Raw genomic sequence first — 62,603 nt, 5'->3', positions numbered from 1 at the left:
GGAACAACAAGCTTGGGACAACGTTGATGAACATGTCCTTGCACATGACAATGACGGCAAATAAACTGGGGACAATCGCGATATAAATGATCCGCCCCCAAACGCAAATTACACACTTTGGACTGGCGATCATGTTTCACCTTTAACATAACTGCTTTGCCCAAAGGGTCGAAAACTTTCACGACATAAGACAAAGAAACACAGGTCTCGCTAAAAGAGACGCGAACATGGCGTATACCTAAATATATGCCCTGGTCCCGCTTCCACACAATAGGGCTTTTAACTTCACAAGCAAAATCCTTAAGTTTATTTAGAAGAACATCATCGGCTATATATTCTGGTACATCCATAAAAGAAACGGTAATAGTGCGTTTACTTACACCATTAGCAGAACAATGTACACCATTTACAACAAGACCAGCATCGATAGCCAGGTCCACATCAGCAGGGAGAACAAAAGTTACTTCGTAACCTCCCGGGCGAGGAACAACAGCAGTAACCGAAGCAGCACCAAACGTATTCATAACAGCTTGGATCACGTCCCCATGGCTTGAATTGGAAGTTTCCACAAACACAGTGCGACGCATGACTTCCATAACTTTTTGAGTAGATGAAGACATATTCCAACAAATAGCAAAAAGCACGAAAACTAAAAAAAAATAACTGTACGCTCACTAGGCTTAGCTACTAAACTCACACTAAGGCAATCAGGAGCTAGAAAAAACACGTCTGCACTCGATGACGAGAACCGGCGCTTTCAACGTGGTATGAACGATGACAGTTTAATTCTTTCTTATTTGGTGTTTTAAGTATTACCCTATAAGAAAATCGTTGTCGCAGCCTAAAATGTCCTAGTTGTGAAATATAAGAGATCCTAAAGAAAATCACTGTTACTGGAGGAAGCTGGGAAGTGTAACCAGTCCTAATAACTGGTTTGCGTTACACATCCCCGGAAGTACACGATTGTTATTTCGAGGGGTGGAAACTGTTGCACACAGGCGTGTGTGCATTGATTGACATGCAACAATTAATTGATCAATTAGGCCTCTGAGAAATTTCTCAAACGGTTTATAGTCACATCTTATATTTCTTTCCTACTTTCACAAAATCTGGTATTTTCCTCTCGTTACACAGGCCTACATCCCATCACTTACAGATGTGTGCGTAGACTTTAGTATTTTACACGAGCTTGTGTGAGGAGTAGAATTATTTATTACATTTAATATTCACCCTTCTTTTATTGGGCATTCGTCTATGCACGTTAATTTACCTGTCTTTATTAATGTGTATTTTGATTTCGATCGGAAGAAGTCGTGTGTACTCGCCTCTTTTTTTTTTCCATTCAACAAAATAGTATTAAACGCTTGTTACCCTCTAGTGATAGCGCCTCAGAAGTCGCTGTTTTCTCTCTAGCTAAAGAAGTGTATGGATGTTGATCAGAGTACATTGCAAAAAATGGGAATAATTCTCTGACGTTACAGAAACAGAACGAGAGTAAAGGAACAGGGTGTGTGTTTTCAACAGTTATTATCGATGCACCTGTCACACTCGGTTCCTACCGTTCGCGAGTCGGAAGCGTGCCACGTACAAAGTTCCTTCCTATCTAAAGACGTTTGCTTCACGTTTTGCTTTCACTGCTATATTTTCAAAATTTGCTTTTACTCTTTTGTAACTTTGTTGTTCCTACTGGCCTTTGTTTCTTTTATGCCCCAATAGCAAAGACTCTTGTCGTTATTGGAAAGTTAATTTTCAAAAGGTACGTGCATATAAAATAAATGTATACGTACAAGCATTTGTTTTTAAATAAGGTGTGCAATCGTCGTGTCTCCGAGTGAAGTCTCTCTCTGCTGGTTATATTTCTAGACAAAGTAATTTTACCAAAACTTAGCGAACGTTATGTAAGGAAACTCGAAAGTTTAGTCGCGTCGCCCTTTCTGTGCAGCAGACTGACTCCTCGACAGTTGCTTTTGCTCGGGCAAAACGAGCACGAGCGAGACAATTTTGTGAAATAGAAACGCGTTTCAAATTCCATCTGTATAAGACTGCCTTAGATTCATGTGGGCTCGATCTACTCGTTAAGGGAGTTTCTGTTTTATAGATCTTGTGCATTACGAAGATCGACACGCGAAGGCGGTTTATTTCTTCTCTCCAATATACGTCTGAACGGAGGAGTTTGGTTAAAAGTGAAATAGAACGCGGCTCACGCCACCTGCTTAGAGAGCTACTACTTTTCTTGAGGATAGCAGGAAATGATGGTTTGAATTCCGTTTTGTCCGCTAAAGCCTCTGCACAAGAATACGTTTTGGAAGCGTGTTTAATTGACTTGTTGATTTTCGTTAGTGACTTGCATGGATTTTTCCTCTATAGCTGATGGGGGGGGGGGAGTATATTACCATTACACACACACACACACACACACACACACACACACACACACACACACACACACACATTAAGGCACTTCACTTGAGCCCAACACTTTCTTTTGGGAAGAATTTTTTTTATCTCTTCTATCGGAACCTGTGAAAAAGCGAGAGGTATCGATCAGTTCTTTGCGACACCTACCAATTTCAACGTAAAAAAGAAAAAACTATCATCACCCGGTATTCCCAGGTGGTCACCCTCCTAAGTACTAACCAGGCCCGACATTGCGTAGTTTCGGGGATCGCACGAGTATCGTTTTTTTTTGTACAAAAGTACAACAAATAAAACATGTTAATGAATTAACATATAAAAAATATCACAAGATACCACCATGCTAAAAATTACAACAAAGTGAATAAAATTTGGAAAAAAGAGTAAGAGGTAATTGTTAGCAGATAAACCACCCAGAAGTACTGTAAATATTAATAAAACTAATGGACCTTACATTGGCGACAGAAATAAAAACACAATGCAGATTAAGAAATAGCACATTACCTCAACAAAGCACATAACAAATAATCTTGTTCACTTTAGATTATCAACATACCAGTATAGGTATACAGAGTAAAAAAACATTTAATGAGTTTTATGTAGGAAACATCTATGATAATGGAGTTAAATAAGTCTACGTACACGTACTTTATACATAGAAATCAAGTGAATTGCGCGATGACGTGCTAAATGAACCGAACGTGCAGAATGAATAACTTGTCTCGCAAAACTAGTAAGCAACCAAAACATGTTCAAGCATTTCCAAGGTAATGAAGGATGAGAGCCCACTAATTGGCATCTTCTCGAAACCCAGTTGGATATTGGACAACCAAAATAAAATGCCAATAACGGGTACACATAGGACAACAAAGGCTGTTCAAATGAACATGGGAAAAACAGATGATCAGTGGTTTCTCGCGTTTGAGAATAAAAAGTGCACAACCCTGAGGAATGTTAGTTCATATGAACCAGCTTGACATTAGTGGTTACTGCCCACAACCACAATAAGTAATCCACATCACAAATATCAAAACTCGCAAAGGATGAATAGGTGGTTTTGCGTATAAGCTTCCAGTCTTCGGGAGGAACAACACCCCCCCCCCAAAAAAAAAAGGATGGAGCAGGGACATGATTAGAGAATGCTGTAAATAACCCACAAACTGCTTCAGTGTTAACCCCTGAAAATGAACTCGTTGATCCGAAGCGTCCACAAAATACAAGTCAACCACTCGTGTTATCAAGGAGAGAGGCTGAGTGGACATAAGTGGCAACCAATCGGCAGGCAATGCCTCCTTAAGCAGAGTGAAATGTGAAACAATGACATGGACATTGGCCAAGATATCAACATCTGTACACAATTCAGTGACTGCCTTCACAGGAAGAAAGCCTGGGAGCACCTCGTACAACGAGTGTCTGACCTGGACCAAACTTGCGCGTATAAACTCGGGAAAATAAAAAGTACAGTTCCGAGCATCTACAACAGCAGGATTGAAAAACAAAGGTTGCCAAAAACGTGGGGGAAGAGGAGCTGGGACAAGCGCTTTATCCCCAAGAAGAACTCTCCATGCATGAAACATTTCCTGTAACAACTTCACAAACCGTGGCAAAATCCTGCACTGAACATAAACAACCAGAAATCCTAATGCGAGATTGCCACAACAAGAAAAATCACAAAAAGTTGTCGCAGAGTGGATGGACAAGAATTATCCAAACATCTCTGCAACAATTTCAAACGAAAAGCAAGTTTACGGACCTTTAACATCCACCAAATTGATACCCCCACAATCAAAACTCTGGATCAAAATTCCGTGTGCACTTTGTGAATACCACCCTGCCAAAAACAAAACAAAACCGTATACATTTACGAAACTGAGCCTCAAACTTCTTTGGCAACTGGATAATTTGCAATGGGTACTACAGAACTGATGCCACTAAGGAATTCACCACAAGAGATTTGCCTTTAAGTGACAAGGAATGAAATTGCCACGACACCAGGGATACAATATATCCTGTGCAAAACACTCTACCACGTATTTTGCAGCATGACGTTGAAATGAGAGTGAAAAAAATGATGCCTAAAATCCTAAGAGGATTCTGGGCGATTCTAAACTTTTCCAGGACATACTCATAAGAAGAGGCCAAACTCCCAACCCACAAACCCCGACTCTTGGTTCAGTTGATTCTCCCCCTTGATGCTCTACTAAAAGTTTAGCATACATCCAACACATGCGGCAAAGAATCGGCGTCACGTAAGGTCAACGTGGTATCATCTGCATTTTGATAAAAAAAATGGATGGTGTGTTGAGGAACACGTCACCCCCAATACCAATAAATTGATCATTATGAGCTAACATATTTCTCAATGGTTCAACGCTGAGAACGAAAAGCAAAGCAGACATGGGATAGCCTTGTCGAATACTCTTAGTCACAGCGAATCCATTTGTGAGGAATCCATTAAACTTAACACAGCTAGAAATACAAGTGTAGCATAGCCGAACACAATGAACAAAAGTAGAGCCAAAACCCACAGGCACAAGAAGTTGAAATAAATAATCGTGGTCAATCTGATCGAAGACTTTCATTTGATCGAGCTTCAAAAAAAAATCCATTTTGCCAGTACGTGCTGAAGACTGAAGGAATAAAACTGGAGTTAATGGGGTATCAGCAACGTTCCTTACAGGTAGACACCCAGATTGGTCAGATGAAACTAAATTAGAAATCACAGTCGAAGGCGTCTAGCCAGCACTTTGGCCAAGAGTTTATAGTCAGTACAAAGCAACGTCAAAGGCTGGCTGTTAGCCGCCAACCGTCGATTTCCTCCTTTGGAATAGGAACAACTACCCTATTACACACAGAATGGAGCAGCTGCTTAGAGTGGAATAGGTCGAATAAGACAGCCACAAAATCAACAAAAAGAGGTAGAAAACACTTATAAAATTCTTATGCATATCCATCCAGACCCTGAGATTTGCAAGTTAGTGAACTTGCAAGAGCAGTGAGCAATTCCGAAGCCGTGAAGGGAGCATCACACATACAAGCTTGCTCATGGGTGAGAGTTTTTCAAGAAAAGTTAGTACGAAATCGATATCGTCCTGCAAAACAATATATTTAGTGTACAGTGTGGAATAATATTGATGTAGAACAGCAGCGATATCATCCACATCGGACACCTGCACACCCCCATCAGTGAGCATGGAACGAAACTCGGTTCTGCTCTGACGGACCTTTTCCATACGAGGAAAGTGAAGAGGTAGACTTCTTACCCTCCTCAAACCAACGAATATGAGAACGAATCCTCGCCACTTCAATCTTTTCGTGATCAAATTTCTCTAATTCAACTTCATATTCGTATAATTTTTCGTTATCCCTTCTAGGGTATCGAGACAATTTACGAAGCTCACGAGTAATGGATGACTCTATCTGACGTTCGCGATATCGGGATTCCCGTGACCTTTCAAGAGAATATCGCTCGGTAATTTTACGGATTACACATTTCAATGTTTCATACCAAGAAAGTTTATTACACTCATAGGCTAACCAACAACGACTTCTGGCTATTGAAAGTGTTATGGCTTTTACATGTTCGGAATCCCTCTTAAAGTGCCAGAAATTAGGACCTTTGACGACTGATAACATAGTAAGTTGAAAGCTTAACAAAGCATGATGAGTACCAGGAAACTACAACGTATGCAAACGTTTGATAGTCCCCTGCAAGGTAGCTGAAATAAAAAAACCTTATCAAGACGGGATGACATCAACTCGCCATTAACAAAACGCTTCCACGTGAAACCAGGGATAGTCGACGACAAGAGAGAATACGCATTAACTAAACCAAACTCTGTAAGGAAGTGAACAAAAGCTAAACGACTGACATCACGTCAGAAACGAACAAGAAATTCATCTTGCGCTTCATCCACCACACAATTAAAATTCCCTACAACCAACAATTTCGAGCAACCATCCAAAGTGTAGGGTAAGGTTCGAAAAAAACTCCCGTCGTTCGTAAATATCTCGAGGTGCATATACAGATGATATCTGGAAAGACAGTTTCGAATGTTAATTTTAATGTCAACACCCGACCCCTCCCCATAACGAAAGTGTCCCTCAAATACTACTGCAACAAGATCACCACCCCTTGTGTTCTAGTATTAACAAAAATAATACCTGGCCAAAAGTTCAATACAACATGGAGAAAATCATTAGTAAAAAATGTTTCCTGCAAGCAAACCACATCAGAATGAGGTAAAACGTAATCCATATAATAAGCCAGTTTGCTGACGTTATGCAGCCCATTACAATCCAATACTCCCACCCTGAGTAAGTATACCATGTTAGTGACGAAAAATAGGTACGAGAAAGCGAATTAAACAGGCATAGAAACAGTAGTGACACGAACAATAATAAATGACTAAGTAAAAATGCACAAGGTACAAAATACAAGGAAAGACCAATATACCATTTATACACTAAACATAATGAACAACCTGGCAATAAGAACTCAACTGTTGCTGAGACACAGTCTTCACCTTTGCCCGAGATAAACGTAGTACCGACATGTCCAACACCCGTTTTCGTCTACAGTCTTTCTTTTGAGTTTTCACCAGTGTCCATCGCCACCACACTGGCATATTTTCATCGTCGAGTAAGAGGTACCTCCACATCGCTGGCGGTACACTCGCCACTAATCTGAAGAAGTGGGAAGTGGCGATCGAAATTTTTTTTCCACCAGCAGGGGGATGACTACAAGCCCGTTCCCTGGGCTCTCCAGAAACGGTCGGTCGTCGAGAAGAATCTTCCTCTACCACAGTATAGTGAGGTGCAGCCTCCGCTGGGAGGGGTGCCTCCAAGATAATGCGTGTATGGATAGATAATCTGTCAGCACTATCTGACAATGCACTGGCATGAGCAGCCGTAGCCACTACAGCGTGGCCGAGATACCACGAACTTGGGACAATGGTGCCGGACGTGTCCTTGCACGTTACAATGACGGTAAATGAACTGGAGACAATTGTGATATAAATGATCTGCCCCCAAACATAAATTACACACTTTAGATTGGCGATCAGGCTTCACCTTTAATAAAACAGCCTTCCCCAAAGGATCGAAAATCTTCACAACAAAAGGCAGAGAGGTACATTGCTCTCTAAATGACACACGAACGTGGCAAATACCTAAATATATGCCCTGGTCTCGCTTCCATACAATAGGGCTTTTGACCTTACAAGCAAAATCCTTAAGTTTATTCAGTATAACTTCATCATCAATATATTCAGGGACATCCATAAACGATAAAACCATAAAAGAAAACGAACCCCAAAGCAGGTGATCGGGGAGGGTGTCCAATCCAGACCAAACAGGGAGTCAGCAGACGAGGCCCATTTGCTAAAGCCCCAGGCACGAGACTTGGACATTCCGCTGGGTGGCACTGGCCCGAGAGTAATGAAGGACAATGGCCAGTGCTTAACCTATGGATGTGGAGTTCGCAAGGAGCAGGTTTATATAGTCTGCGTGTGCGACATATGTTAAGCATGAACCCCCTGGCATTTGCAGGCCGCGCACCGAGACCAAGGGGTACAAATGAGAGAGCAGGCGCTTGATAACCAACACGTAAAGTGTACGGGACAACGGGCAGCCCTGACGTACCCCTTGTAAGATGGGAAAGGAAGACGTCGGGTACTGTTAACCAAGAGTTTGATCGAAGCAGTCGTATATAGGACTCGCACGTACTGGACAAAAATGGAGGGAGACCACACCTCTCTAGAACGAACCACAGAAATCTATGGTGAACTCGATCGAAAGCTTTGCTCTGGTCGAGGGACACAAACCCAACAGGGTCTTGGTGGGCAGGTCTCAAGGATGCCTGTGAGAGACTCGACAGAACAGAGCTTCCGAACAAGGGCAAGCAAAGCATCTCCAAGTCTGAAAAAGCAAAAGACACTGCATGGGTTCTTTAAACGCCTTTTATGGGGATGAACCTGTTCAGTCTGCTGCAGCCAATCATGTTGAATCAAAATTGACAACTGAATTGTCAGTCATCACCGTGGCCTGTTTTCAGTGCTGCCACTACCACCTCAGATCTGGTCTGGGACATTGGAAATTACATTTCTGATGATGTCAGTATTGGTAAACAGGTAAGTCGACTCCTTATTATATTAATTTTGTATTAAAATCATGCCAAAACATTGAGTTTTAGACTGAATATTCATTGTTGATAGTGAGTGTAGGCCTACAGCCACAGGATTTTAGGCCTGCTCTGTGAAGTACAGCTCTGAGCCTTTCTCTTCGAGGTTATTGTACTCTCATAACAATCTTTCCTATGTGCAAAATAACTTAATTAGAACTGTCTTTCTGTTTCTTTTAGATAAACGCTGACACCAAAAAACGCCTCCTTGAGAATGCCTGGAAGCCAGGGAGTGATTATGTTTTCCCACCATGTGGTCCAAGAAAGTTGCATTTTCAGCAACGTTGGCTCTCACAGTGGAGATGGCTACTCTATACTTAACATGCAAAGGGTGCTTTCTGCCATTACTGCTGTCTTTTTGCTCCTTATGGTGCTGGTGTTGGAAGCCAGAAATTGGGACAACTAGTGAAATTTCTATACATAAACTGGAAGAAGGCTATTGAAGACTTCAAGGCACATAAATTGAAACAGTACCACCAAGACAGCAAAGAAAAAGCTAACAATTTTCTATAGGTCATAAACACTAGTTCATCTGTGCACTATCAAAGTTTATCAATTTTTTTTCAGAGATAAACAAACTATTTATAGTTTTTGTTATTTAAACCTGTTACCTTGCATCCTTCTGATAAGCTAGGTTAGGTATTGTTCTTTTACTCTGGATATCTGTGGTAAGTTATTCAGTATACTTCTTACTACTCGGTTAGTATACACATTTATAGAGTTTAGGTTGCTTTAAGGAATGGACCTAATTTCTGCACTTGTATTTTAGGTTTTTTGTGTTTCACCTGGTCAGTTTTGGAAAGTTAGATTTTAATAATTTTTTTTACTATCTAGGTTATTTGTGTTTAACTTTGCATTTAGAGTTTATTTCATTGTTTTTATTAATGTTTCGTATATGTATTGATTTTGCGTGATTGTTACTATATAGACACTTGTACTTTTAATTAATTTTGTGGATGTGTTGATTCATTATCCTTTTGTTTCTTTTTGCTGTTATTTAAATTTCTTTCTCTTTACTGGGCCCGACATGGCCAAGTGTGTTAAGGCGTGCGATTTGTAATCTGAGGGTTGCGGGTTCGCATCCCGGTCGCGCCAAACATGCTCGCCCTCCCAGTCGTGGGGGCATTATAATGTGACGGTCAATCCCACTATTCATTGGTAAAAGAGTAGCCCAAGAGTTGGCGGTGGGTGGTGATGACTAGCTGCCTTCCCTCTAGTCTTACACTGCTAAATTAGGGACGGTAAGCACAGATAGCCCTCAAGTAGCTTTGTATTAGAGGTTGTTTTATCCTTTACTGGTTTTGTATTTTAGTTTTAGGTTTAATTTGATTTGTAGGTTTACTCTTTTTTTTTCTACACTTTGTAGGTTCAAAAAATCTTGTCTGTTGATTTGTAAACATTGAGTACCTTCTCTAAGCATGTTTACTTGTGTGTCTTTTTGACAATATGTCATGAAAGTGCTCTGAATTCTACAGGTACTTACCTGAATATTTCTGCCTTCAGTTCCACACTTCCTTCTCTCCACCTGCCAGATCTTATCTCCTCCTCCTCCTTGGGATTGTATTACATTGTCATTTTGCTGAGTCTGTTTGGGACCTCCTACACAAAGGAGCTATTGAATGGATTGTACCCACTCAACTGGGATTTTACTTTTATCTGTTCTCTAAAAAAAAATATATAACATTAGAAACCAATCATAGATATATCTTGGTTGTATACCCCTATGGGGACATTTTGCTTCACCATGGAGTTCTACCTCTCATTTCAGTGGGTTTCTTTCTTGAAATTGTGGATAATCAAGTTCTTGGCCGCTTACCTTCATATTCCAGTTGTCCTAGTGTTATATAACTTCTTTCTGGTTTAGCCACAAGGGTTCTGTTTTCCAGGCCTTAGAAAGACCAGATGGCAGTTTTTCAGCTCCATTTGTGTTTTGCCAAGAATTATGCTCTTGCATGTTTTCACTCACTGGGTTTTTGGACTCATCATTACATGGGCAACTGGTTGCTGCTCGTCTCTTTCTGTGCCAGGTACTGCTTCAAGAAGGTGCTTGTGTGGGTTTTTAATGAAGTTATAAAAGTTCATTACTATTCCTGTGCAGCACATTTTCCACTTTTGGATTCTCGTCAATTCTCATCTTTGTCAGGCCCAGCCTTTTCCAAGTGGACTCTATAATATGAAGTGGGGAGTCATTAAAGCCCTACATCCTTTTATTTTTTAGATCAGGTGCACATGCATTCCCTTTATTGGACAGCCCTTGATCAGTGGAACTTTACCCTCAAACTCTTGAGTCATGCCATTATCCTTGCACCTAGAATGGTGGTTGAAGAAGGATTTTACATTTGTGAAGGTTCCCATTTCTCCACCTCCATTTTGAGTCTCTGTTCACAGATGCTTCCTTGGTAGATTGAGGGCTTTCTTCAATTTTGGAGTCATTGGTCAGTTCAGGAGGCTACTCTCTGTATCAACATCCTGGAACTTAAGGCTGTTCATCAGGCTCTTTATCATTTTTTTTCTGTTCCTGTGGGGGTGGTGGGTATGGTTCATTCTGATAATTTCACTGTTGTCAGCTATATTACCAAGGAAGAAAGAACAAAGTTTAGGTTTTTATATTTTCAAACTCTCTATATCCTGTACTTGGCCAACAACCACAACATGACATTTCTAGCTTATGTCTCTGGAATTATGAATCTTGTGGCCAGTCACTTATTGTTCCAACCAGATTCTCCCTATGGAGCAGTCTCTTCATCATCAGGTATTTCTGTGGGTTTGTTTCCAACTCAAAACATCACATAAATATGCATTTGCTACTCATTGAAATGCCAAATTTCTTTCCCTTTAATCTTCAGTTCCTCGCTCCTTAGTTTATGGGGTGGATGTTTTCATTTGAGATTGGAGGGGTCTTGTATGCCTACCATCCAGTCAGACTCCCTTCCAGAGTCATTTTCTTTATCCAGATTACCCTTGCTATATTCTACTGGTTCCTCCATATTGTCTGGCTCAGAGATGGTTTCCTCTGCTCTGGATCTTACTGGAACAACAGCCACTGCTATTTTCCTCTTCCTAATTGTTTCTCTATCAACCCTGATCGACTCTTGCCTTTGGTCAGGGACTCATTCCTCATGTGGCATCTTTCTTTGCCTTCCCATTTATTTATGTACCAGAGGTGTAGGTTTTACTTCAGACTTTGGTATGACTATCGCTTTTGACCATCCTATCACAGTTTTACAGCTGGTTGTTTGTGAAGATTTTGTCTGTTTCAACTGTTGCTCATTATAAGGCTGCTCTGTTGAATACCCTCTCATTTCCAGAAAGCTTACTCTTCCCCAGATATTTCTCGCCTTTTTCATTCCTTTTATCTGTTCTATTCACTATGTTCCTTTGGTCTGTTGTATTGGGATCTGAATGTTGTTTTTTTATTCCCTGCCAACCCTTTTAAACTCATTGTAATGTGTTCATTGTACTGTCTTTCCTTTCAAGATATTTCTTTCTCCTTCTAGCATGTGGTCACTATTATTCCAGTACTTATACCCTTAATGTTTCCTACATCCTTTACCATTCCTCATGTGTTATCCTCTATCTGGATCAAGTCTACCATACTTAGACGTTGGCTACATCGGAAGGTTGTCTAACCTTTTCTCCTAATTCCATATCTTCCATTTTCTCTTGTACTCCAGTACAGGTTTATGTTTATACTTTGTTCAGTCAGTTTCCTGCGATGTTATAGGGTTCACATTGCCTCTTTTCATTGTTATCATTCTTGTCTATTTATTCCATAAAATAAAGTGAATTTTGCACTTTTAGCGTGAAAGTTGTTTGGAATTTTAATTGAAAGACAACAGTCTGAAAGTGGTGAAGAGAAAGAAGCGTAAAAGTAAAACAATAATTTTTGACTTGAGAGAAACAGTATGTATGTGAAACGGTAAAAAAAACATGGCCACTGGTAGGCAATATTCAATGATGCTTAATATAAGAACTGATAAGCAAACAATGAATTATAAGCATACGGAAGTTTTACTGATGGCGGAAGATAATAAATGATTCTACAAAACATTGGTCTTCTACTTCTGAACAAGGCAGACCAATATTTTGTCCAAACATGCAATATGTTCCATCATCAATAAAACTCTTACTTGTTCTTATAAATCATCGTTTGCCTACCTGCTATTACTTTAAACAGATGTTATAGAAGTAGAAAATTTTATTTTGAGATGCATGAATATTGGAAGTGCATATTTTAAACTCTGGAAAAGTGCTATCTACAGAGTTGTGTGTGCATAATAGACACTTGTTCTTTTTTGTTGGTGTATAAGTGAAATTAGTAATAAACTGTCAGTGGGATATATGTTATTTTTCTTATACAAACTGACAAAGAATCCTTTAGTGGTACAAGATTAAGTTACAAACCAGTAAGCAAGGAATTTGTGTTCTCAGAAAGTTTAAGTTACAGAATTAAACCAGTGAAGTATCAGAACTTCTTGTGGGTAGCTATGCATACTACTTGGAAATGCATAAAAATACTGAGGAAATCTTACTTAGAAACTCACGTTTGGAACTAAAAAAATTAGTTCTTTCTAGGCTGAAAGTAGAGGGTGTCCCAGTCCTCAAAGTTCTTTCAACAGATTTTTTTCCAAGTTCAAGATGCTGAAGTTGTCTGATGTTAGTTAAATTGCTGTTTCTCTCAATCGACTAATGTAGTTAAAGAATTAAAGTGAATTGTATAAAAGAAACTAACTATAGTACATCTGAAGTATTACTTACATGGTATGTCATATGGTCTGAAAGGTTACCAAGGTGACATAATCATACATGGTGAAACATTTGATGAACTTTGTGAAGGGTTAAGGAAATTTCTGGTTCAGTTGAGGAAAAAGAACTTTAAACTGAATCCCAAGAGGTATAAATTGTAAGTAGTGTAAAGATGGATTTCCTGGGATTCACATTGCCAGCAGAGAGAATTTACAGACCCATCTAAGATTGACCCTGTTCAGTATTGGTGAACCAAAAAAGAACAAAAATAACCACATAGTTGTCTTTATATTATATGAAGTTTACAAATAAAAGATGGCCTCTCGAATAAATGTAAAACTGCAAAATAATATGTAAACATGATTCTTTTCTTTTCTCGTTTACTATTACTATTACTGATCCTTTCTTTACATGGGCAGTCAAATCTATGTTATCATAATTATATGAAAATTAATGAAAACTTTCGATAATCGATTCACAAACCAACTTTTTCTTGTAGTAGTAAGATATACACAGTTACTGGAATATTTCGTTTCCTTGAGTTTGGACATTTGGATATTTTTGTAAAGTGTAGCCATCTATAAAAATTAATTTTTTACCAATATAAAGTTTTTTTTATAGTATAAGTAATATATTTGATTCTTAGTTTTAAAAGGAATTTTTTATTGATGGCTACATCTTACAAAAATATTTTGAGTGTCTAAATTCAAAACTTATTTAAATATTTAAAATACCCAAACAATAAATTTGTGTTTGTTTATAATTAAACACCAAGTTACACCGTGGTTATTGAAACCAAGTTTATTGTGTCATAAGTCTACAGACATACCACTGAGGGGTTGTTAAATGTTATTTAATACACAATCAAAACCTTTATTCAAACACTAAGAAACTGTTATAAAAAGCACTGTACATGTTTGTTTCAATTCACTTTGCAATCAGGAGTGTGAAATCTACTGTGCAACCATATAAATATAAAAAGTCATTGGTCATGTGACTATTTAATTTACATAATTAAAAATGATCATGTACACATTACATTATTTTTCAACCCTTTATCTTCTATTGAGATATAACTATTTAAATTGATAAACTTTTACACTTGAAAACCATGGAACATTTATTTTAGTAAAAAGTAAATGTTACTGCTTTTAAGTAGCTACCCATATGTGTGTATTAGAAAACTTGTCCGCGGTAAATACAAATTTTACCAGAAACAAGGATCTTGTGTAACATCAGACTTTGCTGTTTGTAATACTTCTTTCTTGCAATGTCTTGTAAGTACTGAAGATACGTAACATTCAATACATGAACGCTAATTTCTTTTCGTAACCACATGTGGTCAGCAGTGTTAGTATGCCAAAAAGATAGAGGACCAAATCGTCCTGTCTCGTAAGTTCAGTTACTTTTCATATTGGGATTGAAGCATCTTTTGTTAGTTGTGGATATGATTTAGGTTAAGAGTGTCGGCCTTAGGCAAATATTTAGAATGGTGAGTTTAACACGTACGCCGAAGTTATACTATCGTTATTGAGAATCAAGTTTTCATGTGTTTAATAGTGAAATCTGAAACAATATTTTTAAACGTAATTTATCGATCTCGTGCTCAATCATTATGTGTGTGTGTGTGTGTGTGTGTGTTTTGTTTGTTTGTTCTACCAATCATCAATAGTATCAGCTGATTCTATTACCGTAAATATTTATCTGGTAATCAGAAATTGTCAGAAAATGTATTACTTCGTTGTAGGATTTTGGATCAAGAAGAGACACAAAAGATACCCTTGAATAGGACGTAGTTCTATTTTTTTTTTATAGGCTTACAGTGTTAAACTTAGACATAAGTACTTAATCAGTTAAATAAATCTGTTATTGCCTTTAACGAAACAAGTTATAAAATAGTATTTAATTGAGGCTATAGTGAATATAACAACAAAAGAAAGACGTTGGTTAACGTTGTCCTTTGTACATTTTTGGCTTCTTTAACAGTAACCTTCATCTAGTACGTATCCTATGATTGGCAGTGCGCAGATTGTGTAGCTTTATGCTTAATTACAAACAAACAAATTGCTATCGTGAACTAAGCGCTTTTGTTCAAAAATGAATCTTCAATAAGTTTTTAATAGTAGTTTCAGTTTTTATAGCCTATGTTTTCGGCTACCATTTGTGAGTGCAAATGTTACAAGACTTCTTAGTGCAATGTGTATATTTGGGAATGAAGCAGATATTGTATTATCCAGTAAATACTCCAATGCATAAACCAGGGTCGTTCCTGGTTAGATAATATGGATTGCATTTAGAGTTCATCACAGCAGTTTATTCACTGAGATACAAATTGCAAATATTAGGGTTTAGCTCAGTTTGTTGAAATTAAATTCAAATAAATTATTGCCCGATGCAGCGATTTTCAGCTTATGTACTTCACTCAATTTTAGTTCTCATGTGAAAGCATGGTTTTTTGGTATGTTCATCCATATTTGGTTTTGCCCAACGTTATTTCTAAACCGTAGGTTGTAGATGTGCAATGATAACCAAACAACAGAACAAAATAAAGTTAATAAAGAATATGGTATGATGTAGGACTATGAAAGCTTTGAGATTCATTCGATTGTGAATTGGCATTTAGGATTCGATCTATTACCTGGATTCTCATTTGATATTTACGTATCTTCTCATAAACTTTGTAATTTAACTTCTTGCATATCAGCTTATTTTGATTACGACTCGAATACGTTAGTGATTTTTACAGTTCAAGCATGTACTTAAAGACAATGCACGAAAGAAATACTGAGCATAGTTACTGTATGTTATCACAGGCTTAAAGTGAAATTGTTGTATGTTAAATTAGTTCTGTAACCAGACAAATTGAAGATTGTGTACTACATTAACACTCCTACGAAAAGACGTTTCTAGTCCTGATTTCTCAAAGCCCGTTCTCCTGGCTGTGGTTTCGCTAGATAGTAGATAGGGACAGTGGGAATCTCGTTAATCCATTCATTAATGGATTTAAATGGCAATTTCATTTAAATACAAAATTATTAGCCTAATATTAATAACCTTTCAAGTTGCTCTGGGGCCTATTAGGCCCCACTTTTCGTAGGAGTGTTAAATAGGAAGTTAGCTGTGATAGTAGTGTGTGTTTTAGTGAAGAGTTGTTCTTGTATATTTACATGTTACAACGCAGTTGAACCACATTGAAACGTAAAGTAAGGGGGAGTTTCAAGGCTAATAGGGAGCATAAACATTTTCACATATTGAAGGCTGCAATGAACGATAAGAACTCTTATCGAAAATAGTATGAAAACTGTTTTTAGGGTATATACAATGATCTGATATAACTTCCTATGTGTATGTATAGTATTAAATATTTTCAAAACGGTGCCTAACAAAAAATTTGGGGAACCTTATTACATTGTCTTTCCAAACTAAAATTTGGGTCACACAATAAAACTTCAAACACGTATTTATTTAAAAACATTTCCAGTATTCTTAATTCATCCAATCAAAGTAGTAGACGAACATAAATCTATTTTCTCCCTCATCTTTTGTTATGAAGTCTCTTAACACCTTAGCCAATCAAATTAAAGTTATCTCAGCTCACTATGCTGCAGCATATGTGGCAGAATGCTGAAAACGAAAATAAACCATTAGTTATAAACATAACTAGACAAATAAAACTGAACATAACACATGGAAAATGATAATGTATGTAATATTTAAAATTAATTTATAAATAAAATCAGAAATAATAACTTTTATATCAAACACAAAATATCTGAAAAACGTCGTCGAATAGTTTATTGAAAAAATATGTCGAAGGATAATTATTTTCGCAAGTGTAACATTATATCACATTGAATTATTTTGTGTGTGTTATTTTGTAATAAAGCCATATCGAGATATTTGGCGTGTTCATTGATAACAATGGAAACCCTGATTTTATCGTTGTAATTCTGTAGAATAAGTGAGTGTACCACCTAGGTTTCAAAGGATTTCAAAGTATGTCAGTGTTTTTAAATAGATGTTACAAACTTGGGACTTCCTAATACAGCCACAAGTCTTTTCATGTGTTGTTACTGATATAGTCACCTCTGTGATTGCCTTCAAACTTTACTAATCTTGGATCATTTACTGCAGGTGATATTTAAATCACCGTGTGAGAAGGGTATCTGGTTAAGTACAGATGGATTCCTTTTAGATGGATCAAAATTATCAAGAGGTTTTGAGATTCACAGAAAACTAAAGTATACCTAAGGGTAAAAATGTAGTACAAGTCAATTATACAGTTTATCATATCACTCTAAATAACAAAACATCAGGGAAGAACACAAATTACAGCAAAATATACTTTGAACTTTAAATACGAACAATTAATGTGGGCTTAAATCAAGAGGTGAAAATGTAAAAACATGTACAAATTATACAGTTAGCAATTAAGTAATAAAGATATTTCACGAGGAAAACGTCAGTACTTATTAAAAGCTAGATTTATTTTAATATGTTCAATATCATGAGGTTAGTTAAAATAAGTTATGAAGTTTAAAAACGTATTACATTCAATTTATACAAACTTACCCCTTAATAAATTATTTATCACAAGTGACAATCATGTTTTAATTGTGTACAGTTTCAAAAATTAACGTTTTAATTTTCTACTGTACAAAAAATTACTTGGTTAAATATCTCTGTGAATGATTACTTAATAGTAAATATTTGTTGGTGCCAGTAAAAAGTTTATCATATAATATTTTATTTCGTCTTTCATTTTAACTTGTAATAAGACATAACCAATACTTACACAATAAAAACATTTTACAGTTTTACTGACATTTCAATCGGAATAGTTTGATTTGAAACAACTTCGTTTTTGTTTTGCTTTTTCTAAAACTTCTCCAACTCGTAAGTGAGACACCAAAATTCACATTCTAATGAGCCTTTGGCTTAACTTAAAAGTCACTGATAATTTTAACACAGTTTATTTTTAACAAAAATCTTTGACGCGTTGATTAATTTTGAATTAAAAGGTTCTGAACTAAGTAAACTACTACAACCACTCTAAATATTTCATAATTATTTAATCAGCTCAATAATAAATAAAACTGAAATTTCACGAAAATTATACGTTTTATATTTAATTTTTGAAATTTACAAGAAAGAAGTAAGTTTTAAATATAAAACAATTAGAAACAAACTTAAAATAAATATTTATTTTTCTTTAGTGAAAATCAACAAATATCAACATTTACCCTGCAAAAACTCACAAATGCTATCATCAAGGTAATCGAAAATATTATCTTTGTCGCACAGAAAAACCTTAATATCACTCGCTAGCAGTTAGTCACAGAAATCTATAACCTCATAAAAATTTGGTGCTTGCGCAGATAAATCATTTTAACAAGAAACGCTACCCTCCAAACTTTAATCAATTACACAAACAACCGTATTAAAAATTAATCGCAACCCAGCATAATTAAAACTGGTAAAGCTACTGCCAGTCAATAGATAACCGTAGACAGTATCCTACAAACTTCTGGAAAAAATTCAAAATAATTTCCAATGACAATACTCGCAATAAGATATAATGACACTACAAACGAAGACCTAGCCAATCATTTCACAGATTATTATTCTACAGTCTTAACTTCAACTGACACAAACAATTTCAATAAGGATAACTACACCAAGGTCAATAATTATGTACAGAAAAACAAAGACATATTTACCCCCCAATTTTCCAGCGAGCATCAACCCTCATAATACACGCATAGACAACAACATTACAAAACATTTTATCAAAGCTGAAATTAACATTAACATTATGAAACTGAAATACACTACCCTTAGCAAGAACGGCATTAGAAATATAATACAGTTCCGATGTACTTATCACCCATATCACAAAGATGTTTAACCTGTCCCTAAAATCAGAATATTACCCAGCAACATGGAAATCGACAGTCATTAGCATTATCTCCCAATACAGTGAAGATCCCGGTAATCCAACTGGTTACAGAACCTATAAGCTAGGTGTCTGGGTCTGTTCTAAAATGTACATAGCTATTTCCTTTGGTTCCTTTTTTTACTGTGTGCAGCATCTTATTACCCTGCAATTTTTTTGGATAGATCTTATTTACAGCATGGCCAAGACCCTCTAAAGGTTAATGTTTCCTTTCCTAGCTAATGAAGGATGCTCTTCTTTCATTTATATAATATGAAAATCTTAGCTATTTGTTAATCTAGAGGTAACATACTAAACTCAAATTAATATTTCTAATATAAAAAATGGAACTGAAATCAGTACTCATCTCCGGATGAACACGTTTATATTCTTCCTCTCATTGTATTGATAACTCAGTCTCTATAAACACTGTTATTTATTTATAAAGAGGTTGACAGTGGTGTTAACTGATGCAGGAAGCCTTTTGCGATGTGTAACATAAATAATAAACTAGTAACATTACTAGTTTCTTCAGATCTGCTATATTGTCATTACTGTATGGTTTATTTCCTGAGTTTCTATTTCGTGTTACATTTTGTTCTTATGTACTTCAGAATATCCTACAGTAGTTTATCATTAACCAACAAGTTTGTTTCTGACTTGAAGGAAGAGCAGTTTCTCAAAACATCACCAACCCTTTAAGTTCCTTTAACTTATCTTTTCTCCAACAGTCTAATGTTATAATTTTTCTGTACAGAGAATGTACTACTTGTAGATACTTACCTGCTCTAACATAAAAACTTCTCAATTATTATTACCCTCTATACACTTATATGCTTTACTCACTACTTGTCTCAATACATGTTTAATATGATTCAACTGCATTGTAACATGTAAACAATCATGCAACAATCCTCTACCAACAGGAGTGCGACATACTCTCCTCATGCAACCATCTCTCCATGATGTATAGTCTAACCTCACTTGAAGATTAGATGCCAGAAACAAAAACACTAAGTGAGAAAGAAGGGTGGAATGTGTGAAAAAAGTAAGTATCTGTCAGAAATACATTTTCTTGGTAAGAAAATTATAAGCTCCAATATACCTCACCTCTACTGATATAAAAGTTAAAATCGTGGACATTAACCTGGTGAAGGGAGTGGTGTAACATTACCAAGGTTATCCCTTTTCAAAATACATCTAAAGAGAGCCCATGGAGTTTATCAACATCTATATAAAGAGTAAACACACTAAAGGTGGACTGAACAACATTGGAATCAATTATAATCTTCACTCTAAATGAAAAACAGCATCACTAAATGGACAACAAAGGGGAACATATGATAAACAGCAAAAAGTGTCTGAGATTTTTAAAAGATAGGGCAAGTCCACACAGTGCTGTGTTAACAATTCCATCATCAGACCACTGGAACTGTGAATGATATATCCAGATCACAGAAGAAAAAGGTCACTGACCAACTGTGGCTAGACCTGCCATTGATACAGTGTGGTTAAAAGCATGTCAAACTATAATTGAAAGATCAACTATAGCTTCAAACTGTCTGAACCAATGTTGATACTTTTAGTCCTAGAAGAATGATGTCCTCAACCAATCAAATCGAAATGCACCCCAAATATAACATGATGATGGAGCTCCAAACTGCAATCAGAATATCAACTCAATCCTCAGAACCACTGGGATTGGGATTCAATTGTTTCACTCCTGGAAAGCCAGAGCTCCTCAACCAACATGTGAAACTAACTGATGCCAGTTGTACCATGGTTCATTTGTCTTTCATCAGGAAGTTCTTCTACCATACATTGTAAGGTCTATAATACACAACATCAAGGTGGGATATTCTACAGAACGGCTTGTAGATTCAACTTTGTGAAGTATTGCATCATAATTACATTCATTCTTAGCATACACTCATGGACTATTATGAATAAAGCAGAAAAGGATCACTGTCCATTTTAACCAATACTACCTATAATCAGTTATGTTGAGAAAACCCACTTGTAGAGAAAAATATACACGTATAAACGGCTCGTTTGGTTTGAGAAAATATTTTACATAGAGGAGCGAACAATGTTTCGACCTTCTTCGGTCATCGTCAGGTTCACAAAGAAAGAAAGAGATAACTGACCACATGTTTGAAAGGGGTTGTGTAACTGAGTGTCTGAATGCAGAGGGAAGTGTTAGATGTTTTAATATATAATTTTATATTATTTATTTTATTATTTTTAATATGGGTGTAAAGGTGTTCCTTTGTATTGGTTTATTTTGGGTTTAAGTTGTTGTATAAGTAAGTCTTTCTTTAATTTTGCATTTGTTTATGTATTTGAGTGTTTTCTATGGTTATGTTGTGTTTATTTGACTTGCAGTGTTTGAAAACGTGTGAAGGTGACTTTTTGTGTTCTATGAATCTGGTTTCCATTTTTCTATGTGTTTCTCCAATATGGAAGTCGTGGAAGTTATCACATTGTATTTTATAAATAATGTTGGTGTGGTGTTTGTCAGTGTAGTTTTTTACATAGCATAGATCTCAGTTTTGTGCTTGGTTTTGAATAAATTTGGTATTAACTGGAATGTCATATTTTGTTGCTAATTTTTTGCCAAATGTTGGTTATTTTTCTGCTGATGTCAGGAATATATGGTATGCAGCAGTATATGGTTTCGTAATTTTTTTATTCGTGAGATATATTTACTTTTGTTGGTTGATTTTGCTTTCTGTCCAGGTGTGTGCGTATAATGTTTTCTACGGTTTGTGGAGGGAATTTATTGATGTTGATGAAGTATTGTTTTATTTTGTCTAATTCATTATTAATTTTATCTGGTGAGCATAGTTTTATGGCTGTGTTTATTTGGTTTCTTGGTATGTTGAGTTTTTGTTTTGTTTCATGTGCTGAGTCCCAAGGAATGTATAGTCCAGTATGGGAGATTTTTTTGGTGAATTTCTGTTTTAAATTGTGTGTCGGTTCTTGTAATTTTGAGGTTAAGAAATGATATTTGATTACTTTCTTCTTGTTTACATGTGAAGTTAATGTTGGGATGTATAGAGTTAATGTGATTGAAAAAATTAAGTATGTGTTCTGTAGATGTGAATCCCGCAACAGTGTCATCTACATGTCTGTACCAGTATAGTGGTGGCTGTAATGCTGTGTTAATTGCTTGTGTTTCAACTTGTGTCATAAAAATACTAGCTAGAACCAGTGATATTGGGTTGCCCATGCTTAGGTCATTTGTTTGTATATAGTTGTGGTTGTTGAACATGAAGTTTGTCTTCATCGTGGTGAATTCTATGAGGGTTGCTTGGAATGTCTATAGGTGGGTTAGGATCTCGGATATATAGTTCTAAGGCTATCTTGCAGGCTTCAGTGGTTGGAACTTCTGTAAAGAGGGATATAACATCGAAACTGGCCATTAAGGCTTTATGATTAAGTTGATTTAGATTAGACTTGAAATTAAAAGAGTCTTTGATGAATGAGGTGGCTTATGTTACATATTTGGAGAATGCCCATGCTATGTATTTACCAAGATTGTAATTAAATGATTCATATGTGGACATTATTGGTCGTAATGGACAATCTGGTTTATGAGGTTTGGGAATGCCGTATATTTGTGGTGTGCGTGAGTCGGTTTTACGTAGGTAGGAATAAAGTGTTTGTGAAATTGTGTTGGCTTTTCTCATTTTTTAGTAGTATTTTGTTTCGCTGAATTTCGTGTGTCTTTGTTGAATTTGTGTGTATTGGTTTTCATTTGTTAAATAGGATGTTCTTCATTTTTTGGATGTATTCATTCATGTTTATTATGACTATTGTGTTATCTTTATCTGCTTTTATAATTTTTATATTTTTGTCTTGTTTTAGGTTTTTAATGGAATTAATGTCTCTTTTTGTAAGATTGTTTTTTTATTTTTCTGTTTTGTGAAATTATGTTGAAGGTTTTGTGAGAAAATTCTTTAAAAAATCATTTAATATGTTGTTTTTAGGTGTTTCTGGAAAATATAAATTTTTAACTTTTCCTGGGAAGTTTGGCTGTTGGATGTCAATAAAATTGTCTAAGTTGTCTTCTTTCTGTTGGTTGTTTTCTGTAGAAAGTACCACGAATCTCCTGGCTAGATCTTCTAAACATGTTTTGATTTCTAAGATTGGAATGTACCTAGGAGCCCCCCATTAGTACAGAGGTAAGTCTACAGATTTACAATGCTAAAATCAGAGGTTTGATTCCCCTCGGTGGGCTCAGCAGATGGCCCGATATGGCTTTGCTATAAGAAAAACACACACATGTACCTAGGTGCTATTGCAAAGTTGAGTCCTTTCTTAAGTATATGTATCTCGTCTGTGTTTAATACTATATAATACTACCTATATATTTTGCAATTTTTGTGCATTTATAAAAATGCCACAACTGAAAAATCTGTAGTATATAAGTTTCTCCCCCCTTGAATCTAATTATTTCTAAGCAAATACATCATTTCAGGTAATTAGACACTATCATAATAACTTTTCACACGTTGACGTTTTTTAATATACTAATATTTTTTCTTCGTTAATACTGTTTAGGATGCCTGCAGCTTTTGTAATATTGTTACAGAATACATTGTTCTTAGTTCTGAAGTTAATCTACTCGTGTCACAGATGGTTTCCATTTTATATGTAGAAACGGATCGTTTGGGTTGAGAAAATTTTTTACGTAAAGGAGCGAACAACGCTTCGACCTTCTTCGGTCATCGTCAGGTTCACAAAGAAAGAAAGAGGTAACTGACTAGAAGCTGCCCACATGTTTGAAAGGGGTTGTGTAACTGACTGTTGGGATGTAGAGGGCATGCTTAGATGTTTGAATATATAATTTTATATTATTTATTTTATTATTATTATTTATTATATTATTTTTAATATAGGTATAAAGGTGTTCCTTTGTATTGGTTTATTTTGGGCTTGAGTTGTTGTATAAGTAAGGCTTCATTAATTTTGCGTTTGTTTATGTTTGTTTCTTTATTTAGTATTTGAGTGTTTTCTATGGTTATGTTGTGTTTATTTGAAAACAGTCATCATGTTTTCAAATATTAAACCATGAATTTAGGTTTACAGTTTATCATTTCTTTTGCAAATATAATATTGTAAATATTTATCTGTAACTGTGACATTCATGTGAATCAAAATTGAGAACAGTCTTTGAAACCACTTGATCATAACTTATATGAGATACTCAAAGCAATTTATAGGCTTTCTAATTAATTTTGTTGCTGTATTTACTAGTAATGTAGTTGTAACAGACTTAAACCATGAAAATAATATACTTACCACTAGTGCTATTATATGTCTAGGTGTAACCCTACAACATCTTGAATCTATCTCTGTTCTAAGTAACACTTTCTGAAGGTATGGATCTATAATTTTTTAACATAATTCAAAATATACATGTGTGAAAATGTTTAATGTAAGTACTGCAGTGATGTGTTTTCTGAGTGACTAATGAACACAAGACATTCTAATGTAGCACTATATTTCCACAACAGATACATACATCTACAGTATGCACTTAACTATTATGATACATCAAAAATGTGTGTGTGTGTGTTTAACTAGCAATTCCATATGCTACATACATGTTAATAATAGGTCAGTTGTAATAATTGAAAAAATAAATAAAAGTTGTTGGTAGGGCTTCTAACACACTTCATACTTTGCAGTTTTAAGTGCAGTGTTAGTATAAGTTTATAAAACGTATAAACTACATCATCAAAGTGATAAAGTTCTGTAATGTTTAATTCAATCTTATAAAAGACTGAATTATATCTTGCAAATATAACCTGAAACCATATTTATCCTACTACTAACAACTGAGATGGTACCTGTAAAACTCCCTACACAGACAAGCCTTCCCATTACTTATCAATACATACCTTGGAACACATGAAAATTTCTAACAAAACTGTAGTTAAAATTCAAACTACATCTAACTTTCCTGTATGTTCTCACAATGAAGTGCTATCTTCACCACCCACTTCCTTGAAAGATGTTTAATTATAACTTATGGATGTAATTATCACAAACTGATGATAAAATAAAGTTTACATATTATGAATGAAAGTTCAAGCCTAAATAGATATTCAAACTCATTCCCCCTTGCATTTTTTCTTTCTATATTGAAAGATTAATAACACTGTTTATTATATGTTTATATTAATATTTATAACACTGTTTATTGTATGTTTATATTAATATTTATAGTAAAGATTGTTTAATTTATTAATTTTATTTATTTGTTGAAGTTGAAATATGTGTAATTCAAAACATTCATTACAGATGTTTACATATGTTGCCATGGCTTTAGTGTTCATTGTCAGTTCTGTTTCTGTGTTCTGATTACTGGAGAAAGTATTTTTATGCGAGATGAAAATGAGCAAAAATAAAACATATCACAGTGTTAAATCACAATGAAAGCTTCCTAATTACTTAAACTAACAAGTTCTCATCTCATACTAATACCTCAACTTGAGTATGTCTTGTACTACAGGTACTGAAGCTTTAATATAATATTGTGTAGTAAGTAAAGTTTTCTAATCTATTTTTTATGGCAGAGTCACAGAAACTGAAATGAGTATCATGATATTTCACTCAGTTAGTAGAGTGGTATCTTCATGTGGTATCTGAAGATGTAATTTCAAACACTTTTTTAAAACACGATATTTTAATCAACATAAGTCATTGAAGTTTAAAAACAAAATAAGTCATTGTGATAAACCTCATAATGTAGTTTAACTAATTTTTATTGTAAGTTTACAATTAAGTTAAACATCCAAAGTATAATAATACAAAGTATTGAGTAAAATGTATATGTAAATACAGCTTGTATGGATATAAAAAAGTCTATACAGAGGAGCGAATAAGGTTTTGACCTTCTTCGGTCATCGTCAGATTCTTAAAGAAAGAAGAAACTGACCAATAGCAAAATTAAAGAAGCCTTACTTATACAACAACTCAAACCCAAAATAAATCAATACGATGGAACACCTTTATTTATACCTATATCAATAAATATAATCCAACGTCTAAGCACGCCCTCTACATTCCTACACAACCGCCTTCAAACATGTGGTCAACTATCGGTCAGTTACCTCTTTCATTCTGTGTTAGTTTGACTTAAGAGGATGAGAGAACTGAGATGGACCAACAGGTGTCTATTGTTTCTTAGAGATTTTAGCTATTTTTTATTTTACATTACTCTTGAGCAAAAACAATCCAAGTAACAGTTTTTAGGAATTTTTGTTTAACACACAGCTCACAACTCTCAGAGTTCATTATTATTTCAAAATTTCGCCCATCTTTAGATTGATTTTGAATTACAGAAATACTTACTAAATCTTTGTGAAAGAAGAATTTGTTTTTTATTAAATTGTTTGTTATAAGGCCACAAAAACGATTATATTTGCTCTTCTCAACACAAGTATCGAAATCCTGGTTTTAGCAGTATAAGTTCGCAGAAATGTCGTTGTACCGCTGGGGGGATGTTTTTCCTTAAACTACTTAAGACCAAGCTTGTTATCGTAGGGAAAATGATATCCAATCGGAGTTTGTAACTTTTACTTGATAATTTAAAGCAATTTGCCCGTTCTTCTTTATTAGTTTTATTTTGGAAGAAAGATGTATACATCTTTCGTTTTAAAAAAAGCATATATTTTAAAAATTCGGCAAGCCTTTAGTGTATTTTCAAGGAAATTTTGCTTTAATTCAACTTTTTTTTTTTTACAAATAAGAATATTTATTCAAAATTCATAAACCTTGAAGTTTAGTATTCCTTCTTCAACTGTATTTTTATTCTGAATCACGGTTTTGTGTAAGAATTTAACTAAACCGTAGGTTTAATTTTTTTCGTTCAATTCTGAATCACGGTGTTGTGTAAGAATTTAACTAAACCGTAGGTTTAATTTTTTTTGTTTAATTCTGCCTTGTTTGCGATTTAATTTATTTTTTATACTTCTTACGGAATAACACTTATTCGAGAGTTGTCTATTCATTTTGGAGTTACTTATCACATATTCGACAGTTGAGTTAATTATTGATTAATCGTTTACAGAAGTTAATTTAATTAACAACATTTTCAGATATGTTTTCCCGTTTTTCAAATTGTAAAATAAATCCCGAAAGGCCCGGCACAGCTAGGTGGTTAAGGCACTTGACTCCTAATCTCAGGGTCGCAGGTTCGAATTCCCATCACATCAAACATGCTCGCCCTTTCAGCTTGGAGGCGTTATAATATGGTGGTCAATTCCAGTATTCGTTTGTAAAAGATTAGCCCAAGAATTGGTGGTGGGTGTGATGACTAGCTGTCTTCTCTCTCTAGTCTTATACTGCTAAATTAAGGACGGGTAGAGCAAGTAGCTCTCGAGTAGCTTTGCACGAAATAAAAAACAAACAAACAAAAAAATCCCGAAAAATTTAAACGAAAATAAAAACTTAAAACGAAGAACTTTAGCAATAATACGTGACAGAGTTAAGGAAGTTTTGAATATCATGATTTTCTGTAGCAAGATTCTGCTCTTATAAAACCACACAAAAGTTATGTTTGAGTGTTTATATTCTGAGACTAGTTAAAAAATAAAATCCATTCTTGGCACTTTTGTGTTATGTCGGCTACATTTTTATAAATTATGAAAATATAAAACAAGATATCATAATAATTTGATATTGTGTACGCGGACGCAAGTTTGAGAAAGCATTGGAATCTGAATGCAATTTTAAGGTGACTGGATTCGATTAAATAACCCTTATGGTCACACTCGTGATGGTTGGGCTATATATTTTATACACTATGGGAATATGAAATACAATTTAATGAAGGCCAGGCATGACCAAATGCTTAGGGCGTTCGACTCTTAATCTGATAATTGTGGCTTCGAATCCCCCATCACATCAAACATGCTCGCTCTTTCAGCCGTGAGGACGTTATAATACAATTAATCCCACTATTCGTTGGTAAAAAAAGTAGCCCAAGGTTTGGTGGTTAGCCCTCCCTCTAGTCTTACACTGCTAAATTAGGGATGGCTTACGCAGTTAGCCCTCGTGCAGCTTTGCACTAAATTTAAAAAAAACAAATAATTAAATTATAAATTTACCTTGTATACGAGTAGCGGACAGAAGTACGAGGGAACGTTGAGTGTTATGTTTATAGGTGAGAGTGCTAGTTGTTTCGTCTTTGTATGGAGTTTACAACCAACGAAAAATGCAGGATTTAACATGAACAGTAATAAATGGAATAACCTTTCATGTACTGAAAAACAATTAACTAAATAGCTCATAAGTATCTTAGCCTTTTGAGACAAGGTTATGGAAGACTTGACATCAGGCTTAACACCTCATTTACCGAACGTTAAACTTAAGCTAGGTAAAGTTGCAAACCTCTCAGATACTGATAGTGAAAAGGAAGACGGTAAGTAATTAATGTTATCCCCTGACAGATAGATTCCTTATTTCATTTTTATCTTTACATGATTAAATAAAAAAAAAGTCAGTATGTTAACTCCTAATAATGTTTAAAAAAAAACAAAGTTAAAAAAGGGCTTTTAGTTGAAGCTTAATAATTTTGAAGTTAATTGAATTAAGGTATTCTCAAAACACAAACGTAAATTAAGTGTAACCCATCATATCCATTTTACTTTTAACTAAAGAATATCCTTGTTATTTATAACAATTCCCATTAACAGCAAATTCGGCATCACCTCCAAAGTATTTCACAAGAATATTTCGTTTTCAAATAAAAACTTAAAGAAAACACTTGGTTTCTCTGAGAACAGTCAAATCCCATCACAAACTATTGTAAAATAGCAGCAACTACTACATCTGAAAGCTACTCATTCCATATGCCAGTGACATAAACTACAAATTTTATGAGGCATTTCTTATAAAATGAGTTGTATACACCACTTCTTTTAAAAAACATGCCAACATAAAATAAATTTGAATTTTTAAGTAATACCTATTAACAGTATCACTCAAATTTAACTACTTATTAGTAATTCATATATTTCGAAATATTCGATTCCAACAAAAACCGTGAAGTAATCTATTTCGTTCTTGATGTCCCTTAACATTGTAATGATAGCTACAGAGTTTATTCTTGAAACTACCACGTGTGTCTTTCAGTCTGAAAATCTCGTCTTTAAAATTACTATTTAAATTTTTATTCTGAAGAACTTGTTTTTCCACATCCTCGTTGTCTTGGCTTTTCAATCATTTTGTTAATTTCACAATTTCCTTAATCACTGTCACCACTGTACAAGTTTCAACTGTTTATAGAACTTCTTCAAACATTCTTCAACTTAGTTTGCTTAAATGGAACTCCTGTCTTGTATTCATCCTTGTTTCTTGATGAGCTAACTTGTTATTCTTAGCACATTCTTCATTTAAGTCATGGATCCTTTCTAGTAGTTTAGAACCCAAACATTGCCATTTAATATTTAAATTTTCTGAACAAAACTTGGAAGGCATTAGAAAAGATAAAAACAGTAACAACAACACATTTCAAAACAATGATTCAATATTAAATGTTAGTACATTGTCATACATGAACTTCAGTCATTTATACTCAAAATTTTGAATACCAAATGTTACAGTGATTGTGTGGTTGATTGTTTTACATGCGTGTTTTGAAATGTATTACATATGCAGGCTCAGTATTTGAAAAAAAAAAGTGATCATGAGACTGCCTATTAATTACAGTTTTACTGATAGTGTGGCTAGAAATGTTGGGGCAGGTGCTGTTCATTGGATGTAATAATATAATAGAAATTACATAAACTGATTAACTCAAATATTAGGCTTAATGATAATGATAAGTATTTGTGATGATGAGAAACCTACTTGAAGTAAAATGTATTCTAAAGATGGCTGTTATGGATATTAAAACTTTAATTAAAATAAAGTACAGAACAATGTTTCAACTCTCGTACATCCCATTCAGGTTAACAAAGTGTTAAGGTTTGTTAACTTTTGATTAATGTTAACATTTAACAGTAAATTACTTTCTTTTTTGTAAAAGGTACTTGTGAGGACCTATAAACTTTGTCATTCCAGACACATGAAAAAAATGACATTGGGGATTTATATATATAAATTAGACGTGTGCATAATTGTTAATATTAGTCCAAGAAATATGTGATTATGACCCATGTAGTTTTAGACAAGAATAATGTTGTTGCTAATAGTAGTCTCAAATTTTTTTTTGTGGGAAATGTAATTAGTAACCTTTTGATAGTGGCTTTAGAAATTAATTTCCACATGTAGCCTGAACAAGAAACTACCTTGTTATTTCTATCACTGAACCTCTAAGATCTTTATACTTTCAAAGTAGCACTTACAGTTTATTATATCATTTTGTTACAACAAAATGGAATATTACGTGGTACCAGGAACTACATAAACTGTCAGCTTGCTTTATAATATTCTCTACTTTAACATCTAGCATGTGTAGTATAGACCTAGTCTTTCTGCACTTCACAGTAAATGCTCAATGACAGTGTTTTCCACAACATTCTTGTTCTTCATTGCAAGTAGCTAAAGGTTTTCAAATCTGTTAGACTGATATTTGAAAATAAAAACCTGTTTCTACAGCACTAGCTCTTTCCTGTAACTACCTTTTTCTGCACCTCTCTTTCCTGTCTCTGTAACGAACCTTTTCCTGCATAACCGACTCTTTCCTGTCATTATAACTGAACCTGTTTATACAGTACTATCATGTTCACCCTTTTAAGACCATTACCCTTATCCTCACCCTTCTTCAAAGAAACCTTTACCATAATTGTTAATATACTTTTTCACTACTGTAATTTGTTTTCCTCCTAATTTTCACTGTTCCATATCTAATAACCCAGTCATTCCCAAAGCTATCATTGTACCTTTCTAAAAATTGCAATTCTAAAACATAATCTAGTCTTAGTATCCTACACAAACTATGAATTCCACCAAATGCATTTCTGAAAAACCTTGTTTGTGGAAAAATGAATAGTATTAAAGAAATGGTACTTGTCAGAACTTCCTATCATTTGGAGCCACAATATATGATAACTTTAGTTAGTAAGAAGTATCTAGTAATTAATAAAAATAAAATAACTGTAGGGATCTTATAGGCTACTAGTCTATTACCTTTGCTCTTTATTTTGTTACTAATCTATCCTTTCATTAACTGTTGATAAATCTAAACAAAATTTCAATGTAATTAATTTTAATTGTGTTTCTTATACTATATCTACAATGTACACTGTGCCTCCAATAACTTGTAACTAAGTGCTAATTTAACTATCAGCATCTATGAAAAAAAAGCAAAACAAGCAGAATTTGTTTCTAATTTAATAATGTGTATATCCTATGCTGTATCAAATTTGTGTGCAAGTGCTCAGATGGTCATATTATCTTTTTATCTGTCTCTCTGACATTTGGGGATTGTTTGCCTCTCTTCCTTTAGATTTCTGGCAAAGAGAATATACATGTGGCTCATCCACATGCCTGCCTCTGTGGAGCTTTATCCATCAGGTGGCACACTCCATATGCTTTTGTTCTGGGTGCTTTCTCAAGGGAGCTCATCTAGGTTTAATTTTGCACAAAGCCCCTTTACCATTGCAGTGTGAGATTCTAGCTACTGTGTGTACAGAGGTGAGGTGTATTGCCTTGGGAATAAACTTTTTTATAACATGAAAATGTATTTTTTGGTGGATACTTTTCCATATTTTCCCTTTCCCTTTTATTCTGTTTGCTTTTGGTGCACTTTCTCCTTGCTTTATATAAGAATGAAGCTATTTTGAGAGCAGTGCTTAAAGGGAGTTACTCTGCATGTATGTAATGTGAGCCTCCTATTGGTGGAAAGCTGTTGTTGCATGGTGATGTCAACTTTGTATTAACCCCATGAATTTTAGGCACAAGTTAGTTCAAGGCTAGTGGCATGCAGGTTTCACAGATGCACAAGAGATATAGCTGTTCTCTGTGGGAGAGATAGAATTTATTAGAAACACATTTTCATATTAAAAAAATGTTAGCTTTTCTCTCTAACCTGTTCGTTACACAGTTGCTTGTGTTGATTTTTCCTGTACTAAAGATTCCTTTTCTGTTGCCTGTTTTTGGCTGGATTTATTCATTTTTTTTCTGGTGCTCTTATTTCTTGAATTTTTTTTCCATTTTGGTGATTTCCCTTTAATTTTTCTTTCATGAGCTTGCTGTCCTTTGTAACTTTTCATTAATAGGCTGTATACCACTACCTTGACAGTGTTAATGGAATAACATTATACAAACATCTTTTATGTATCAAGTCATCCCATAAGTAATGTCTGAAAATTCAATATAGAAAGTACATCATCATTTTTGTCTTTGTAGACTAAAATATCAAGTAGGACCTGTATAAAAATGTTCAGACAAATAAAAGAAACTAACCCAACTCCACTTTTTCAGATCATTAATCAAATAAACTCTTATGAAGATGGATGTGTCCGAGGAGCACATTAAACATATAATGCTTTATGAGTTTAAGAAAGGCAATAGTGCAGCAGAAACTACACGAAACATTCAAGGTGTTTAGGGTGTGGAGTCTCTCAATGAAAGAAAATGTCAAAAGTGGTTTCAAAAGTTCAGATCAGGTGACTACAGCTTAAATGATGCACCACGTTTAGGTCGTCCTGTTGAGTTTGATGACTTGCTGCTGGTTGCACTTGATGAAGAGTGTGCTTTAACAGTTGAAGAACTAGCACAGAAGCTTAATTCAACAGTTCACCATCATCTACAACAGCTTGGGAAGGCATCAAAACTTGGAAAATGGGCCCTCCATGATTTGACAGAAGCCAACCTAAGAGCAAAAATGGACATTTCAATTTCTCTGCACTCTCATGAATGTAACCTACCTTTTTTGGACAGGTTAGTGACTGGAGATAAAAAAAATGGATATTTTATATATATATATATATATATATAAAAAAAAAAAAAAAAAAAAAAAAAAGTTAAGCATTATAGACAAAGGCTCAGTGCAGGTAAACTGGCTAAAACACAACCTAAAATGTAGCTTTACCTTAGGAAAGTCTGTTAGGTGTTTGGTGGAATATTGTTGGTGTGATCCTCTTTGAGCTGCTGCCATTCAATGTAATGATTACATCAGACTTTTATTGTTTACAGTTAGAGTGCTTGAATGTTGCACTGAAAGAAAAGAGACCTGCTTTGATCAATTGTAAAGGTGTTGTGTTACACCAGGATAATGCATGGTCTCATACAGTAAGGATTGTATCTGCAAAGATTGAAGAGCTAGACTGGGAAAAAACTTCCACATTCTCCTTATTTTACAGACCTTGTCCCATCTGATTATCATCTATTCTGAAGCTTGCAGAACTATCTTGATGGAAAGAGCTTGGAACACATGAAGATGTCAAAACTACTCTCTATACATTCTTTTTCTCTCAGACCTCAAGAATTATATACAAGTGGTATTCAAAAGATGGGAATTGTTGGCAGGAAGTAACTAATAATAATGGAATATACATTATTGATTAAATAACATCAAAAGCACTTGAAATCCTTTCTCTTTTTCTGAACCTAAAATCAGACATTACTTAAGGGATGACCTGATAGTATCCCCCATGTTTTTCTCCTTCTATAAGTATTTCACTTTCTTTGAATTAGGAATTTACTTTCTTCAAAAATTGTGTTTTGTAGAAGTTCTCTTTTATCCCAGAAAACAGTATCGACTCTTTTCCTTCATACAGACCTTAAGAGTAGTATCTCATCCGAGAGAGTCTTTGTGGTGTTCCCTCCTCATAAAATGTCAACCAGTTTGGGGCTTTGTGATCAGTCATTTCTAGAATTATCTCTCAGCTGGGGTCTAGTGTGGATTGACTTTTATGCATGCTTCACCTATGGATTCACTTTGTGGGAGATGCTTGGGTTCATGGTATTTCTCTTAGGACCTTTCCTTCTCATTCAGGATTACTCCATGTTCCACCAAGATGTTCTGAGGGTATTTGTATGGAAACTTCATTCATTGACTTTCCATTTCAAATTTAGCAACTTCTGTTTTTGTCCTGGGAGTCTCTTTTTTTTTTAAAGTTTTCTAATTAGGGTAGGCTGGTCAGGTTCCTGATCCGATACTGATTTTCATTTAGATACCTTTCTAATTAAGTTGGGTGCAGTTCTGGATAACTTCACTTTTAGATGTTTATCTTTTCTGGAGTGTTGGTTTTTCATGTTAAATGCTGTTAAGATATGGACAGTTTAATAGATCTGCCAGAATATTTAATTTGAAGAATTTCAAAATGTTGTTTTGATTTATATCAGTTATTCTACTATTATTTTTTACATCATTCTTCAGGTACTTTTTCTTGGAACCTCTGCTTGTTATTTGCAGGCTCCACTTTTTTGGTTCATACAATAATACCTGGTTGTTTGTCTTGTTTGTAACAAATTATTTCAAAAAGTGGCACATTTGTAATTCATCAATGCAAGTGGATATATCAGTGCTGTTCTATTTGTCACTTCCTTTTTTCTAGATTCTTCAATTCTTTGTCATCATACTTTATTATTTCACCCCGCTTTTGATGGTGGTCTCTCCATTTCTTCAAATATTGGTTAGAGTGTGGTTTTGTCAGTGACTTTCCATTTTGCCCCTAGCTATTTTTATCTTCAGTTTTTAGATATCTGTTTTAAGTCTGTATTTTCAGTCTTCGTCTTTTTATGATTTCACTTTTGTACTGAAACCTCTGTTTGGTTCATGAAGCTATTGCATGTCCTCCATTAGAATCTTTGACTGCATATTTCTTGTGCTATATCTTATGACATGTTCTTCTCACTGTTGCTCATGGAAGAAATTTTTGCCTTGGATGCATACAGTAGTGTTTCCAAAGCTTAAATTTTCTTAATCGAAAAATGTATTTCAAATACACAAAACCACTTGACCTTCATTCAACTTCCAGTGTCTGTTTTGCCTCACATATGTGCAATATGATGATGAGGAAATACTACACAGGGAGAATGTGTCAATACACTATTCCTTCTTCTTTGGTAACTTGTTTGTCACAGTTGGAACCATAATAAGCCCTATTTCCATCTGCCATCTTAGTCCTTTTCAGCCCTTACCTGTTCCTTCTTCCAGGGATCCTTTACTTCATTGCCTTCTTCAGTGAAGGTTAGCATAATGCCAACAGTACTACTGACTACTCAGTTGGAGTTCGATTATACAAATTTGTTCCTCTTTGACTATTATTCATCACAGATCAATATTCAGGTTCTATCACACAGACTTCTCATACAATTCAAAAATGCCTCACCACCTTTGTCACAGGTACCAACTTCCTTTCTTCGACCTCAGGATTTCATTACCAGCCAGCATTTATTGAAGGTGGTTCATGACCTGCTGTCTCAACAGGCCATCAAACCTATGAATCGTGTTTCTCCTAATTTTTATTCCAGGCTTTTTTGTTATCCCCAAGAAAACTATAATCTGGTGGCCTGTCATAGATTTTTTCCACTTCAGTCAATTTTTCAGTCTTTCCCCATTTTACCATGAAATTATTTCTCACCCTCAGGTAGACTTTTTCCAAGTTTATGAGTGACTAAGATGGATGTTACAAATGCTTACTTCCATACTCTGCAAGCTTGGCAGTTGTGATCATATCAAAGGTGGATTTCACATACACTATCCTTCAGGCTTGCATATCCTTGGTTTGTTTATCAAAGGTGGATTTCACATACACTATCCTTCAGGCTTGCTGTTGCTCATCTTCTCTATGCTCTCGGGATATATTTCATTTTCATTATGTATTTTCATACTGTTCTTTTCAAATAGAAGTCTGCCCATCATACTCTTCAGCTACTCCAGGAGATGGTTTAAGTGGGCTGGTTAATCAAATTGGAGAAGTTGTTCCTTCAGCCTATCGAACAGTTGATCCATTTGGGTGTTTTCTTAACACCCATCTCATTCGGCTCAGTCTTCTTTTCATCAACTTCATTCAATAGAGCTTTCAGTTTCCCACATTCTTACTGGTTCCTCTATTATAGCTCATGAGGTTCTCTTACTTTTGGAGACTTGGTCTTTCATGGTCACACTTATCTATCTGCTCTTATACAAGTTTTTCAGTGAGCTCTTTTTTCTTGGACAGAGCTTCATAAGTAATGTATTATTTGGATTACTACTTGGCTTTAGTTCTCTTCCATATGGATGTGCTCCTCTGTTTTGCTGCCCATATTTGAGGCATCTTTCTGTGATTGGTGAAGTTTTACTTGCTTCAGGATGTGGTGTGCCACATCAGACTATCTTATCTGAAGGAGTGCCCTTCAGATGCTTTCAATGGATGTTTCTTTTTTCCCTTGCACTGGTTCCTCCATCTATTCAATGTAGGATTCTAGATATATATGTGAGAAGAGGTAGTATACCATATTGGAGGTTACAATTTTCCCATGCTGAAAACATATTTTTGATGGGTACTTATCTTTCCTCACACTTCCCACCCTTCTTTCCTATCAAAAACTGATGCTTTCACCTTCTACCAAACTCAAAGTGATAGTTGGTAGAAATGAATAGAAGGAGTCTCATGCACCAAGAGAGTATGTTGCACATTTATTGGTGGAGAGTTGTCACATGATGATTTTCATAAGAAATGTTTTGAAATAAGCCATTTACAAATGAGGAGAGAGAAAAAGCTTCTGAGATGCATAAAAATGTTTTACATATAGAAGTCAGCACTGAACATGAATAGCTACTTATGTGATGGATCTAAGTAATTATTGGAAATACATTTTAAATTTAGGAAAATTATAACATTTAAATATAACACACATTTATATTGCAGCAAGTTAGCAAAAAATTGTTTATAAGCACAATGAAATGATTTATTTTTGGGGAAAGACATGTTTTGACATACTATTGCTTTGCCTTCTTTAGATGCATGATATTCCTCCCAAAATTAAGTCACTTCATTATGTTTATTAAACATTTTTTACCTGTGTATTGTTATATTAACATAATGTGTTTTGATACTCAAGTTTATATTAGTTATGAAACATGGTTTTCAACCAATTCGTGTTAAAGTATGTATGTTGAAGCAGTTTCATTTGTTTTTATTCATAGAAAGATAAATAAAGAAAACTGTGTATTTATTTATTTATTTTTCAGAGCTTGAAGGGGAGATAAAAAAAACAGTTGAAGAAAATCCATTCTCATTTAAAACTTTCGTAAAGAAAACTTCATCCCATCCATGTATTAAGAAAGAAGAGACCCACAGAAATAAGAATGTGTCTCTGGATATTTTTCAACTACCAGAAGTACTGGATGCAAATAGTTTACCTAAAATGTCTGCAGTATTACATATACCACAAGAAAAAAATAAAACATTTAATATAGTGAAAGATGACATTATTTTTGATGCAAAAAATGACTTCTTTCAAATTAATTCTTTACCAGAAAATCTAGAATCTTTATCACCAGGAGGAGCTAAATCATCACAAGGGAAAGAATTCACAAATGAAGCTTTTACTGATGATGGAAATTCATGTCTTCAGTCTTTATCCAACATATGGGGGAGATCAAAGTAAAACTTCTGCTATGTTACAGCAAAAAAATAGTTTAACTTTTGAACAGAAGACACAGCATTTTTCTTCTCTTTGCAATGATACTCCTGTAGAAAGTTTGTATTCAGGTGTAGACAGTTTACCATCTTGTAGTAGCACTGAGGTGAGCATTGTTTGGACACAAAGATTTAAAATATTGGAAAGGTTAAAGAAAAATCTATAAATGAAAGACTGTGCTTTTAAGTAATTAACTATCAGTAAGATTTTATTGGAGTTTTTTTTCACATAATGCTATAATATTCTTTTTTCAATAAGATATATCATTATAACATTAAAGTGATTGCTTTTATTTTTAATGAATTTGAAAAAAAGAAAATTAATCCAAATGATTTTTTCTGTAGTTAACCAACAATTTTTATATCTTAATTGTTTTCTGATAATTATGTTTAAGGATCTTTTATGAGTAGTCTTAAAAACATTGTGAAACACAGTTTATTTTAAAGCAGATTTTATCGTTTTTCTGGATAACAATTTTGAGTACCCATGTTTCTGATAATTAATTTTAGAATTTGCTCTTGTTAAAAAATATAAAATTCTCAAATTCTTGTTGAGTATATTAAGGCCTGTATTAAATGAAAGTAAAATGGGTATATTGAAAAAAGTTTTATATTTCCTAAGTAAATATACAATTATAACTCAAGATTGTGAATAATATTATCTTTAAAGCATAATTATGACCTACTGGAAAATACTTCTGTATATGTTTTTGTTTTATATCATTAATCTAGATAATTCTCCAAGTTTATGTTGTTTGCTTGAAAGGAAGTTTAAATCAACCCTCTCTGTTGAGACATTCTTTACAGCTCATGTAAAGAGGTGGTTAGTGATATACCTTCGTATCTTAAACTGTTTTTTGTTTAGGTAGCTAGCAATCTGTGTCTTAATAGTATATATGTTTTAAGTTCTTAATTTTCTAATTCAATATTTAAACAATCTTGAATTTCCTTTGTGTGAAAAATAACTTGTTCTCTAGTCATCCCCTCTCCTTTAATTTATTCACTAACCCTTCAATAAGTAAGAAATGTAATGTAAATTACTTACTATAATGTTATCATTGCTCAGATAAAGCATAATTTTTATATACTTCAATCTTGTTTGGTTACAGAGCTATAAAATAGAAAATTAGACTCCTCTTGCCACACACATCTTCATGTCCCTTCTTTTAGGATTTGTTCATAGTTTTCTCTTTTGTTTAATACTGTGTTATTTATAACTAGCAGAAAACCAAAGTTTTTATTATATTATGAATTATATTGTTTTCTGTATTAAGAATTGTCAGTGTCTCTTTCAGCCCTTTGGTGTGGATTTCTGTATGTGGTGAGAGGGATCTCCTAGGGAAGGTTCTTTCAGTTTACTTCCCCTGGGATCTAAACATCTACCCATGTATTTGCCGTGTGTGGTGACCCATAAAGGGGAGGAGAGGATCCTGGTGGTTGAAGGTTCCAACTCTGACACACCACTTTGGCCTTGAATTCCTACAGATGGGTGGCCTTGAGGTAGCCCCTCTTGGGTCAGTTGGCTGGTCCACTTGGGCTAGGGTCAACCAAATACCAGTGTTGGATGTTTTCAGCAGGTTTTGTGGACATTGTGTCTGGCGCTGGTGTTTGGGTATAGTGCTCACGAAATCCTGGCGTTGCTGCAGTGTCCTCATAGGGCTTCATGGTGGGTGGGGTCATTGGGCATTGAAATATTCCTATTTTTATTATGGATCCTCCAAATAAAAAGTTAAATAAAATAATGGAAAATGTTCCATAGGTAAACAACCACGTCTTGAAGATTCTTAGCAGCAATCTTCAACATCTTTAACACCTGTTGTACCTCATTTTCTTATACCACATTCTCTTTTAGACAAACCTTTAGGGCAAATGTCTCCCCTTTTCATTCAGAAGGGACTAGAGAGACTTGCTGGCTTTCCAAAGTCAGTAAAGAACTTCGATCTGGTGACATATTGGTGGAAACATTCACATCTTAACAGAGTGAACTCATTTTGCATTCAAAGCAATTGGGGATATACCTATTGAGATTACACCTCATGCTACTTTGAATTCATCACAAGGAGTTATTGTTGAGAGGGATTTGAAAAACATTCCTGAATCTGAGATTTTCGCTGGTTTCTCCACCCGAGGAGTTTCTGCAGTGAGGTGTATCTCCACTCACGAAGATGGAATTAAGATGCTGACCAATGTCCTCATTCTGACAATTACATATCTATGTCCACCTGTCACCACCAAAGCAGGTTATCTCAATTGCAGGGTACAGCCATACATTCCAAACCCCTTCAGATGTTTCCAGTGTCAGCAGTTTGGTCACTCAAAGATGTCGTTGTGGTTCCTTCACGTGTACTCGTTTCGGTGGCAAGGAGTATAATGCCTATGAGTGTGAAACGGACCCTCATTGCATCATTTGCAATTGCTCTTGCTCATTCTACTTTCATTCTTGTCCTAAATGGTTGGAAGAAAAAGAGGTGCAGCATTTGAAAATGATTCATAACATTACTTATCCTGAGGCTTAAAAGCTGCTGTCCACCACTTCATCTCAGACGATGCTGCTGCACTTCATTCCACTATTACAGTCATATCTCTCTGTGCCTTCAAAAGAATTGTTTTCAAACTAAATGAAAAGTCTTTTGACCTCCATGGTTAAAAAGGTTAATGAATCAACTTCAACACCCATCTCTGTCCCTTACATACATTACAGCAAATCTCAAGAACCATTTCCTTTGGTTTCAGGTACAGGCACTACCTCGGTTACATCTTCTTCCACCCCAAGATGCAAATTTATTTGTTCACATCCTGTCCAATCGACCCAGAGCAGGATAAATGGAGGTTGATAAACCTCTCTCGAATAAAGAGAGTAAAGAAAAAAGATGTGGTAGTAAACAGAATGGTTCTCCACCCAATTCACCTACACATAAATAAAAATGGCCACCATGATAAATGGAACTGTTTGCATGCACTTTTGCTGCTAACGGGGTATTAACTTTGATCCTGAACTCTATATCGGTGAAGCTGTGCAGTCTGTGGTCCCTGAGACAAAGTCTTGGGGCTTATCTTTGACTGTCAGCTGACCTTTATACCACACATCAAGCAGCTATGAATCAAATGTACAAGAGCACTGAACATCCTTCGTGTTCTCTCTTCCACCACTTGGGGAGCAGGTCGATGTTCTATGTTAAAAATATATCATGCACTTATTCGATCGAAACTTGACTATGAATCAATAGTCTATGGCTCTGCCAGAACTGCAGCCTTAAAATGCTAGACCCCATTCATCATCAAGGATTTCATAGAGTCTCATAAACTTTCTTTGCACCTCCTCCACTTACAATTGTCTTTACTCTATGCTTTGAAACTTCATTCCTTACCGGAGCATCCCACCTGGTGTTGTGTTTTTTTTCCTTGGTGGGCCATACTTTTTCAGAACAGACGATCTGCCATTGCTTCTTTTGGTCTTTATATCCAGGTGCAGTTGGATGAATTGGGCCTGTCCTTGGATAACATTGCTGTATCCACTGGTCAGCCCATCCCACCATGGCTTTTTACAGTCCCCAAATGTGACCTGTCTTTAAGTCATCTGAGAAAAGCAGACACTCCTGTATTAGAAATACTGATTGTTATTTGCTGAACATTTTTTTGAACCATCCTTCCATTCATGTTTATACAGATGGTTTGAAATCAGGTGACTGTGGGCTCTGTCATGGTTTGTTGTGGTTTGGTGGTTGAGTGCAGAATTCCCTCCCCTTTTATGTTCACTGCTGAACTGTATGCCATTTCTCTTGCCCTGGATCACATTGAAACTAAGCAGTACTCATATTGTACTATTTATACTGACTCGCTTAGTTCTCTGTTGGCTCTGGAATTGTTTCATGTTCGTTCACACCCTGACCTCACCAATATTGAAAACCGACTGGTCCATTTCTCTTTAACATCTACTTTTATCCAGTTTTTCTGGATACCGGGTGATGTTTGTATTCACGGGAACGAGCTCACCAACAATGCAGCTAAAAATATCTGCTCTGACATTATTACTACTGTGCCTGTTCCATGCATGGACTATGATCCTGTATTCAAGGCTTGGCTCCGTGTCAGTTGGCAGTTGACTTGGAGTGAATAACATGAAAATAAGCTTTTCCAAATAAAACCCTCTATTAGACTTTGGCCATCTTGCTTCCATAAGGATCGGAAAGAGGAAGTTATTCTAACTAGACTATGCATTGGTCACAGTTTTTTTAACATATGGTTTTCTTTTATCTGGGACTGATGCACCAGTGTGTTGTCTGTATAGTACTCAGGTCGTAATAAGTCACATATTACTGTCTTGCCGTTATTATGATTCTCAACGACGGCACCACTATTCGTAATGTTAGACAGTGTTATTGATGATGGTGACACTGTCCATCCACCTTATAAATGTTTTTAGTTTTTTAAAGGCCATTTATCTTTTTAATGCTATTTGAGTTTTTTAATTTATACATTAGACCTTTTTTAATGTGATTCCCTTTTAAGAATCAAAGTACATCTAGTTTGATTTGAAATTAGAAAATTGCCATAACGTCAAGTAACTCAAAATCAGGACTGGAAAGACCAACTTTTGGTGACTAACGCTGCTCTTTGAACTATCTGTTAGTCATCCTGGTGAGTTACAATTAATATTTTGCAACAAGTATTTTAAAACTTTTATTTACTTTTTGAAAATGGCCATAACATCAAATAACTCAACCACGACTGGAAAGGCCAATTTCAGGTGACTTAAGAGTGGTTTTGAACTTACCTGTTAGTCTTCCTGGCAAGTTAGGATAATTACAATTATGTTACAGAAAGTCCTTTACAACTTGTATTACTGTATTTTTTCTCTTACTGCTGTAGACTAGATATAAAAATTGGATGTAATGTTATTTATGTTTTGAATTTAAAAATTAAATTTTGTTTTAACATAATTTCCTTTTATGAATTTTAGTAATTTTACTTTAATTTTAACTTTTTACAGGATGTTTGGCACAGATAGCCAAGCTGCTTTGTGCCATAAAACAAAACCAACCAAGTCTCTTTCAGTACAAGCTTCATTCTCATGGGAAACATACCATATGGCATGGGTGAATTAGTAATGGCTCTTATCACATTGTTAGAAAGCCAAAATTTGTAACATTTATGGGACATTGCCTGCTTTTGCATACTATTATTCTATGGTCTTTGGTGCATTATTTAATTAAATAAAAAATTAGGGCAGTACTACAATTATCATAGAAAAGTAGGGTGAAGTGTCATCAGTAGTTAACAGGAAAATGAATAGGGTCCAAGTAAGTACTTTATTTCTTGTTCTTCATGTGTATTTTTATTTATAATTAAAGAAGTTACTAAAATGTAAAAACAGTAATCTCATTAGTTTGTTTTAAGTTAAAATATCTAATAATATAAAATTTGTACTAGGCACACATGAGAGTAGCTCTGAGTAGCTTTTGGGTGAACTCCATGTTCCACAAGTGATTTACAACTTATAATGGTACAAACAGTTGTTTGTGGAGGTTCATTAAAATTTAAGTGTAAATAGATATATAGTATTAAGAGTTTAAAACTACATAGAATAAACAAATGTAGTTTCATGTTACAAGTTGAAGTCATTCCAGAAAGAAAAATGGATAATATAGATTTATTTCATGTTTTATTCTTCTTTTGTTTATAACCTTAGTCAAATTCACCAACCTTTTATACAGTTAAGGTAGAGAAAGTAATTGTTAAAGTATAAAGTTTTACTTAAAATAAATGTTTTAAATGTATTTATGAAGTTTTTAGAGATCGTGCAAATGGAATTTGAGGTTTATGAAATGAAGAAATCAATTCTATAAGTTAGTAGTATCAGAACTATAATGACGTGAAACAAGTACAAAGTGGTCTTGTGGTTGGTCAAGTTGAATAAGTCTATGTAGAGAGAGTTAGTGTGATAACCTCATTTTATTAGGTTTGACTTATTGGTGAATATTAGTTACACTAACTATATAATTGAAGTTCAAGAAACAAAATGTCTTTTAAGTTTACTAAATTATGCACTGTTCTTTCTACCAAACAATCCAAAAGCAGCAACCATTACAACACTGTATTACTTCAGTAACTAAACTTGTGCATATAAATGATGTTCTGTAAGTACCATGTTTTTTAAATAACATAAAATTAGAAAAGGAAAATGTTAAATTACTTATATTAACTAATTGATTATGCAAACGTTTACAAAAGTTTTTTTTAAGAGAGCATTGCTCAATCATTGTTTTTCTTTTGTAGTTTTAATTGTGCTTTTAAATTGCTATATTAGTTAAGAACATTTAAGTCACTTTCATCAGACTTCAAAGGTTTATGCAAATGTAAGGTGTTGTAAGAAAAGTTCCAAAATTAAACACAATAACGTGGCTTGAAATAAAATTTAACACAATAATTATGTAAACCCCTATGTAATTTTACATTTATTTTCTATTATGGTATACTGAGTCAATCATATTTGATAAAAATAATGTGTCCAGGTTTTATTACTCGTGAAATTGCTTATTCAATACAATACATACATCCTCTCACCCAGGTAGCTTTTCTCTGTCTTACACTGCCCTCTAATCCATTGAACAGAAATTTTCTTGCTTGTACCACAGGTCTTTATATCCCCTGAGTTTGAGTTTCATATTAAGCATGCATGGCACATGTAACAACCCTCCATCAAGAGAAATGTGTCATATTCCCAGAGCAGATGGCTCCCAATGTATTACATTATTTGTACCTTACTTATTCATTTGGCACCTTACAGATTGGGTGTGTTTCTCACTTTGTTTTCAAAACAGACTGAACATCAATTTTTTTAATGCATATGCTTTAATGCTAGCTTTCATTATGTTGCATTAGAGATTTTGATTCTCTGTTTCACAAACATTAAGTTTTTTCTATATTTGCAATTTCTTGTCTTTCCAAACATTATTACTATTGTTATTGGGGATGTAGTAATTTTTCTTATCCAGGCTTCAGGATTGACACTGTCTGTTAAAAGTTTTCACTGCTTAGTTTGTTGGGTGTTTGTTTTTCCCATAAGCACTAGTTCTTCTCTATGACAGTTGAAGAATATTCAGGTTTTTGTGTATGTTCAAGGTGAGGATGATTTTGAAAGTTATATTTTTCTTGTTCCATTTTTGTGCTGTTGCATTATTCACTTTGGTAGAGGTTTGTTCGTTTCCTCCTTTTTTTCCTACTGCTCTCAGTGGCTCGTAGGTAAGTTTATCAACTTGTATACAGCAATGCAGATTGAGATGTGCAGGGCAGGTGCAGCCCAGATACTCCTTAGTGTGGCTTTACACACAAGAGCATTAAGTATTTCACACCATCAGTGTTCAGTCTTTAATAAGTTAGATGTTTATACACACTTTGTCATATCAGTAAATTTAGATGAGTTGTGAGTTCACTATTGATTGTTACTTTGTTTTCTAAGTAATATTAGATGTTTGCACATTTATTCTTGTTTCATGTTTTGTTGACTGGGTGCATTTTGATGATTTGTAAGGTCAATATTGATAAGTACTTTGTTGTCGGTGTATTTAGTGGATTTATCAGTTTGGTATTAGTAAGTACTTAAACAAGTTAATATTTAGATGGTTTGTACTTAATATATCATTGTTACTAGTAACATGTATTTTTATTGTTCTTTTCTAAGTAATTTTTTATAGTGATTGTGACATATATGCTTTATAATTCTAATTTTGATAAGCAAATGAATTTTTTTTTCATTGCTACATCACTGAACATGTCAGCAAAGTTCAGCTCCATATCCTAAATTTTTGATACTAGAAATGGATGCTCTTCTTGTATTTTACAATTTGGGGTTTTTGTTTTTATTTCTCTTGGGTTTGGAGGTTTGTGTGCCTCATTTCCTTGGCATTTCTAACTACACACTATAGCATTTTATGGTATAGCTGCCCTCATCAGCCATTCCCTACTTCCCTGTCTGGCTTAGTGTGGATTATTATTGGGGTAAGACATACTGCTTGTAGGGGTTTGTTTCATAATTTCTTCCCTGTGGGAATTCAGACTGGCTCTGTTTTTGTGTATTACTGTTTTGGAGGCCCATCTTGCTTTTTTTAAGTTGTATAATAGGTGATTATCTTTTACATGTATCTCAACATTCTCGCCATTTTTTTCATGTTCCCATATTGGTTGTCAACAGAGATGTGAGACAATATGTAGTGGAATTAGATTCTGTAGGGACTACATTCTTCAGGTTGTTTTTCTTTTTACTTCTGGGAGAACTATAGTTCTCTTTCATGGGTTTTATAAATTCTCCAGAAAGTCTATCTCTCCACTCCTCATTTATTATCTATCATTCCTTTCCTTCTTTCAAGAGTTCCTGCCTCATGTGATCTTCTCTAACCAGGGAATATTGTATAGGTATTTCAGTCTGACTGGAGTTTTCCTCTTGGCCTTTAGTTGTTTTCTGATTAGGTGAACTTTGGAAGCTTATCTTTGACCTCTCTTGTCTCCATCAGCTTCTGGATTTGTTCCACCAGGGAATTGTTTCTATCCCTTCATTAGTTTTCCACTTCTTGTCTGTGGGTAACCAGCAATGACATAGTAAATGAATACCTTCCCATTTTTTTTGTGGTCCATGGGAAAAATGTTCCTTAGTTCTGAGGTCTTCTCTTTGGACTTAACTTAGCTCCTCTCCATCAGCTTCTGGATTTGTTCCACCAGGGAATTGTTTCTATCCCTTCATTAGTTTTCCACTTCTTGTCTGTGGGTAACCAGCAATGACATAGTAAATGAATACCTTCCCATTTTTTTTGTGGTCCATGGGAAAAATGTTCCTTAGTTCTGAGGTCTTCTCTTTGGACTTAACTTAGCTCCTTTCCATGTTTTAATGGGTAGCAACAAACTTCTCTGGACTTCTACATGTGTTGATCCTTTGTTCTGATATTCCTTGAGATGACTGGATTCTGGTTCCTTCTTGTTCTGCATCTTTGGACCTTACCTGTTTATTACTTAGAGAAGGCAGATAGTGTGAGTTGTTTCATCAATACACAGATGTTTCTCTTTTACCCAGCCTGTTTTTGAGTTATTTTTGGAATTTTCTTCACTTCTCAACACTAGTTAGACCCTTCCTGTTCCACTTGGTATTGGAGATATGGAGCATTTAGTCAACAAGACCCTATCCTTGGGTGTTTAATCTCAAATGTGAGGTAAACATAATATAATGCAGAGTGAGCCACCTATTGCATGTAAAGGAGCATCTGAGAGGCTATAAATGCTAGTGTATCTTGTGAGAACTGTTCTTTTTCATGTTTTAGAGGACAGTAGAAGATAAAAAAACCTATTTGTGTGAAAGGAGATAAGTATCTATCAGAAATCAAGTTTCACTATAAGAAAATAATAACGTATCATGCTTTTCTAGTAGCTCTGAATCAAGTTTCACTATATGAAAATAATAACGTATCATGCTTTTCTAGTAGCTCTGAATCAAGTTTCACTATAAGAAAATAATAACGTATCATGCTTTTCTAGTAGCTCTGAATCAAGTTTCACTATAAGAAAATAATAACGTGATCATGCTTTTCTAGTAGCTCTGAATCAAGTTTCACTATAAGAAAATAATAACGTATCATGCTTTTCTAGTAGCTCTGAATCAAGTTTCACTATAAGAAAAGAATAACGTATCATGCTTTTCTAGTAGCTCTGAATCAAGTTTCACTATAAGAAAATAATAACGTATCATGCTTTTCTAGTAGCTCTGAATCAAGTTTTACTATAAGAAAATAATAACGTATCATGCTTTTCTAGTAGCTCTGAATCAAGTTTCACTATAAGAAAATAATAACGTATCATGCTTTTCTAGTAGCTCTGAATCAAGTTTCACTATATGAAAATAATAACATATCATGCTTTTCTAGTAGCTCTGAATCAAGTTTCACTATATGAAAATAATAACGTATCATGCTTTTCTAGTAGCTCTGAATCAAGTTTCACTATAAGAAAATAATAACGTATCATGCTTTTCTAGTAGCTCTGAATCAAGTTTCACTATAAGAAAATAATAACGTATCATGCTTTTCTAGTAGCTCTGAATCAAGTTTCACTATAAGAAAATAATAACGATATCATGCTTTTCTAGTAGCTCTGAATCAAGTTTCACTATAAGAAAATAATAACGATCATGCTTTTCTAGTAGCTCTGAATCAAGTTTCACTATAAGAAAATAATAACGTATCATGCTTTTCTAGTAGCTCTGAATCAAGTTTCACTATAAGAAAAGAATAACGTATCATGCTTTTCTAGTAGCTCTGAATCAAGTTTCACTATAAGAAAATAATAACGTATCATGCTTTTCTAGTAGCTCTGAATCAAGTTTCACTATAAGAAAAGAATAACGTATCATGCTTTTCTAGTAGCTCTGAATCAAGTTTCACTATAAGAAAAGAATAACGATCATGCTTTTCTAGTAGCTCTGAATCAAGTTTCACTATAAGAAAATAATAACGTATCATGCTTTTCTAGTAGCTCTGAATCAAGTTTCACTATAAGAAAATAATAACGATCATGCTTTTCTAGTAGCTCTGAATCAAGTTTCACTATAAGAAAATAATAACGTTATCATGCTTTTCTAGTAGCTCTGAATCAAGTTTCACTATAAGAAAATAATAACGATCATGCTTTTCTAGTAGCTCTGAATCAAGTTTCACTATAAGAAAATAATAACGATCATGCTTTTCTAGTAGCTCTGAATCAAGTTTCACTATAAGAAAATAATAACGATCATGCTTTTCTAGTAGCTCTGAATCAAGTTTCACTATAAGAAAATAATAACGTATCATGCTTTTCTAGTAGCTCTGAATCAAGTTTCACTATAAGAAAATAATAACGTATCATGCTTTTCTAGTAGCTCTGAATCAAGTTTCACTATAAGAAAATAATAACGTATCATGCTTTTCTAGTAGCTCTGAATCAAGTTTCACTATAAGAAAATAATAACGTATCATGCTTTTCTAGTAGCTCTGAATCAAGTTTCACTATATGAAAATAATAACATATCATGCTTTTCTAGTAGCTCTGAATCAAGTTTCACTATATGAAAATAATAACGTATCATGCTTTTCTAGTAGCTCTGAATCAAGTTTCACTATAAGAAAAGAATAACATATCATGCTTTTCTAGTAGCTCTGAATCAAGTTTCACTATAAGAAAAGAATAACATATCATGCTTTTCTAGTAGCTCTGAATCAAGTTTCACTATAAGAAAAGAATAACATATCATGCTTTTCTAGTAGCTCTGAATCAAGTTTCACTATAAGAAAAGAATAACATATCATGCTTTTCTAGTAGCTCTGAATCAAGTTTCACTATAAGAAAATAATAACGTATCATGCTTTTCTAGTAGCTCTGAATCAAGTTTCACTATAAGAAAAGAATAACGTATCATGCTTTTCTAGTAGCTCTGAATCAAGTTTCACTATAAGAAAAGAATAACATATCATGCTTTCTAGTAGCTCTGAATCAAGTTTCACTATAAGAAAATAATAACGTATCATGCTTTTCTAGTAACTCTGAATCAAGTTTCACTATAAGAAAATAATAACGTATCATGCTTTTCTAGTAGCTCTGAATCAAGTTTCACTATAAGAAAAGAATAACATATCATGCTTTTCTAGTAGCTCTGAATCAAGTTTCACTATAAGAAAAGAATAACGATATCATGCTTTCTAGTAGCTCTGAATCAAGTTTCACTATAAGAAAAGAATAACATATCATGCTTTTCTAGTAGCTCTGAATCAAGTTTCACTATAAGAAAAGAATAACATATCATGCTTTTCTAGTAGCTCTGAATCAAGTTTCACTATAAGAAAAGAATAACATATCATGCTTTTCTAGTAGCTCTGAATCAAGTTTCACTATAAGAAAAGAATAACATATCATGCTTTTCTAGTAGCTCTGAGTCAAGTTTCACTATAAGAAAAGAATAACATATCATGCTTTTCTAGTAGCTCTGAATCAAGTTTCACTATAAGAAAAGAATAACGTATCATGCTTTTCTAGTAGCTCTGATTATATTTTGTTGCCTAGCACTCCAGTTTCTCTTATAAGAAACTTTTCTAATGGGTGATGAGGTCAATCTTGGACTTGTATCTTTGCAAACTTTCCTTCACAATACATGGACATTGACTTTCAAGATTGTGCTTAAGCAGACTTGAATCACTAAACTGAATTGGGGATTTAACAGGAATTGATGTGATTTTAGTTTCTTTATCATCTTAACAGTATTATTAAATGATCATACCTTATTGGAAAGGGCTTTCACATGACCTTCCAACCTTGCATTATAAGTTCAGTAGCTGTAGGTTCACCATGAGACAAAAATGTGTGTTAAACATGTCTGTAGCACCATGGCTTACATTTGTGATAGTAAACTACTGCTCTAGTTCATAGAGACATTCATACAAAATAAATTTACTTCTATGTTACTTACAGTACAATAGCATAATTTTAACAGTAGGTAAAGTGACAAATGCTTGTTTGCTCTTCATAATAAGGATCAGTGATTTCATAGTGTATTTAGTTTATTCTCCATCTGTACAGTGGATATTTACCTAAAATCCATATTTTAACAGTAGGTAAAGTGACAAATACTTGTTTGCTCTTCATAATAAGGATCAGTGATTTCATAGTGTGTTTAGTTTATTCTCCATCTGTACAGTGGATATTTACCTAAAATATCCATATTTTAACAGTAGGTAAAGTGACAAATACTTGTTTGCTCTTCATAATAAGGATCAGTGATTTCATAGTGTGTTTAGTTTATTCTCCATCTGTACAGTGGATATTCACCTAAAATATCCATATTTTAACAGTAGGTAAAGTGACAAATACTTGTTTGCTCTTCATAATAAGGATCAGTGATTTCATAGTGTGTTTAGTTTATTCTCCATCTGTACAGTGGATATTTACCTAAAATATCCATATTTTTAATTGCCTACATGTAGTTATATACATTATGTTCATCTCAATGTGCAAGATCATGTGGATATAGTTTTAATTTAAATCAAACTCAGTCCAGCCATATAATTTAAGCTGTAATAAGAGTAAGCTCACTAGTCACTCTTGTGTTTTGACTAATGTTGTAAATTAATGTTTATTTTCTTTAATAGAAATTTAGTATTGTGAATATTTGTAGGGAGAAATTAGTTATTGTGTTTTAGGCTTGTGAGTGGTTTTGTACCACATTTTTTGATAAAATAACTTGTCTCACATAATAGCTTTTCTTGACTTGTGCTGTCTCTATGTGCTTACGTTTTTGCTCATCATTAGCCTTGAAACTATCACCTACCACCCTGTGTTTTCACATGAGGCAACTGTGTGACAGCATACAAACGAGCATATGACAACTCTCCACCAATAGGTGTGACACAACTCTTAGCTCAGCTGATTGCTTCTATGCACCTTAGCTCAAATTCTCTTTTTTTTTTACATTCTTGGTGATGTTTTTTTTTCTCAAGCATTATTTCATAGAATTTAAATTGAGTACTTTTTTTTGGAGAACTCGGATTTTAAAATTTGCTACAGGTATACATGAACAAGATATAACAGGAAAACCTACAGGCAAATAAGAAGTCTGCATGAAGTTAGCCAACTTTCAGTGAATAAAAGCTGTAACATCTTCTGATAATTGCATACTTGAATGAGAGGATAATGATTTCAATAGCCTATTTCCTCCCTATATTTAAAACAGTTGCAGTTAGTTCCCTTTGGGTATCACTAGGCCTCCTCCTTCTTTCCTAGAGTTGATCAACTGGGTTCTTTATCTTTTGTCTTTGTCACCTTTGATTTCTCCCATTTAAAGTGAGACACCTTCAGGCTACTATTCTGTTCATCCTCTTGCTGGATTCATGCCAAAAGATTTGTGAACCAATTACAATCTAGGGTCTGCATGCCTAGACCCTGTAGTAATATGGAAGGCAATGCTTTGGTTTATCATCATTATGTGTTTCCTTTTGTGGACTTGCAGAGGCTTGATTATCCTCTGTCTTTATGGCTGTTCCAATCCAAATTCTTTGATCATATTTTCCAAACCTAAAGTGTTCTGTATCTGCCTCACTTTCATTCCCTTTTCTCACTTAATCTTATGTCTGAGAGTCTTTTTTTGTTCTCCTGAGAGATTTTTTTAGCATCTTCCACCTTTTCTTTCCGAACATGGTTCATCTGTTGTTGGGATTATTTAGACCAGAACTGAAAGACTAATTTTTATTAGTTTTTATTTTTATAACATTAAATGAAGAATCAGTTATTTTGTGCTACACTAAGCAATACTTATAGGTAATTAATCAGTTAATCACCTAGCTCTAGTTGTGTAGCTTTCTACTCAGCAATAACATTAGAAAGTTCATCATATGTCACAGTATTTGGATGGGTTTTGTAATTTTTAAGATTTAAGTTATTTTTTTGTAAATGTATCTTTGGTTTTATTCAAATTTTTCAGTGAATTGTTTATATGTAAAGGTATTGTAGCCTTTTGTAAACATTATTTCTAAAATATTGTTAGGTTTATATTTTTGATAAATATATATATATTTTTTACAATAGTTTATTGAAGAAAATAAAGTAATGAAACAAAAACTTGATGAAGCCCAAGAGGAACTGAAATCCAAAACCAAGAAGTGAGTTACTAGATAAATAAAGTTTGGATTTTTTTTTTTTCAATTTTAATGCTGTTTTAAGATAGGTTTTGTTTTTGCTATGTTGTTTGGTTATTACTGAGGCTTTGTAACATGTTTTCAAGGTTTTTATAATTTATGAAATGTTCACATATATGAAACATAGTCTCCTTCTGCAGTTGTAATGATTTTAAACTGCTCAATTGTTACTAGAGATATAAATTTGTTATTCAAGTTGAGTAGTTAGGTCACATTAGAACTTCTATTACTGGGAGCTAACTACCTTACTTGTATAGCAAATTTATATCATTTCTATTATGGTAATATATTTATTGAAACCTACACAAATCCTGGTATTTTTGCTTTAACTTATAAATGTACAGATAATTTAATAAATATGAATAATCCTGAAATAAATGTTATCAACACTGTTTATCCAGCAGAATTAGAAATTGAAACATACTACAATAACTAATACAGAAATACCATATATAGATTTAGAAATTAAGATAATTTATAAGGCTATTAGTGTAAATATTTTTTGATAAAAGAAAATATTTTGCCTTTTCAGTTAATGGTTTACCCTCTTTCAATAGTTTGCTCAATGTGGTTTCCTGTAAAGTGGTGAGGGAACCTCCAAAAGAAGGTTCTGTTATTACAGTTTAACTCCTCTAGGATCTAAACATCCACCGGCATGTTTGCCGTGTGTGGTAACCCATGAATGGGAGGACAGAATCCTGGTGGTTGAGGGGTCCAACTCCAACACACCACTTTGACCTTGAATTCCTCTAAATGGGTAGTCTTGGGATGGCCCCCCTAGGATCAATCGGCTAGTCCATTTGGTAGGGCTGTGACGATTACACTATTAACCAGTTACGGTTCGGTTACTGCTCTTAACCGGTTAATCTAAGATTTTTTTCCAAGAAAAATAAACGAGGGAAAACAATACAATTATCGACATTTGCATGTAAATATTCCATTATTTGACCTTGACATTGGTATGTTTGCCTATCGCGATTTTACGAACTGCTTGCCTTTTTGTTTGGTTGAATTTTCGTTGTTGTTGTTGTTGAAAGCCTTTAGAGTTTTTGTTAACGTTCGGTGCGGCCGTCACGCGCAAATTCCTAGGGCTGTTAACCCTAATTAATTAACTGGTTACAGTTTGGTTATGAGGCAAAGATTAACCGGTTACAAAAGTCCATAATTATCGCAGCCCTACCATTTGGGCCAGGGTCAGCTGAGTACCAGCAATAGGACATCCACAATGAGTGTTGTGGACATTGTGTCTGACACTGGTGTTTGGGAAAAGTGCTCACAAAACCCTGGCATTGTCTGCAGTGCCCTTAAGGCACTGTAGTGCATTCCATTGTAAGGCTCCATGGTGGATGGGGTCAGTGGGCACTGAAAAATTTTCTATTTATTATGTATACTCCTAAACAAAAAAAAAATAACACAACTTGAAACCATCGAGGAAAACCAGACTACTGGAAAATGACCACTGATGTATCTGTACTGCCTAACTCACCACTTGAATCTGTTCTGTGATTCCTAATTTTGCATACCTTAAGTGACAAACCTCTAGGGCAGATGTCCCCATTTTTTATTCAGAAGGGCTTGCTGACTCCCCTAAATCAGTAGAAAAGCTGCATTTGGGAGACATCTTAGTGGAAACATCTTCATCACAGCATTCCAAACTCCTCCTGACATCAAAGGTCTTGGGGGACATACCCATTGAAGTTACTACTCATTCTACTTTGAATATTTCCAGAGGAATCATAGTTGAAAGAGATTTAAGGACTGTCCCTGAATCGGAGATCCTCGCAGGTCTCACCAGCCAAGGTGTCACAGCAGTACGCTGAATTTTCACTCGAAAAGATGGAATTCTGGAACCAACAAATGTTCTAATACTAACATTTACTGTACCATGTCCTCCCACCACAGTAAAAGCAGGATATCTGAATTGTAAGTTACGACCATATATTTCAAACCTTGTTTGATGTTTTTATTGTCACTGATTTGGTCATTCAAAACAATCTTGCGGTGGTTCCTTGACCTGTGCCCGTTGTGGTGGTAAAGACCATAATGACAACTCTAACCACATTGTATAAACTGTAATGGTATGCATCCTTGTTATTTTACCTCTTGCCCTAAACGGGGAGAAGAAAAAGACGTACAACGTCTCAAGACAGTTAACAATCTCACTTACACAGAGGCTCAAAAAATTATTATTAGCTATTCTGACCAGAACTTATGCTGCTGTAACCCGTTCTACTACTACAGACCTTACCCTATCCCCTACACAATCTTCACCAGCAAATCTTAATGAAACATTTCCCAAAATCAACACAGTTCACGAATCAGTGTCTCCTTCCATCTCTGATCACACTTTCTAGTCATTGCTGAACTTCACTTTCTTTACATCAAGATGTTTCCATGGGGTCTCCCTCTCTTGATACCCCATAATTAAACAAACAACTCATCCACGCCCTCAATTATTAGTACGTGTACCGATAAATTCAGACCTGACCATTTGAGCTAGAGCAGGTTCCATAGAGGGCGATAGACTCACATCCAATAAAGAAAAAAAATGCGGTCACAAGCAGAAGGACTCTCTACCGTCTTCTCCTCTGAAATAATTACACATGGCCACACTAATCCAATGGAACTGTCGAGGTTTCCAATCAAATGTGACTGACATCAAAAATCTGATTGACTTTTATCATCCCATATGTCTTTCTTTGCAGGAAACATTTCTACAGTCTACAAATACAGTTACTATCTGCCACTATTCATTATACTGGAATGACAGGCTATGTGTAGGACAGGGACATGGGGAAATTGCATTGCTGGTTGATTAGCATGTGCCCACCCAGTCCCTGTCATTGACCACACTCTTGGAGGCTGTAGCCATCTGTGTCTCCTTGGGTTGTACCATCACTATTTGCTCTCTATACCTTACACCTGAAATGCATTATAATCAATCAGATCTCGATACCCACATTGAGCAACTGCCTACCCCTTTTTAATCTTGGGAGATTTCAATGGGCATAATCCCCTCTGGGGTGGCTCCCGTATTGATATGAGAGAGCGCGCCATAGAGCATATGCTCCTTAACGACAACCTGGCTCTTACACAGATTTTCATGCACCTAGTCAGTCATTTACAGCTATAGATCTTTCTGTCTGTTCCCCTTTGCTACTTACTCACTTTTCCTGTGAGGTTGACATTAATCCACGAGGTAGTGATGATTTTCCCATCATCTTACGAGAGATTGGTCATGATCACTACTACCCGATCCAAGTACCTCAGTGGAAGTGGGTCCAGGCCAACTGGCCTTCTTTCATTATTCTCTCGGAACTTGATCCTGCCATCTTATGTAAATCATCCATAGATGATTGTATGGCAGCTGTAACCAACAGTGTTATACAAGCTGCTACTCAATGCATCCCTAAAACCTTGACATGTTCCGTATAGCATTCCCGCCCTTGGTGGAATTCTGCCTGTTTCAAAACATGGAAAACTCAGAAGCGTGCTTGGGATAAATTTCAAAGATACCCCACGCTTTCAAACTGCATTGCATTTCAGCAAGCCTGTGCACACCCTTGGCAAGTTAGACATCAAAGCCTGGCAATTGGTCTGGCAATACATCAGTCAGACCTGATAATATACATTATGAGACATTACGCCACCTCTCCCAGAACTCTTACTATCGGATATGGCAGGAAAATGTCTATCCAGATGCTTGGCGACAAGCTATCATACTCCCTATTCTGAAACCTGGGAAGGATCCAATGATTCCTTCTAATTACTGTTCCATTGCTTTGACAAGTTGTTTCAGTAAGATCTTAGAAAGGATAATAAATGCCCACCTCATTTGGTTTCTTGAATCAAACAATTTCCTCTCACCTACTCAGTGTGGGTTCCAAAGACAATGCTCTACAATAGACCACTTAATTCGCCTTGAAACATCAATCAGAGAAGCCTTTTTACGGCAACAATATCTTGTTACTGTTTTGTTTTTTTTTATTTAGAAAAAGCTTATGATACAATATGGAGATGTGGCATCTTACGAGACCTTGACTCGTATGGATTGCGTGGAAACTTACCCCTTTTCATCCAGCAGTTCTTAATGAAGTGCTGATTCCAAGTCCGTGTAGGCTCAACACTTTCTCATTTTTTCCCACAGGAACTTGGAGTCCCTCAGGGCTGTATTCTGAGTGTCACATTTTTCATTATAAAGATTAATGCCATCAGTGAACAGCTCCACCCCCTACAGTTGCAAATGGTCTTTTTGTTGATGACTTTCACATCTCATGTCAGTCATCAAACATGAGGTTTATTGAATGGCAGCTACAAACTGCAATCAATCAGATACTGAAGTGGACCACGGCAAATGGTTTTAAACTTTCACTCTCTAAAACTGTTTGTATACATTTCTGCCACCCAAATCCAGAACTCCGTCTTGAAGATGTTGTACTTCCTGCCGCTCCTTAGGCAAAGCTCTTGGGTCTTATATTTGATTGTAAATTAAATTTTATATTGCATATCAAGCAACTTTGTATCAAATGTCTAAAAGCATCGAACATTCTCCGTGTCCTCTCTTCTACTTCTTGGGGAGCAGATCGATACTCCATGCTCAAAATGTATCATGCCCTCGTCTGATCCAAACTTGACTATGGATCTGTGGTTTATGGTTCTTCCAGAACCTCAGCACTAAAAATGTTGGATCCTGTCCGTCACCAGGGGCTTCAGCTTTGCATTGGAGCTTTTTGTACTTCTCCCTTGTAAAGTCTGTATGTGGAATCTCATGAATTCCCTCTATATATTTGCCGTTTGCAACTGTCTCTAATGTATGCTTTCAAACTTCAATCCTTACCACAGCATCCTACTTGGAGTTGTGTTTTCCAACCACAATGGACAACACTTTTTAATAACAAAAAATCTGCCATTGTTCCTTTTAGTCTTCATGTCCAGGCACAATTAGAAGATTTGGATTTATCCTTGAATAACATTGCAGTTTCTTCAAATCAGCTTATTCCACCATGGCAAATAACTGTCTCCAGTTGTAACCTGTCTTTGAGTCATCTGAGGAAAGCAGATACACCTGATTGGAAATATTGCTCTTTCTTTGCTGAACATCATTCTTATGATCCATCCATTTCTATACATACAGATAGTTCCAAATCGGGTGACTCAGTGGGCTCAGTCATGGTTTGTGACAGTTCAATTGTGGCACACAGACTCCCCCCTACAGTTTGTTTTCACTGCTGAATTGTATGCCATCTTTCTTGCCCTAAATCATATTGAAATAATGCAGTATACAAATTGTACAATATATACGGACTCACTCAGCTGTCTATTGGCCCTGAAATCATTCCATGATAGTCACCACCCTCTTCTCATAAATATCAAAAACAAACTGGCCCATCTTTCTCTTTCATCTGTCTCCGTCCAATTCTTTCGGATACCAGGTCATGTTGGTATTTGTGGGAATGAGTTGGCCGACAGAGCAGCAAAGTCTATCTGTTCTGGATCTATCATTCCAGTACCCATTTCATACATGGACTATGGTCCAGTTATCAAATCCAGACTGTACACCAGATGGCAGGCAACCTAGAATTAGCAACACAATAACAAGCTTTTTCAAATCAAACCTTCGCTTGGTCCTTGGCCCTGTTGCTTCTGTAAGGATCGAAGAGAGGAGGTTGTTTTGTCAAGGCTACACATTGGTCACAGTTTTTTAACCCACCACTTTCTTTTATCTGGTACTGCTGCACCAGTGTGTGGTCTGTGTGGCACTCAGATCACAATCATCCACATTTTATTATCATGTCATCGCTACAACCTAGAACAACAACACCATTTTAAAGATATTTGTAAGGTGGATTTGCCCTTGACTTTGGCCCATGTTATAGGTGATACTGCCCATCTGACTCATGTTTTTACATTTTTAAGAGCCACTGGTCTTTTCCACTTAATTTAAGGGTTTTTATTGGACTATATAGTATTTTAGCATGATTTCTTTTACACATTTTAATGTTTTAACACAATTTCTTTTACACATTTCAATTTTTATTTTGATTTGAACCCAGGTCTGGAAAGGCCAACTTCAGGTGACTGACTACAAATTCGATCTTGATGCTTCAGTCTTCCTGGCAAGTCTTAATTTTACACATTTTAGTTTTTATTTTTCTTTTGACCTAAACCCAGGACTAGAAAGGCCAACTTCAGGTGACTATCAGTAAGGGTGTACTTCTTGTTTCAGTCTTCCTGGCAGTTCCTAATTTTACATATTTTACTTTTTACCTTAATTGCCCTATACATTCTGTGCTACATCTTCATTGGCACAGATAACCTTGTAGCTTTGTGCCAATAAACATTCAATACCTACCTACCTTTTAATAGTAATGTACCATACCCTTCTGTTATTAACATTATAACTTCACAATTATTCAGATATTGTAAAATTTGTAATAAATTACAATATTTTATCAGTAATATTGAAATAGTAATACAAAAATTAATAGTTAGTGGATTTTATAAAGAAACTTTAAATAAAATTATTAAACTATTCTGTAACAAATATAAAAATGTATTAAATAAATATAAAGAAATAAAAATTAGAGAAATTTTACTTAAAATTTTGAATAACTATTGTTAGTTATGAATTAAGTCATTTAACAACTTGGCACTACTTTATGCAGATGTACACCTTGCCACATATAAAGGCTTGTTTAGAGCATGATTGCCACAGTAGACTTTATAAATGGGTGGTGGTTGGGGCCTATACTGGTTTGTTTACATAACTGGATGGGTCTCTTCATACCAGTATAATTTGTTGTCTGTGCTATCAGTTAGTGCCTTTCTACCATACTGGGAGCTAGAATACTAACTTCAAGAGGTAAGTTTTCAACTTCTTTACCTCCAAATGGTAGTACCTTATTTTCTTATTCTTATTAATTTTTCTTCTTTACTTTGAAGAGTAGTCAACTTCCCACAATTGTCTGCAGGCAGTGAACGGTGATATGGATGTGGGATATCTACGCTCCTAATTTCTATTTTTTATCTTTTGCCACTTTTTTTTATTTCCTCGTGAGACTGGCAAATGGAGGTTAAGACTGACAGACAGTGTATGCTCACCCCAATGTGGGTCCTACTTCTGCAGTCACCTCCAAATCCTGGGGTACACATTATAATCTCATATTATAGTTTGTACCCTTGGAACATTTAATTTAGTGACACATTTGTGTTTATTCTTGTTTTGGCATGTTTTTTATGTTATAACAAACTAATATACATATATTTTAGTGAAAATCAATACATTTTGATGAAGTTAAATAAACGAAGTCACAAGGAAAAACTGCATTAAAACAACAAATCAAACTTCTGACTGATCATATAATTTGTTGTAACTTAAAAACAAGCCTAAACAAAAATAAACAGAAAGCATGTAGAAAACATTCAAGACCATTTTATTTTCTGTCTTTAAACACAAGACAACTTTTCTTCTATTTCTCCCCTAAATTTTCTTCCTCTTTCATTTTCTCCTCCTTTCAATCATGTTTATATTAAATGTTTTGAGAATGAAGTTTCAGATCTCTTAGGCAAATAAACATTTGATCTTACTCCAAGATATTACTGACATCTCTTTGTGGCCCCCAAGAAGTCTGAGGACTGGGATCTGGCTTGCGATTTCTCAGTTGATTTCTACTCATTCTGCTGTTTTTTTCCAGTGATCCCTTTTAACTGGTCTATGGATAACCAAGGTCAACATTCCAGATGCTTTTTATACATTCTAATTGCTCTATTCTGCAGAAATTTTCTTCATCTTGTCCATTGGAATTGAGTCTTCTGGTTCATTGCTATTCCATTTAGCATTGGGTCTTCTGTTATGCCTTCATTTGAATCATGGGGCAATTGCCTGACATATTCTTGGATTAGGGATGAGGTTCTGTTATTACATAGACAATTGGCTTCTCATTTGACATTTTTAAGAGGATTTTTTATATCTGGGCTGGCTAATCAAACATTCCAAGTCTTTTCTCATACCTACTCAATATTTAGTACACTTGAGCATGTTCTTCAGCTCTGTTCAAGGTTAAGTTCAACTTTCAGCTTTTTGCTTGTGAACAGCAGAATGTTTTGTCACCAAGATTTGTGCTTCATACTTACACACTGGACACAAGGTTGTTTAGTTTTTTTGGTTACTGTCTTCACCAAAGCCACTCATTTTATGTTTTGAAAATGTGCATCTTCTTTAATAAACCATGCATGTCGTTATGGTGGACATCTCCTTGCTGTCATTCCCCAACCCATCTAGATTAAAGACTGTTCAATCCATATCAACATATTTGAACTTCTTTCAGTTGTTTTATATCAACCATTCCAGAACTTTTTTGCTTTTCCACTTTGGACATGCTATTTTGGGATCTTTTCCTTTGAGTATGTTTTGTAGTTTTTCATGTCATCTGTTATAGCTCTCTCAGTGCCCACTGTTAACATGGGGAAGTTTACCTGAACACTGGAGGTATTGTCATGGTATTAAACTTACTTATTTGCTCGATCCATACATTCCATGGACTGCCATGAAAAAAGCCAACACAAAGGAAGTGAAGCTCACTTTAACTCATGCTTACTAGCTTTTCAAAATTGGGTTTCATGTCACCCATTGCTTTATCCCCCAAAAGAAACGTTCCAGTAGACATCCAGTGGGAATCCGAGCACTTCTCTGGGTATTCCCAATTCAATTTTTCTCTTACTTCATTAAGTAAAATATTGAAGACCCTTGTCATTTGTCAGTTTTTAGTTAAAGGGGTGGTGATCTTGGAAACTTCTTCATCAATCATGCACAGCATAATATGATGAGCTTTACACAGCTTCTTGCAGCAGGATGGGTTTGTCACCCCTCTATCTGGCTATCTGGTTGAATTGATGTGAGACACACATGGTACAGTTTGATAAAGCACTAACTACATTATATTTCTTGGCTTGCCCACCACTTGCATGTGGGTGTTTTGTTGGTCATGTGAAAACTACTGCCCATTTTTGTGATACTTGGAGATTTTTGTCTTTCCATCTTTTTATTTCTTGTTTGAAAATGTACACTGGTTGAGACAAGATGTAGTCTCCCACAGGTGTGACTCTGTGGGACCCTTACCAGCACATGTTTTACTCAGTGGACTTTGCTTTTGAGCACTTTCTGATGGGAGCTCTAATATTGGCATTTGTCCTTTCACCAATTCAGTATGGGATTCTAACTATTCTATGTGAGAAGGCAGGGTATCATTTCAAAAGTTAATATTTTCCTTACCTTGAGCACTTGCACTTGAAAACTACATTCTCAGACAAGGCAAGAGTTAAAGGAGAATTTCTATTTCAGGAATTTATGTCATTCTCTTATTGGTGGATTGCAACTGAAATAAAATGACATCAAACACTAGGACAGTTCATGTGCAACACATGAGTTTTAGGTGGGAGTTAGTTTGTGGCCAATGGCATGAAAATCTTGCAGGCAGATGCAGGAATGATCAAACAGTTCTGTGTGAGTGGATGATTATCTGTTAGAATACATGTTCAGATAGGGAAGGTACTAATTTCTTCATAAAACTAGCAATCAATACATCACAATCGGAATTTAACTCTCTGATATTATTAACTATACAAAACAAAGTATATTCAGCACATACAAATTTCCATAAACCATTTTTCAAACATTTGGCTAGTTTATAGCTAAATAATTAAATATTTGATATGATACATCTTAGTGCACAGTTTAGTTTATGTACTTTTGATAATTTATAACAAAAACCAGTCTCCATTTGTGACTAGTGCATTAAGGATGGAAAAAATGATTTTGTTATATAGTATGATTTCCTTATTGTTGTTTCATTTTACTCAAGCTCACAGTAATACTGATTTATGTATTTATTTAACAGTTAGCTAATTTGTGTTATTTAGTTTTAGTTAAAAGAAAGTTAAGTAATTTTATGACATGTATGAAGAGTTAAATAGATTATTTCATGACATTTACTTTCTACTAATAATTGGCAAATTGTTGATTATAATATGCAAAC

At 34.9% G+C, this 62,603-nt stretch overlaps 1 protein-coding gene across 5 annotated transcripts; it reads left to right on the top strand.

The window, feature by feature from the left end:
- The first annotated feature begins 28,268 nt into the window (after positions 1 to 28,268).
- Positions 28,269 to 54,476, top strand: LOC143231639 (uncharacterized). Of its 5 annotated transcripts, XR_013017089.1 has the most exons (5): positions 28,280 to 28,713; positions 37,420 to 37,977; positions 38,603 to 38,693; positions 52,460 to 52,533; positions 54,299 to 54,442. XR_013017089.1 is itself a non-coding variant. In XM_076466175.1 (4 exons), the coding sequence occupies exons 2-4, from the start codon at positions 37,768 to 37,770 to the stop codon at positions 54,387 to 54,389; spliced, it is 375 nt and encodes a 124-aa protein (XP_076322290.1). In that variant the 5' UTR covers positions 28,269 to 28,713; positions 37,420 to 37,767; the 3' UTR covers positions 54,390 to 54,476. The 5 variants fall into 5 exon arrangements, 3 of the variants coding, with proteins under 3 accessions (XP_076322290.1, XP_076322291.1, XP_076322292.1); XM_076466175.1 differs by lacking the exon at positions 38,603 to 38,693 and having other exon boundaries at positions 28,269 to 28,713; positions 54,299 to 54,476; XR_013017090.1 differs by lacking the exon at positions 38,603 to 38,693 and having other exon boundaries at positions 28,272 to 28,455; positions 54,299 to 54,447.
- The last annotated feature ends 8,127 nt before the right edge of the window (positions 54,477 to 62,603 follow it).

The sequence above is a fragment of the Tachypleus tridentatus genome, chromosome 11 (assembly GCF_004210375.1).
Source record: "Tachypleus tridentatus isolate NWPU-2018 chromosome 11, ASM421037v1, whole genome shotgun sequence".
Taxonomy (NCBI): Eukaryota; Metazoa; Arthropoda; class Merostomata; order Xiphosura; family Limulidae; genus Tachypleus; species Tachypleus tridentatus.
This window is presented reverse-complemented; position numbering and strand designations above follow the sequence as displayed.

What these genes read in the sequence shown, in the direction of transcription:
- LOC143231639 (XM_076466175.1), top strand. Translation starts at nt 37,768, where the DNA reads ATGAAGCTTTTACTGATGATGGAAATTCATGTCTTCAGTCTTTATCCA. An exon ending in CATCTTGTAGTAGCACTGAG is followed by an intron (nt 37,978 to 52,459) that starts GTGAGCATTGTT and finishes TTTTTACAATAG; the next exon opens with TTTATTGAAGAAAATAAAGT. An exon ending in CTGAAATCCAAAACCAAGAA is followed by an intron (nt 52,534 to 54,298) that starts GTGAGTTACTAG and finishes GAATATTTCCAG; the next exon opens with AGGAATCATAGTTGAAAGAG.